Below are 72,089 nucleotides of genomic sequence, written 5' to 3'. Positions count from 1 at the left end.
GACAGAATAAACAGATCACAAATGATTATAGGGTGATTATGGAGGAGGCCGATTGCTTTGTTCGAATGTGTGCTTTATGTTCAATGCTAATTAGAAAATGATATCATATCAAACTCACACAGAAAATATGGTAAACATTATGTCTGCTTTACAGTTTGCGATGTTTACTACCTCCAATCACAGCTAAGCCAAAGTAAATGTTCACAAAGATGCAAATGTGACTCCAGCCTCTTCGTCTTGTTTTTCTGAAACCTTCCTGAACCTTTCTCAGGATCCTTAATGCAAAGGACCCTGATTAAGACCTTTTGATGTTTGGGGCCACTTATCATTGAGGTGATTGACCTTTAACAGGTTTGTGCTGTCAAGCATCTCACAAGCACCTCAAGAACTCTGTGGTCATTGCTAATCAATGGAAGCTAAACATTTCAACATTTACATACCTTTCGCTCACTAATTGCATCCAGAGATTTGTATGTGCAGACTTATCACCTTAACTTACTTGGCAGTAGCAGTGATAACGTAAGTGACCTTTCAGCATTGCGATCATTCATATAAAAAAAACAACACGCTGGTATGGTGTAAAATTGTTTTCTAATTCCTCTGGCTTCAGCTCCATGTAGCTTTAACCTGTGACATCAAGTGTTATATCTCTCTATTCATGTTCTGCTTATCATTTCAACAGGCTAGATTTGCATTATTCGGCTTTCAGGACCTTTTAGTGGAGGCATATGGATGTGCGTTGTTAGCATGCATATTGTTAGTACTTAGCATTTCAATATTCATCCTTCCTTTATAAAACCCTGTTAGTCATTAACAAGCTGCAATGATAAAAGATGTAGGTTGCCCAACACATGTGAACAAGAACAACATTTGTGTTCTACTACAAAAGAGGAACATAGAATAAGCTAAGATGTGACGCACTAGAGTTTGGCATTGTAAAAACACTAACTTAAAGGAGAACACATTATGCCTCTACAGGGATGTGTGTGTGTGTGTGTGTGTGTGTGTGTGTGTGTGTGTGTGTGTGTGTGTGTGTGTGTGTGTGTGTGTGTGTGTGTGTGTGTGTGTGTGTGTGTGTGTGTGTGTGTGTGAGGCGTTGTTGGGTGAACAGAGGCTGTGCTTATTAGAGAGTTGTTCTGGTTGTTTACGGGTATTGGATTTGAGTTGCTGTACAGCCATGTGGAGAACCAATTTCGAAATGAAAATTGAAAATATATTTTTCCTGTTCCGTAAGAATGACATCGCAACAACATGACATCTTCTGATTCTCTGTCCATCCAAGAATTATCAGTCTTATTGGATGTCATGTGCTGTAGCCTACGTCGTTAACTTCCCTTTCCTCAAGATTTACAGTTTTAAAGTCAGCAACAAAGTCCCATTATAGGATTATGAACAACCCATCGGATTTTCTTTTTTCTTTTCATTTGGAGCTCCTGAATTCTGCTTTCATTGTTCTGAGAAGCACCTGATTGCGACACTCGAGGCAATCCACGTTGATATGTAATATTTCAATGTACTCCTGGAGCCCGAGTAATAAGACGTCTAGGATTTATGTATGTGCTGTGTGAAAATGCTTGTTCTAAATATGGATTTTGATCTCTACACATTTTTTAAAAACACCATCATGCCCAGTTGAAAAACCAACCCCACAACTTCAATTAAATGTTTGTTTTTTTCAATTGTATTAATAATGGGATGTAGCCCTGAGCGCTGCAAAACCAAAATGAAGATTGATCTACAATGACATCATCCGTTTGTTTCCCCTTCTGTTTCAAAATACCCACAAATTGTACATGAGCAGTTCTTTCTCCTCACAATATACCCCTCTCTTCTCTTCTTCAGGAAGTATGTCACTTTTTCTGGGACCTATGACAATCACGTTAAAAGTCAGAATTTTGGATAAAATATTTGTTCAACCCCAGGTAAAATTCTCCGGGTGGGCATATACAGAATGATATTCACAATTTTGGACAGATGCTTGGGATTAGTTTCCACTATCTATTTGGCCCTCTGTTTATTCTTAAGAGCTTGGATATCTGCTGTCCATGGTCACTTGTTATTCCGAGGCTCAAATGAGAGTCTAAGTCCCTCAGGGAAATAATCATGAAAGGCAACAGCTAGAGGAGGAGGAGCAGATAACCAGATCCAAGTGGCAGAGGAGACTTAAAAGAGCAACCTCTTTAGGTGCTTAGAGGACTGCTTGTAGCGTGATGCATGCTTTGCAGCCAAAGGGACGTAGGGTAGAAAAGAGCGTTTGTTTCCTGCTAACAATGCCACCGCTGCAGGGCTTTGACAAATGACAGAGACGGATGCATGAGGGAAACTCTTAGTTTCTTGGCAAAGCCTCAAAGGTAGTGTTGTTGAATAGGTTTACATCTGAGCCACTTAAGGCTGCTGTGTTTTCCCTCTGAGTCCCTGTTGCTGAAGGTTCATATAAATTATATCGAGTTGACAGAGTAAGGGATCTGAAATCCTTATTACCTGGTGTAATGATCTGTGAAACCAGATAAAGTTTAAAATGTTATTCTATAAACTCTTTCCATGTAGTACTTTTTAAAATAAGCTTGAAAGCATGGCAAGTTTATAAAGCATCAGACCTTTTCTTTTTCATATTTTGTTGTGTCGAGAGGCTTGATGTAGTCTGTGTGAAATGATTCAATAACAATAAACTCATCTGGATGCTAAATTAACGGTTCAAGGTTAGCACATCAATTAGTGTTGGCACAATCTTTTTATCAGGTTTATATATATTAATAAATGTTGTGTCATTTGCATAATGGAGGAAAAAAACATATCGCTGTCTGGGGAAGCATACACAAACTGAAGAGGGGTGACCTCAGATAAACCTGGAGGGAACATCAAAGTAGCCTTATGCAAAACATGAGGGATTACGTTCTGACACGAGCGCCATCAACATGGAAGGGAAAACATTTCTTGAGTCTTCTATATGGACACATAATAGGGTGAGATGAGATTTAGATGGAAGATACTCGTGGCAGGTAAGGGTAGATGCATTTAAAGCCATTGTCATCACATTGAATTGACATCTAGAATTGAGTGTCATCGGCATAACTGTGTTCACAGATGTAGAAGTACAGAGAGAAACAGTGACCTCTGACATGACTCTGAGGCCTGATCTTTACTACTCAAAGAAAGTGCAACTTAATCTCATAACAACATTCCCGAACCTAAATATGTTCCTCCTTTTAAGGCAAATACCATTGAACCAGCACTTGTTAACCAGCAGTAACCCCTGATTAAAAAACAAAGGCTTGTAGCATCAACACTAAAAATCTGAACAACTGAGTTGAGGTCAACATTGCTGAAAGCTGAATTTGCAAAGCATCAATTTCGTGGGGAAAAAATCATTATAACTGTGACTTTCTGGGAAATGCAATCAAACACAGATTTCAGAGAGTAAAGTAGGGATCAGACTGAGTTGAGGTGGAGGATTGAACCAAACATCAAATACATCAAGATTGCAGACAAACATTGTCATGGTGTGCAAAGTTCAGCATGAGTGCACCAGAGGTCTTTGAAAAGTTATCCTCTGACGATTGAAATTGACATCAGTCTTGGTCTGTTGAGTTCAGGTTCATATACTAAGAAGTTAGTGCCATTCAGTTGGGCTCTGAGAACCTTGGCCCAATGCCCAGTCAATATAAAACCATTCACCTTAGTCCTCTGACAGTCAGTCGATGTGCTTTGTTTGGTTCCTTGATCAGTATTTCAGAACAGCATGGAGAGATACAAAAGGAGTTTTAAAAATAAAAATCAGACATCAGATAAAGCATCATCAGACAGGCCTATTCATGCATTTGACAGTTGGTGAAGTGTGCCACAAAGTGTGGCGATCCTTACTTTGGGAGCCCAGTATTGAAGTAAAAAGATGTTTGATCTATCACTAGGCCCCAGCATTGTTTATCAGTCTGAGCCTTCATAAATCTGCCAAGACCAACGGCACCATTTTCTTGTCCTGATCGAGAGCCTTTGAATACGCTCACCCAAGCAGCATAACACACAGACACTTGACAGGTAGTTTTATCTGAGTGTGTTCCAGCATCTCCAAACCTCTCTACCTGTATACACACACACACACACGTAACACAACCCTCCAAAGCAAGTTATTTTCACTTCTGTCTACAACATCTATGGAAACACAACTTGTTGAACGAATTGAACTACAATCAACCAGCCAACCTGCTCACTGATTAGGTATCTTTTATGAAACGTTTGAAACTCTGAGATCGACATTGTTTGCACGAATGTTTAAACTTTTATTTTGAGCAATAGTACATGTACAGATTTATTTCTGTGTCCTGCACCTAACTTGACATCTTTTGTCTATTGCACTATAATACTGCACCGTTTTATGGCTTGTAGTTTTATGTTAGATATATTGTATGTTGCATTGCTGGAGGAGCTTGAGACTCCAGATTTTAAATGCCAAAATGATGCTGTAGCTTTATTGCATGTGCAAAAAAAACAACAACCTTTGAATATTTGAATTACTGTCAAAAGGCAAACGGGGAAAAAAATCAAAGAATTTCATTGAATGCCTTGTTGATTCATCGTTGGATACACTGGGTTACAGTAAATTGCTTTCTGAAGAACAAGAGCCAGAAATTGACATTTTTCACATCAACACTTAATGAATAAACAGCAATGGATGATGATGAAAGTCTGTGTCTACCTCCATCCTGCCTCTTTATGCATATCTATTGAGACGCCGCTACTGCCTATCTTTCCCTTAAAGCTGTTTTATCACATTTTGCTGAATTTAGATGATTTTTCTCCCAGGCCTGACTTCAAACATACATGATCTTTTAACTAATCAACAGTTCTGGAGAGCTGTTAACTGGTTCAAAGGCCTCCTGCTGGGAAATATAGTACTAGCAGGAGGCCAAAGCAAAAGCAGGGCAAAAACTAAAGATCAACATTTTTCAATGACGCAAACAGGATGAACGTGAAACAGGACAGTGCAATAGACAGTTTCTTGTTGCTGTTATGTCTGAATATGAAACGTGTAACACTGGATCAGTTGAGCTATTTTTGTTTCTTTTGCATATTTACTGTATGGCTCAACAAGAAATAAGATTATCTGTATAAAATCAGAGCTGTGAGTCATGGAAGAATACCTCAGGAACAATAACTTTCTCGTCCAACACCGAGCAAGACATGCTGTCAACAAACAATTGCCACTGCTGAGCTTTCCTCCAACCATGTGGGGGTGACTGTTGACACCTGCCATATTCTGCTACCAGTGTGTTTGGACTTTTAGTTCTAACTCAAGTTCAACTTTTAGTTTGCTTCCTCAAATAACTTTAGTTGTAGAATGAGATGCAAAGACTCATTCTATTCGTCTTCCAACTGAGAAAAACGAAGCTGCTACCTGAATGAGACAAGGAATCTGACTTTTGCAAATCTCTGCAACGTTTTGGTAATCTGGGTCTGCAAACCCACTGGAGCAGAGAGGCACATTCACTCTCATAAAACTCAATTATTCTCCCTGGCATGGGAGCACAATGCTGCAGAAAAGATGTAAAGCACAGATTGCAAATGGGAGCGGCGCTGCAACACAGGCAAGCCGAGTAAGACAAAACACAGGGACGTTCAGTTAAGAGATTGCAGAGGGAATTATTTAAGCCATTATGATCAATTACATGCCGTACATGCCAATTATAATGTTCAAGATCGACATTAAAAATATGTCTACCACTCCAAAGCACTTTGCATTTCTTTTAACTGTTTCTAATTGCACATCTTTCTATGGATTGCTCTGTGTATTTTTGACTACTGTGGCCAGAAAAATGGTACAAATTACTTGTACTGAATATGTACTTTTACGTATAATTATATGCGTGACGAGTGTTGGGTTAATTGTCCTTGTTTGTAGCTTTTTGCCAACTTTATTATTTGTATGTACATTAAGAGTAGGGCTGACGATTAATTGCATTTGCGATAATATCGCGATATGACAAAACGAGATTTTCCAACCGCAAAGGCTGCGATTTGACTCGTCACGTGATCTGGTCACGTGACTTGCGAGCGAGCCGAGCAAAGCCAAGCAGGCAGGGAAAGAACTCAACGCTGCGCTTGAACCTGTTGCACAATGGCCTCAGGCTCGTCAGAAGAGTGCACGGCTGGAAGTTTGGTACCAAAGAGGAGCGGCACGTCAGTTGTGTGGAATTATTTTGGCTTTAAAAAGGAAGATGCTGCACAACGTCAGGTATTGTGCAGAACGTGCCTCGCTACTGTTGCTACCTCACGAGGTTCACGATTGTAATCACGATTGATTTATTGCTTGTGTTTGTTGAAAAATACATGAGAGGACCTTGATAAAATAATCGCATATTAAATCGCAATTGCAATATTGAGGAAAAAAATCGCAATTAGATTATTTTCCAAAATCGTTCAGCCCTATTTAAGAGCAACCAAAAACTGTAGTAACATTTCTTAAATTGCACACCGATTAAACTGATTCTGATGGATGTCTTTTCTGTGATATCTATTCTACACAATCTTAGTCAAATCTTAAACTATATGCAGGATTCAGATTTATTTGGAATCAACATGCATTACTACTTCAATACTTTCTCCTTTCATTTCTCTGAATTTCTGATGAGTCTGATGTTGGTATGGTAATGCCAAGTCCTGAGAAAATCCCCATCAATACACGGCTCCCAGGAAACAGCAGGTTTGCCCCTGGGAAAAGACCCACTACTTGGGATAAGAGCAGACAAATAGAAAGGGGGGGGAGGATGATATTTCTATAGATTTTCTTTCACTTTCTGTGAACTGCATTTAGTATTTACGTCCTGACTCAAGGTTTTTCTCCGTGTGATAGAGGCTAAACGGATATTACAGGATTTAAATCTAAAGGTCTCACAGGGTTTGCTCTGACGTCTTAAAAGAGATCAATATTTACAATATTTCTCTGCTAGACGAGGCCGCTTAGTACTCAAAGTTGCATGAGCTTTGTAGAAAGATTATACAATTAACATCCTTTCATTATGCATTATATTTACAGCTAAATGCAGGCCATTTTTAAAAACACACTTATATAGAGTAAATTATGACACAATCTCTGAAATACATTTATGAAACCAAATGTTTGACTGTGTAGCTAAATAAAGTCATTGCTGAGTTATCCATTTCTCTATTGTTTTATTCGATGATGATTTGGCACGGTTGTTAACCTAATTCAATGTCAAGTATCTGCAGAACGTCTTTAGTTTGAATTCATTTGCATTTAGTTTGCGTTCATGATTGTTGATGACTGCTGATTGGTGTTCTACTCATCAAGCAGTAACTCATTAGCATGGCTTTATTTCAACAAATACTATTATGTAATTGACTTTGCACTTTTTTGCGCTGAACCAAGGAAAACATTTTCATTGCGACAATTAAGCCTGCAAATGAATTAGTACACTGAGCCATATAAGTGGTTACATAATTCAATTAGAAAAACAAAAGGAAAGTGAAAACTTAACTTCTCAGCAACAACAACTGCACCATAAAGTCACTTTTATTCATGTTTGGAAACGTTTTCTAAAACCTTTAGTCTCCAGCAATTTAGGTTCATAACTGAGCTTATTTTTTTAAAATCATGACAATATAAAAATATTTGTCTCAAGATGAACAAATGGGTTCACTGAGAATCTGGAGAAATTAGAAAGTAAGGGGACACACTTTGTGTTTAGTCCTTTATAAAGGAAAGCCCTAATTATGTATGGTGGAGCCTTTTCAGCTCATGCTATACAGTCATTATAATTTGTCTTTAAACTTCTTGAAGGATACTGTTTTTGACATTATCGTATGGCAGTTAATTATAATTGGGTTTGCTTTAAGAGCACAGCATCTCTCACATTTGCAGCTTCATTCTTTCTGTTTCCCTTTTTAATGTGTGTTTGTGTGTCATTATGGTCCGTGAGACACCTATTGTGTCAGGAAATACCACAGGAAAGGTTTCGAGTATTTTGTCAGTGGTTTAGATATAGACTATTCATACACTTATTCATACCCCTGTAGAAGACTTTGCCAGAGGGCTTAGGGTAAATGTGTCCTGCAGAACAAGGATGTATAGTACCATTACAGGGTTAAGATTAAACAATGACTGTTACAGAAGGAGACGAGGAGAACCAACAGTTTGAATATAAGGGCTTCGACAGCTTTGGATTTGATGTGACCTAAAAAATATTCAATCGGTCATATATTCCTATACTTGCTCATTGTACACATAAACCTTTATAGGGACCCAAAAGCACTTTAAAAATATGTTTAAGGAAAACCGTTTGGAGTAGCTATTTATTCCACCACTGCCAATACCAGCATTCCCAGTTAGAGAAAGGGTGCCAGAGAAAATATCATTTATCTTGGATCCTTAGACCACTAAATCTGCATGCGCCGAAAAAACCCATATTAAAGCTCCTCACGATCAGAAACACAGAAAAAGGTACAGTTATGTATTAATTACAAGACACTTGACTTATACACTGCAGTTTTAAAGTAGACTATGTAAGGTTATTAGAAATGTAGTTAGTTTGGCAAAATGGACACAATTTGAGTTGCAATGCTGAATGATATCCTATCATGCTCTTTGACTCTCGAGAAGGCAGAAACAGCTTGGTGGTAAAGTCAATATATCCAGTAGCACAAATAAACTGCAGTCCATCATCCGAACGGGTCACATGTCCAAATTGCACCAACTTCAACAATGCACCTCCTTGGGTCACCAGCAAAACATTTGCCAAGTTTGAAGTGGATTGTATTCAGTGCCTACGGTTCATGAAGTATGCAAAGGACATCCCCACACACACACAGAGAAGAGAATCCTCACATTATGGTTGAATGCTTATTGTTTCTTCAAACTGCTCATTATGACACATTCCTATTTTTACATCCCTGTGTAATTATGAGTCTGTATACAATTCTAACAAACTTGTATAACCATCTCCGGTGCATAACTTAAGCGTTTCCCTTGAGTGTGTTTGAGTGTTGGCACTGTGGGTTTCCATATTATGTGATTTGAGCTACGAAGTGTGATTGCTCTCAGTAATGACTCGTCTCTGCAAAGGGAATGCAGCTGAATATCTAAGAGAGAGACCATTTCTCACAAAGTGACAAAGGATCAAAGGCTATTTGTCTCGAAAATGCCAGCCCTACCAGACAGAGGACAGCAGTGATTTGAATGTAATGGAACGAGACCTGGTGTTAGATTTGCTGGATTTGTGCAGTCCTTTGTTTTTTTAACCATAAATCTCTCAGCTTTCGGAGAAGGGCATGGATCCATCTTACTCAAATATGTCCAATTTGTATCCTAATTTGAAAATAAATCACTCAATATAATTAAATTAAAAATAAAACCACCTCAGTCATAAACATTGACTACAGGGAATATACTCTTTACTTGATTTCTAAATAAACAGATAAGTTTTTACAAAGTAATATACCGAATTTAATTTAGAAAAATCACACGTTTTTTCCTGAAGCTTTCAGCCACATCTCATGATCTTTATCATCAGCAGCAGCATTTCAACTGCTGCAAAACTGAGATGTCAATTCAAACCAAACTTGAAACTTTTCAAATTGATCAGAATAAAGATTCCTCGATGAGGCGATTAAAAAAACTAAACAAATCAAAAGACCTTTAACAGTTTTCTGCTACTATTTATAACTTAAACCAAAATGTAGTCACATACAAAACCAGATTTTCAACTATGTTTTTAATAGTCAAATCATTATCCAACATTAAATAAATCACCTTGACAAACATATTTATCGCCAGCCCTTTATGATAGACCAACTTCTTTTTAGAAAATATATATAAGTCTACGTTCCTCTTGATTTTACCAATTGCATATTCAGAAACAGGACCATACAACAATGGATATAGGACCAGTCAGAAGACATGCTCCAAAGATAACAGATGAGTTGTCATTATACATGGTGTGGGAATTGCTTCACATGTTTCCCCACATGGACAACTGCAAATTGAACCTTGTTTAAGTGGCGGCACCCACGCTGTTAAACAGCATCTAATTCATTGTATTAGAGAAATGAAATGGACCTGAAAGCTTCTCAGAAGGCTGCAGGGCTTTTCCATCATCTTATGGTAATAACTAAAGCTTATATCAGCGCCTGAGCTGTGAAAAGGGGTAACTGAAGGCCACAACTGCAGCAAGGGAGAGAAAAAAACGTGCAATAGATTTTCATTCCAAAACCACGGGCAAGAAAATATGTTTTAGTAGGAATAAATTGCCTTAAGGGAGAATCCATACCGATTCATACTGATTTGCCCGAGCATATTGACTCAATAGCACATACAGTAAAGACAAATACGTGAAAAGTAATCACTTTTAATTGTTTCTCATTTTCAGAGCGAGGCTAGTTCTTCTAAATTATAATATGTTCTGTGATGTGTGGAAGCTGTGGCCCCGAAAATCTGAGTCCTGTTTTGAAAAAGTGATATGTGAGCAGTGCATTGTCACGTTAAACATATAATTGCTTCCTGCAACTTGAAGATTCATTTGGGAGTCCTAACAGGTCATCAATGGGTACGGTGTTGGTCTTTGTTATAAATGAAAGGTTTCAAAAGGAGCAAGAGGAAATTAGAACGTACTGAAAATCACAGATAGCATGCTCCAAACCGGGTGAAGTCCAGGGACAAATTATGGGCGAAATGGCCAGGATGCTGACGGTGGCTTGAGTGCTGATGAAACGGTTTGTAAAAGCAGCCACAATGAAGAATCAAGCCCTGATTACGTCCCATGATACAGAGGCAACAAATAGAACAGCTCCGTAAAAACACATATAGGATGGATGTTGGAGAATTGCACTTGAGGGACAACCACAGGGCTCGGTCAGGAAACTATAAAAAACATACTTGAGCTGAGGGAGTGCCCAGTGGTGGAGTTTACGAAATAAAAGAGGAGAATTGAAACAGAAGCAGGCTTTAGTACAGCGACAGACTGAAAAACAAGATGAGGTTCAAAGAGAGATCATTGTCGACTCTCACTGAGAGGCAGATTGAGACTCTGTCAGAGGGTCACAGTCTGCTTGAGGAAAATGATTCAAAGATTTCAAGGATCATTTATTGTCACTATGCAACTCACTGTTGCACACTTGTAGCTCAGTCCATTATGCTGCACAAGAAAAACAGAACGGAACAAAAACGCTAGAAGTATAATCATGAAGCAGAGGCATTTTTTTCTGCGGAATAATTGGAATAAGATCAAACGGTAAAAGGAGCACATTCTCTGGGCAGATATGATCAGATTCTCTGACGTAAAATCAATTTTGACGTTTGAACATCAAGCATCACTGACACAGATTCGGCCTCCTCTCATTTCACAACCAGTCCTAAGGTCCGCCCGTCACGTGCAACAGCTTTATCCGAGTGTAGGCACAACAATAGTAGACATAATGCAACCTGAATATAGGCCTGGGATCTTGCGTGTGGCATACAGCCCCGGAAGAAATTAAGAGACCACTTCAGCATTATCATTTCCTCCTCCGTTGTATGATTTATAGGTATGTCTTATGAGTTAAATTACAACTATTTTTTATTATTTTTTATTGAAGTCTCTAAACTACTGACAACATTTCTCCGTGTCGGAATTCAACACACACTGGAATGGCTGCCAGACATGTAGAGATAAAGATGTAAGAAACATTTCGAGTGGCCTCTGTATATATGTATATAAAATGTTGCACTTGAGTATGTAAAAACATGCTCAATTGATTCATGTTTAACACAACAGACTTCCCAATCCTCTACTGCAGAGGTTTTTATGAAGTTTGAGGACCCTTTCCCAGGTGGTAGAGCTGAAGTGGGGAGGGGCAGAGGGAGAGACTTGAGGCAAAGACACTGCACCAACACTGTCCCCTGTCACACAGCTCATGGCGGTAATTAATCCTGCCTGTCAGAATTTGTCAAAAAGCTTGCTCTTTCTTGGAGTCATAACTGAACATGACGTGATTCACATTAATATGTCTCAATAAAAAGTGTATCCTCTGATATTAAAAAGTAGTCTTGTAGTTGTTTTTTGTCTTCAGCATTTCTCTCTGTTCTGGTAATTTTATCAGTCCCCCTCAGTCACTTCATCCCGGCCTCTCGATTGCTTCTCGACCATCTGTTGTGGCTATTAATCAGATTGATTCAGGTTTGGTTCATGTTTAACACAACGCAGTTACCCGACCCTCTACTGCAGAGGATGTTCTCACGTGTGATGAGGGTCTACTTGTGTTTTGATATAAATGCTCAACATGCTAACATGTTGATAATATCCACCATGTACCCCCTTCTTAGTTTAGCATGTCAGCTTTCTAACATTAGCTTATTAGTGCTGAACACAGAGTACATCTGAGGTCAATGGGAAGGTCATTAGTTATGCAGGTTTTTGACAAATAAACATTTGTACCTGATGATGGAAGTTAGAGGATCAACAAAGTGAATGCAGTGTATACCAGAGGGGTGATGGATGCTAATGCACACAATAGCAATAATATCATTGTACCCAAAAACAAAAATGTCAACCTCGAGGAAAAACTAGAGCAGGCATCCTCTGGAAAATATAAATGTTAGTAACAGAAAGTGTGCCAATTCTTTCAATAGATTTTCACTGGACTAGTAAAAACTATTAAATGCTGTAGACACATTGCAAGTTATGAGATAATTAAAGTGTATCCTCTGGGGAAAAAGGATATATGCAATAAAAGTATAGTAATCTATCCCTGCAGCCAAAGGGATGACTTGCATCTTGTTCTTTCCAGTAGTTTCTCTCTATTCTCTTTCTTTTCTCATCATGTTTCCTGTATCTCCACTGCCTTCCTTCCTTCCTTCCTATCTACTGTTCTCTTTGTTCTTGTGCCAGCTCTCTGTGTGGCTGCTATACAAAGCTACCGTATAGAAAGAAGTTTGAGCTCTTTGATCTTCAGAAAGAGCTGGGATGAAGACCGTCACTTAATTTACATATTTACTGGTTCAGCGTTTGAGTTTATCGTGTCGATATGAAAAGTAAACCAGTCGTAGATTTTGCAAACGTACAGTGTTTCAATCGTAGACCAAATAAGAATAAATTACTAACTACGCAGCTTGCAGCATTTTTCATTACCCAACACATTTAGGAATATGTCTTATCTGCCTTCTTTGCCAGTCACATGTTGCTGCATTATCCATTTTTCTATTTTCTCTATATCTCATGTTAACTCCTCTCCTCTCGCTTCCCCCTTTCACCTTCCATCGATTGTCCCTACTCAGATCTCTCTTCATCCCTTATATTTTCCCTAATTTTTTTCTCTTTAACCTCTGATTTCATCGACCCTCTGACATCTTCCAAATCACTTACTTTCCTTCCTCTTCCTCTATGCTTTATTATTGCCTGTTCTCTACCGTTTTCATTTTCTCTTTTCTTTCTGTCATGTATTCTCATATCATTCATAGCTCTTGTTAGCTCTCACGTCTTTGACACTTTCACGTGATTTATAATCTCACGTGGGTCATCTCACTCATCCCCTCCTTCACTTTACCCTCATATTTCTGTCATTTCTCATGTCTCCAAATGCACCCACATACAATTTCCTGGCTGGTCTCAGCTCTGCAATCCCCCAGGTGGCTCATTTCTTCCCACAGACACTTTCCCTCATACCATTAGCTCAAGGAAAAGCCTCTCAAAGAGGATGGGAAAATCACTGTAAAAGGAACGGTAGGCCAGACAGAAGTGCAGATATCTGTGAATGGCCCGTAAAGCTTAAAATGACTTCTGTGACTTAATAACATCACGGTGTAACACTTGCGCTTCAGTTGACTAGCGCTTCAAAACATTCTACGTGATAGGTTGTGAGATATCTGTAAGCGATTGACCAATCACAATGAACCTGTAAATGAGCATAATAGGACCCCTTTACTGGTTTTGACTGTATGTATTCCAGAAACAACACCGCTAGTGCTACAAATATTCTTGACACTTCCCGTCCATGATGTGTAAAAGACCACTTCACAATTTATTATAGCACTGCCTGCACTCTGAGACATTAATGTGAAACTGGCACATAGCAGCAAGACTAGAAGGTTGGGAGGGTTAATGTCCTATTCATGACTTGAGCTACAGGCAGCGGCTCTTAAGATCCCCTTTGGGATAGCCTCAGGGAAACCTATTTTCTTTGCAAAAAAACCTGGTTTGCTGTCTTTGCATTCACTGCATGAACAGACATTGACATTGACCGACATTCGAAAGGAGTTGGAAAGACAGTGAATAAGATTAGCAAATTGTGGCACTATTACTGAATGAAAGCATTAGCGTCCAAATATTGCAGTCACATTTCAGACCTGAGTCTTTCAAAGATGTGTCTCAACTAAACTTATAAGTAAGGAATTGTGTGTTTGATAGCTTATTTCTTTATTGTAACAAAGCTTCTTGGCAAAAATGTTATACTGTTGGAAAGCTTGTTTTCTTACCTTTCAATTGGTGCCACATTTGTGAGGAACATGCATTTTTGGGAGGAGCAGCAGAGCTGAGTTGGTGGGTTGTGCCCATGAAAAATGTGACAAATCTCCTCTGCCAATGCCAAACTGCTTTTTTTTTTGCTGTTGACTCTTTTGGTGTTGTTTGATGGATTGGATGATTGAAGTCTGATGAAACAGGACATATTGGAAACAATTTACTTATTAAAAATGTATTAATTTAACAAGCCGCCTCAGTAGCATGTGGAAGAACCGCACACAGCCACAACAGCCTCTCCTCCTCATGCTGGTCACCAGCCCACACACTGCTGTGGGACGGCATCCCGTTTTTAAACTAGTATTTGTCCCAAGTCAGCCAGTGTGGTTGTGTTGGTCACTCTGGCATGGACAGCACGTCCAAGCTGATCCAACAAGTGTTCAATGGGGTTGAGATCAGGACTGCAGGCAGGCTATTCCCTCCTCTTCACTCCTACTCTGTCGGTGCAGCAATCATCAAAGCGTTCTACGTGTCTTCTCCACACTGTGACCCTAAGATTAATTGCCAAGAAGCATTGTTACAACAAAAAAACAAGCTACCAAACACACAGTTCCTTACTTTTTAAGTTTAGATAGAGAGATTCCTACCTGCCTGTAAATGACCTTAGAGCTTCTGGTACTGCAGCATGATTCGACTCAACTGCATCTTATCCAGCAATTTATTTGAGCTGATCATTTGTAGCTCCAGGTTGTGCATCAACTGTTTGAGCAAAGGCTCTGATTCATGTTTGTACCGGTACCGTGCACATTAGCTCCTGGCTATTGTAGGTGAAGGTGTTTGTAGAGCTCAAGGAAAATGACCAAGCTGTTGACATACAGGAGTCCCTTGGCAAGGAGTGTTTAAACATTGGTAGGGTGAGAGTTCTGCCCAAAGCAACCTGACTACATGTCCAGCACTTTATCAAAATGGCAGAGCAGCATGCAAGTGGCTGGACTTCACACTCACTGGAGTCACATTTGTATGACGTATCATTTCTATGGAATTTATTCTCACTTCCCTTACAAATCACTTTCTTATTCTTGATGACTCTACCTCTTCAGCCTTGGATGATACACAAATAACATGTCGGCGTTGTTGTTGATAAAAAGCGGCATGTCTATTCTTCAAACTTATTTTAAAGTATTTTTTTTTGGGATGACTAAAACTTGCAGGTCACCCACATGCTGATAGTTGCCTAACTTTACTAAGTTGTTGGTACTACAAACAACAAGTGCTTCTCTTGAATTAGGACTCTCCTCACAGGAACCTCTAACGACCATCAATTTCCTCGAAGCCTTTAATTGTGCAAACAGTTTCCCTCGGAAACGTGCGGTGCTCTGTTTTCATCCTCCCTCTCTGGTCTCCTTTTTAATGAGCCAACAGCAAATGAACGACACAGTGTTAGTCGCTACACTAATAAGTCCAGGCAACTGTCAAACCCGCAAATTACAAGGTTGTTAGAGTCAAAGGCAAGTCAGCATCTCTGTCGCTATAATTAACTCCCAGCATCACTTTCGCCAGACAATTAAAGGGCCTTTTTGTTATTTTTGTACCACCTTAAAAAAAGGATATTCACAGCATGGCATTGTTCACCCTTGTTTCTTCCATTTCCTTTCATTTCATGGTTAAACTAAACATAAAATGTGTCTGCCAAGTTCTGTTTGTGTCTTAAAGAGACAATGAAGCTTAGTTTTGCGAGTTTGAACAGCGCTCTCTGTAAGAATAATCAATATATTGTGGAGGAACATTAAAGGATATAATTCACTGTTTCCCGACGGACCAGATTTACAACTTCCGCTAGAACCGGATGCTATTGTTTTTAGCCTCATTTAGCGTGTATCTTATATTGCATGAATAGAGGGAAATGATATCTCACATGGTCTCTGAACTCCTCCACCCTGGTCAAAAAGGCGCAGCAGCGTCTCTACTTTCTTCGGGGCCTTAAGAAAGCCCACCTTGGTCCCAGGATCCTGGTGGACTTCTACCGTTGTACCATCGAGGGCATACTCGCTAACTGCATCACAGTGTGGTACGGCACCTGCTCCGCCTCAGACCGGAAATCACTCCAACGGGTAGTGAAAACAGCCCAACGGATCATCGGCACCCAGTTACCCACCATTAATAACATTTACCTCAAACGCCGTCTGGGCAAATCCAAAAATATCATCAAGGATGCCTCCCACCCCAACAACAGACTGTTCACCCTCCTCCCATCTGGCAGGCGTTACAGAAACCTCAGTTCCCGTACCTCCAGTATATATATAGCACATTTTGCACTTCTGGTTGGATACTAACTGCATTTCATTAGCTTGTACCTGTACTTTGCACAATGATAATAAAGTTGAATCTAATCTAATCAAAAATGATTGCCTGGATCTTACCCTAATAATACACATTCAATGCTCCTACTCTCATTTTACTCAATAACACTTTATTATTTTTATTATAATAATATAACTCATATAGATATATGTATATAGCATATTCACTATGGTTGGATACAAGATCTTGCCTGACCTGTACTTCAGAGTCACCAATAAATAGAAGTTGATATGTCCATCTAACACAAGGGCCATACGATACCGACCCCCGCTCCTAACCTCATGTTGACGCAGCAAAGAGCACGAGTGCTTTTTCCAACCTCTAGAACAGTTGAAACTTTACTGGTCTATGATCTGCTGGGGTACCATTTTTCCTCGACAACTTTGTCTCATCCCTAAAGATGGTTTCAATCATACCTTATTTTGGATAGATAAACATATTCTAAAATCTGAACATACCAAACTATTTGTTGATTCCTGAATGAGTTGAACAAATCAAATCACTTTAATCTAGATTTTGTTTCTCCGGTAAATAATAAATCTTTCTAATTAGCTTTTTTTCTGACAATCCCATCGTCTATTAATTTCTGAAGAATCTTTTTCCTTCCTAGTGTACAACCTCCTTGAACATTACTCCCCTACCATTACCTGCTTCTTCTTTTCTTGCGTTTCTTTTCATTCTTACCTATCAGCTGCTTTCCATCCAGCTTTGTTTGCATCATACCATTCAACCTTCTCCGATTCTCCTATTCTTGACAAGAAATAGCACAAGATTCAGATCATAGGATCCACACCATGAAACTGACTATTTCCTTTTCATTCGCCAACTTCTCATCATTTCAGGAACTACTTGCAAGCAACCCACCAAGAAGTTTTCAAACATTTCATGTTTCACACAAGAAATGCAAACTTTCACTCTGATGCTCTTTGCTCTGCCAATTAAATCAATCATGCATTCTCACACATAGCACTGTAACTTTTTACCTTGTCTATCATGTTTATTTATTCCTTGGCTCTTTATGATGTTTTTCTATTGTATTTCATCGATTTGTATAATGCACTCTTTGCGATCGTGGGTGCTTAATGTTTGTTCGGCTTGATAAATGACATGGACACAACTGATTAAGTATCATTCAAACTGCTGGGAGACGATGACTGCTAGCATATGAATTTGTATTATAAGTCCCTCTGAGGTCTTCACAGTCAAAAGGGACTTGACCAATTTTGCCGTCATTGCCATTCTAATGATTGCATTCATAGACATAGTTTGTAGATCAAAGTGCAAACTTTTGTAGGATAACACGCTAAAGTAGACCATCCTAACATTGCATCCAGCAGCGTTTTTGCTGTGGGAAATTTGGCATTTCAAGTCCTTGGTAGATAGTCAACAGCAATTTTGTGGCTCATGTTTCTACACTTTAGTCGAATGCATCCTCTGTCGCAATTTTACACAGAACGAAGTATTCATGAGGTCCTCTCCATTGGCAAGTGAAAGCAAGAGCTTTCCAAAAAAAACAGAATCAACCATGACCTCACATCAAATTAATTTAGGGACACAGTATTTCCTAGAGACCATGAAATGTCACTATTCATTCTAGAAGTGTTGATTACTTGTCGAGGATGCTAGACAAAGTGCACATGTGATTTATCACCTCTGAGGCTTCTGAAAGTTTTCCAGAGCCAGTCAAACCATTCCCCATTCCATATGCAGCCAACCATGTACTCCATGGAACATACAAGATATCCTCATGATCTGAGGTGGCACCACAGCTAGCGTATCCTTGAATCCCAACTTGCGGTTCTTAGAGTTCTGGGCAAATCATTGAAAGAAAGGACAAGACAAGATTTGACAGAAAAATGAGGAAGAATTTGGTGCTCTACAGTTCATGGTGGAGTCTCGTCAGTCTGTTCACCCAGCTAAAGGTAAAGACTTTTAAACAGTATTATCCAAAAACATCTCTGATCGCAGCTTGTTTGTCTCTTTCACGTCGACCAGCTCTGGTGTCGTGGTTGTCAAAGCGGATCACATGAGATATCATGTGGAATGTCTCCAGAGACATTGTTGCACGAAAGATTGGCCTTCCATTCTCTTCATTCCATAGACTTGCAGTTGCTTCTCCCTTTGACCTGTACACTCCAGCTAATAACAGAACTCCAATGTAAGCATGCAAGTCAGTCTGATCCAGTGGCTTCCATTTCTCTTGAAACACACGTCTCCCCTCCAAGTTGGTCATTTCCAGTATAATCCTCTCTATTGGTGAGGATATGAAGAGCTGAAATGCTGATTGAATCTCATCAACTCGTGTGACAGCAAATCTTGTAGGACCGGGAGTCATTTTGATCACATTGGAAGATGACAGTCTGCCTCGGCTTGGGTGTGGTGATGTTGACCATTTTATATTACCGTCCTTAGATGCCCATGTCCCCTCTGTGGATGATGATTGCTGCATTCCTTGGTTTTCATCTGTTGGAGGAACAACGGCAGACTCGTCCTCTGAATCCTCCTCATCGTAGGAAAATTGACAATCTGGATCAGCAATAACATTGTCCTCTGTCTCTGAAAGATCCTCTGGTTCTGAAATATCTTCCTCTACATCACTATCCCAGTTCAAAATCTGTGATAAAGCCTCCTCAGCTGCCGTCCTTCTGGAGCTCATTTTTGGTGAGTTTGTCAAAAAGATGACATGAGAACAGTGACAAGGACAAGTGTGAGAAAGTTCCCTCTCTTCACACACCTGGCTCTGGGTCTCAGAGGCAATCAAAATACAAACAATTGTACATCAAAGTAAAAAGTACATCAAAGAGACATGTTTATTTTGGATCTGAACAGCTATTTACCCACATTAAAGGGTCTGGGTCAAAATGACCCGCAACATCATCTTTGTATACAAACTCTGCACAGACATTCCACTACACATCAGAGTGTCCAGATTTTACACACCAGTTCATGACCCTAGATGATGAAAAGTCACCAAATTTCATCAAGAAAAAGAAAGGATAACCAGTACTTTGGTCAACACAAAAACTGAAATGGGTCAAATTGACCCTTAACATAATACAAGGGTTAATAACAAATAAACCTCCGAAGAATTGTATAGTAGAATATCCATAGGTGGACAGAACGTGCCATGGACCCGCCTCCGACGACGTCAGCCAATAGAAGAGACGGGGATATGTCCATGTGACGACAAGGGGCCAACGGGATCCGACCCCCGCTGCCAACCAATGAGAGCGGACGAGACCGGAAAGAGCCGCGAGTAGAAATGCGTGATGTAAACAGCAGCTCGAGGTCTTTTCTCCACGCTGCTGAGAGACCGTTACCTGCTTCAACGTGGTCTTTGGATCTGTGGCGTGGGGGAGTACCACAGCTGTGTTTCCGGTTCGGACGAACTCTTGGTCCTCAATCCCTAAAGTATGGTTGGTCATATCTTCCCTTTGTCATAGAAAAACTATTCTAAATCTGAAACACCAGAACTGTTTGCTGATGTCTGAATGAGTTGAACAAATCAAATCAAGCTTTAATTTAGATTTGTTTGTAGTGGACAAATAAATAAAATCCTTTTTAATTAGCTTTTTTTCTGACAATCCCAGTCGGTATTAATTATCTAGAAAAGGAAATAATTTATCCTTCGACATAGTAGGAGAAAAACCCTTTGAACATGTGACCCGACACAACATTAACCTGGCTTCTCTTTTTTTGCGAGTTTCTTTTCAAGTTCTGAGAAATACTGAGATCAGAAAGGCAGATTCCAAAATGGGGTCACAGCGGCTTTGTTGTGGAAACAGTCAATACAAACAATTTCTCAAGATTCTCTATTCTTACAAGAAAGTTAGGACCCCACAAGATTCAGATCATAGAAGGAAGCACACACCAGAAAGCTGACTAATTTCCTTTCAGTCTCGGCAGAGCTCCCGTCAGTCAGTCTGTTGTCAGTGAACTGATAATGAGAAGCAGAACCCACCCAGAGAAAAGTTTCAGAAACAGTCATGATTTCAGTCAACCAGAGAAAATGCAAACTTTCACTTCTAAAAGATGCTCTTTTTTGCCTCTGCCTATTATTAAATCAAACAATGATTTCTTCACACATAGCACTGTAACTTTTCCTTTTGTCTTTTATCCATGTTTTATTTTATTCTCTTGGCTCTTTGATGGATGTTTTTTATCTATTGTATTTCAATCTGATTGTATAATGCACTTCTTTGCAGAATCTTGGTGCTGTTAATGTTTTGTATCGTGCTTAGAATAAATGAACAGGGACACAAACTGAAATTAAGTATTTTTCAAATAACCTGTAATGAGATGACTGCTAGCATATGAATATGTATTATTATGTCCTTCCTCGTGGTGCATTCACATGCTCAAGTGGACTTCAGAACCCAGAGTTTTGCCATTCAGTTACCATATAATAATTCATTCATAGACTATGATGTTTTGAGACTCAAAGTGGAAGACTTCTTGATACGGATAGCAACTGCTTAGGAGTTAGAACCCATTCTAAACAATGCAATCCACAGCAGCGTTTTTGCTGGAAGGAATTGGGCTTTCTGAAAGTCCTGTTAGAAGAGTCAGACAGCAATTTAGTGGATGAACTACCATGATTTCAGGGTACACAGTTTAGTCGTGCATTCCTCCTGGTCGCAAAGTTTTAGGCAGGAACGTAATGTTATTCATGGAGGAGAGTCCCTCCAATTGGCAATGCTTGAAGGCAGGGAGCTTTCCCAAAAAAACAGATCAACACAGAGCCTCACAAAATGAATTTAGGACACAATATATGCCATAGAAGACAATGAAAGTCACTGAGTTATTCATGAGGATGTGTTGATTAGACTTTTCAAGACAAGGACAAATACTCTGTTTCGTCACTCATAGGTTTTCTGAAGAGCCGTTCTAAACTCAATGTCCAACCATTGCCATACTGGTAGGGCCAACACTGTCTAACTCCCTGGAACACAAAAGAGAATGAGCCTCAGTGGATCTGAGGGGGGCCCAGCTGCTAGCGTATCCTTGAATTCCCAGATGTGATTTCTTGAGAGTTCTGGGACAAATCATTTGAGTAAAAAGGACAAAGACATAAAGATTTGACAGAAAAATGGAATGGATGATATTGGTGCTCTGTGTCTGCTGGATGTGCTTCGTCGCTGTTACATCCGTACTGATGCTATATTAGGTTTTTAGGACTTTTATAAAGTAGTATTCCATTATAGAGACTGACTTTGTTTTACCCCCAATATGACAGACTTCCAGTGTCCCTGTTGTTGGATGAAATTCAGAAGCTCAGAACTGAATTAACTGAACCAAGTTAACAAAATCTTTTCTATCTATAGCGATTTTGCCCCAATTGAACTGTTCTCGTTCTCTTGGACTGAAATTAATTCAACTCGACCGTGTACTTTTTTAAAATATTGAATGCACTTGCAAGGAGATTCCACACCTTTACCTTTAACAAGCTTCGTCCCTCCTGTTGATTTGTAGACATCGATTGTTCTGGCAGCTGTGGATCCTGAACTGCAACTGCAGAGACGCTGACATGTCATATTCAATGTCTGTCAAATGAGGAGGTGGGTCGACAGACAGAAACATAATCACGCTGCACGAGTGTCATCATAGGGAATATAATTGTTGTCATGCAGATGATTTGTTTTGTTGAGGTAATTGCAGGAAGGTGATGGATTGTAACCCAATGATTGGTTAAAATATTAATTGCTGATTAGTTTTGACCAGCCTATGGCCTGAGGTACTTATCTACCCCTCTCTAAACCCAATAATGGGCACCCAGGCATGGTAGTTAGATGAATCTAATAAAATAATTATTGCTGTAACGATTTTTTGCCCAGGCGTAGGTGGATGATGGGAAGGGTGGGACTAGTGTTGGTTTGTGTCGCCTCTCATCTCTACCTCTGCTGTGCATAAATACAGTGTGTATCCCTCAGACAGCAGCTGTGTTAAAGACCAAAGAGGATGAACACAAGAGTAATTATAACGGCAGAGATATCGCTAATCACATTTTTCACTTTATAAGTCTGTTTCCTGGCGTCTCAATCTGCTTCTCTAATGGAGCTGCCTGTTGTGCGTCTAAATCCTCAATGCCAGCCTTTCAGAAATCAAGAATGAATGTCTGGCTTTCTGAACAACACCAAGCTCTGAATCGCACCATGTGATGACAAGGTACCGGTTGGCTTTCGCCAGTTAATAACCACATAATGAGGCAATGTGATGTGATTGCATCTACTGCCCGGAGATGATCTGTGCCTTGAATACATCAGTAGCCATTTCCACATAATGCTGCCTATTGGAGATTCATAAAACTATAACTGTGAGGAGATAGCATAGTATGATTAATAGCTTTCATCCCTGAACTAAATTCACAACAAAGATAAACAGTAAACAGTTGCACCAATGAGTCCGCAGCCACTCTCAAACATTGTTTAAGAACTGGAATAATTGCCACTGAGTACAACTAGCGACGGAAATGAGAAACTCGCATCATTAAGACGTTGTTTTACAGAACAAAATGAGGAACACCAACTAAAAAGGAGCTTTACGTTGGTAAACTATGGCTTTTCACTGCAATTAGTGATGATGAACCAATGTGGAGTGGTGAATGTGAGGTATTTGAGTCGTATCCTAATTAGGTTTCATACAGACTAAAAGATATTTATGTATATAGTATATAGTAATTTTCAGTAGTGCAGCAGAGGTTAACTAACATATCCATCATGCTCTTTGATAACTTTGGTCTACAGTGTATTTGTGGGAATCTTTTCATTTTTATTATGACCTGACACCTACAAGTCTCTCCATGGCCTCACTCCAACGTACCCATCAGACCTCCTCCATCCCTACACCCTTTCACGGAGCCTACGGTCCTCGGACACGGGCCTTCTCTGTATTCCCCGCACTCGCCTCCGCACCGTTGGTGACAGGGCGTTCAGTGTTGCGGCCCCCACCCTCTGGAACGCTCTTCCTGCAGAGATCCGCAATGCTGCCTCCCTGGACATCTGTAAATCCTCATTAAAAACTCACCTCTTCACCAGAGCCTCTGACCACTAACTCATCTCAGTCCCCCGTTCTTCGACCACAGCTGCCATTTCTGTTTCTACTTTATTTACTTTATTTTTTCTATTCTTTTATTTGCCCTACTTTTTTGTTTGTTTTCTGTCTGTCCTCACAAAATGGGAAGCGGACTTGGGTACCTAAAAAGGTGCTATATAAATGATTATTATTATTATTAAGGAGATACTGTTTTTAGTTTTGAACAAACAAAACATGAACTTATGAAATTGTTATCTTGTTTTGAATGCAGCAGTGAAAGTTCCAATGTTTTCACCTTGTGTGGTTATGTTACAAAAGGCTAATCAGCCAATCAATGTGTCATTTCAAAAAGCAGTGTGGCCTTTGCAGAGGTACAGACACTGAGTGATTTCTTTTGTGCATTTATTCGCCTGGTCAGGTTTTTCTCTATAAAAGGAATGTTCATTTCACGGTGTCTGCTGTTTATTTGGCCTTGGAACTCCTTGCCCAATATCTGTGTGTAATTGCATTACGTCTTATTGGCTGTGCTCTGTTCTCCTCCACACTTTTTTTTTTTTTGTCACCAACTGAAGCGTTTATTTGAAGCTATACTATCATTTGTATTGTTCTGTAGAAAAGTTTAACAAGTCCTTGTAGAAAACATTGCGCTTAGGTTATTGCGTTGTTTTTTAAGGAGTTCTTGGCCATTCGTGATCACTCATTTCAAATATTTTTCCAGGTGCATTCATTGCAAACAGGAGCTGTTGAGACTGTAAGAGTAGTCCTCACAATCAACACATGTGGATCTAAAGCTTCATGTGGTAAACTCACCTTGTAAACATAAAATAGTACAGCATCAACAAACCTAACCCTGTGTGATTACTAATGTGTGTATTTTATATTTTATACTTTTATATTTTCACATATATATATTTCTTATGTTTTATATTTTGTTATCTTTTTATCATTTGGGTGAATTTAACAGCACTTATTTTACAAAGCACTTTTGTGTATTTATGATTTTAATAATTACTAATCTTACCTGCATGCTTATTTTAAACAAAGTCAACCTTGAGTCCTTTTAGCCAGATGTTTTTATCCTACTTGCCAGGTCTTTTACCAGACGTTGTGGGACACACCACCAGGGGAGTCTCCCTCGGGGTTCAGGACAACAAGTTTCAACACCGCCGTACACGCTCTGTGCTCCAGCTGCTGCTCTTTGATACACAGAGCAAACAGGGCTTTCATAAACTATTATTGGTTTTATTACAGGAGTTTTTAAACCGTTTTCTTAACAAAAATACTTACCCGAGATCCCGTGCACCACGCTGCGCTCCTCCGGATTATTTTTGTTTGGAGGGGGAGCTAGGAAGCTGTATGCAGTTCAGTTTACGAAGTGTTTATTTAAGAAGACATCGAAAAACAGATGTTGTTTCCCAAGCTTATGCACAATCCTACGACGGAGTATTAGGGCCACATATGAAGAAAAAAAATATTTTTGCCGTGACGAGATTAAAGTCGACACGGCGACTTTAAAGTCGACATGTTGACTTTAAAGTCGACACGGCGACTTTAAAGTCAACATGTCGACATTAAACTCGAAATATCGAGAATAAAGTTGAAATTAGTTGGGAGACATAGCAACCGCTCCCACAGGTCCTGCACTGAATCCGAAATGGCTTGTGTAGATCATTTGGTCAAATTATACTTCCGAATTGGATTTAACAATAAAGAGATCCTCGCTGTTTTAGCGCAGAACCACAGTGTGGTGATTAGTGTAAGAACCATGCGTGACTCAAACTGCACCTGTGGAGCGGTTGCTTTCTCTCTGAATAGTTTTCAGTGTCAATTGACATAAAGTCGAGATTATTCTCGACATGTCGAGATTAACCTCGACATAATATTTCAACTTTATTCTCGACATTTCGAGTTTAATGTCGACATGTTGACTTTAAAGTCGCCGTGTCGACTTTAATCTCGTCACGGCAAAAATATTTTTTTTCTTCATATGTGGCCCTAATACTCCGTCGTACAATCCTACTAAAGGGTGCATCAGTGCGAGTGGACAAATCTTCAGTGTGGAATCGCCTTTGTGCTTTTAAACTGTGCACCTTAAAATGTAATGAAGGTTGAGGGGGAAGGTTATAACAACTCAATTATCTATTGCATTATGAGGACTTCATAATCACTTCACACTCAGCCAGGGGCGTAGCCAGGACATTATTTCTGGGGGGGCCAGCTCTGGCCAGTCTTTTATTTGGGGTGGCACTTGATTGTCAAAAACTACTATTTTAAAACTCACGCACTGCATCACTCAGAGCAGCAGTTTTTCTAACAGCTCATCTAGCCATAAACAATGGATTGAACCTTCTTATGGACACTAATGATGTCTTACTGTTACTGATAATCCCATGTTATTGGAATGGGTGCTTAGATAATGTGCGAGTGCGATGTGTCATGATTATGTGAGGGGGTTCAGGACTTTAACATGAGAAGGGGAAGCTTTTAGTGCAAATGACAGAAAGACACGATATGAATTGTCATTTTAGGCGATCATTTATTAAAGTAAACTGTAGCCTTTTAAGTGCAATATTCATTTTATTTGCGATAATAAACATATGTATATATAAAGAGTAAAAAATAAACGTCACACACACACATGTCCCATAAAACATAAAGAAAAACAAATACCAACAATGTGTAAAATGTACATTGAATTGTGTGTGTGTGTGTGTGTGTGTGTGTGTGTGTGTGTGTGTGTGTGTGTGTGTGTGTGTGTGTGTGTGTGTGTGTGTGAGAACATGTACATTGAACTGTTTCACTACAAACAGTGTGTGTGTGTGTGTGTGTGTGTGTGTGTGTGTGTGTGTGTGTGTGTGTGTGTGTGTGTGTGTTAGGGCTGAACGATTATGGAAAATAATCTAATTGCGATTTTTCGCGCCAATATTGCGATTGCGATGCGATATGCGATTATTTTTTAAGGACTTTGTCTTCTGTATTATTGACAAGCAAAACATCATATAGTATGGCCAATACTATATTACATTAATTTTAAACTGTTCTTTCCTGGAAGACATACCTCTGTTATGATGACATGAGTTTGCATGAATGATGACTAACAACTAATTCAATCAAAACAGTATATTTGAACATACACAATAGTATATTTTGAGTAGTAACATCTCTGAGCATAGTATAGTAACATCTGAGCATAAAGTGCTGACAAGGAACCCTGGTGTAAACATTAAAATGAAAGTCAGTACAATGTGCAGAAATATATATATATATATATATATAAAAACAATCTGTGGCTTTACCACACTCGACTTTCGACATCTGTGAACTGCTAGAAAGTCATTAAATTAAAAAATAATATTAAATAAATAAAACTAGTCAGTAACATTACACATAAAGTGCAAACATAATATAGCAATTGTATACACACACAAACACACCTTTAAATTAAAACTGGCTGAACATCTTGATTATCTGCAGTAACAGTAACACAGCACAAACTAAAGTGCACAATGAGTATGGCTCTGCCAGCCATAATCATCATAGCTCAAGGTTTTTTGCTAGGAAGACCAGCATATCAACTTTTGCTGGCTTTAAGGATGAGCGAGTGCAAGTCACTATATTCCCTCCAGTGCTGAACAAACGCTCTGAGGGGGCACTTGTGGCTGGCACACATAGATATTTGCGGGCCATCTTGCACAGTCGTGGAAAGTGAATGTTGTGCACCTTCCACCAGGCTAAGGGATCATCCTCTCCGTCAATGACAGGGCTCAACAGGTAACTATTCAACTCTGCCTCCACGACATCTTCAAGTGGCAGAGGCAAAGCTGAAGAGGCCACACTGGTTTTAAAAAGACTACCAAGAGACTTCTTTGCCTTTCCCCCAGAGGCCTGTGCACTTGGAGAATTTTGAGCAGTTTCAGTGCGAGACCTCTTCTCCTGCCAGATGGGAAAAGAGACATTAGTTTTGCAGTTAGCTTATATATACCTATTATAGTATGTGTTTGTGGAAAAATTATTTTCAAGGATTAACCTGATTATGTGTACGTCTTGCTGATTCCACCATTTCTGTCTTCAGTCGGGCCTTAATGGCAGGAAGGTTGTCTGCGCTGATGTATTGCGTTTTGAACCTAGGGTCCATGAAAGACGCAACATCCAAAAGCTCCTGGGTGATGAGGTCACTATACTTGTCGTTGAGGTAAGCCAGGACCTTGGTTTTAATTGATCTAGTCAGATCAGTGTCCTCAGCATCTTCAGCCAAGACTGATGTTGCCAGAAGATGGAGAACTGGCTTGAGGTAGGAGATGCTCACATACTCCTCTCCAGAAAGAGCATCAGTAAATTTGGAGAGAGGATGCAGTGCCTTATGAATGGACTTCAACACGGCAGCATCCTGCCAGGTTGGGATGAGGGGGCGTGCATGTCGGTCACCTGACAATACCTTTGATATGGCTGTCATCTGTTCCAGCACTCTGGCAATCATTTTCTCTTTGGACCCCCATCTTGTAGGGCACTCAGTAATGAGAGAGTGCTCAGGAAGCTTAAGCTCCTTCTGTGCCTCAGTGAGCGCTGCCTTTTTCTTCCAACTGTGGGAGAAGTGCCCCACCAACTTCCTGCACTGCCCTATTGCTCTGGATACTCTATCATCTTTGATTGCATTTTCTGGAGGAAAAAAAAATTAAGTAAAAAAGTAAAATTAGTGTAACTCAAACAATTGCAGTTGTGTGATACAAGGTTTCACCATTTCTCTCTCTCTCTCAAATTTGCTTTATTAGCATGACTATGGGAACAGTGTTGCCAAAGCTATTGTTACATACATCATGACATACAAGAACATCAGACCATAAGACAAAAACAAAAAAGAAAATACATAAGGAGAGGTGGGTACATCAGCGTTGGGTTGACATAACATAACTAGAATTAACAGCATTAAAGAACAAGGGAAATAATAGTGTGGTGTGTGTTTGTGGGAGAGAGTGATACACAGGCGCGTGCATGCACACACACGCACACACACACACACACACACACTCTCTCTCTCTCTCTCTCTCTCTCAGCAGAAACTTACCAATAGCAAGATGTAATCTGTGTCCGAAACACTGGAGTCTGGTCCATTCGTTCAGCTGTGCTGCTTTCACCATATTTGACGCGTTGTCCGTCGTTATGCAGACAAGGTTGTCTTCAGTGAGATCCCAGCATGCAAGCCCCTCTCTCAGGCCAGCAGCAATGTTTTCGCCTGTGTGGTCTTCGGGGAAGTAGGCCGTTTGAAGGCTGCGAGCTTCGAGGTGGAGGTCTTCAGAGATATAATGGACCGTAAGGCTTGACCACATGTCTGTTGTAGCCGCAAAAAACTCCACAGCCTTCAAGTCCGCTGCTACTTTCTGCCTACACTGCATATGTAGCTCCGGAAGGGCAGTCTGACTAAAATACGTGCGGGAGGGCATTTTGTACCTCTTATCCAGCGTAGTTACCAAATTATTGAACCCAAGCTTGGTCACCGTATTGACGGCCATCATGTCTTTCGCGATGCATTGGGTTACTGCTTTGGTAATTTCCGTGTGCCGCTTTGAACTGCGTTCATATGGCGTAACACCTTCAAACAGTTCGGTCAGTGATCCTTGCCGATTAACTTTACTAGGATTATTCTGCACACTGCTTGATTTTGTAGCCATACATCTATCATACACTGTTTTGTGCTGCGTTTTTAGGTGCTGGTACAAATTGGTAGTGTTGCCCCGTGATGTACCAACTCTGACCAGGCAGGTTTTACACAGTGGCGGCTCCTGACAAATTTCTCAGGGGGGGCGCCGAATCATCCGCCGATCGACCGCCGATCGACCGCTGTACGTCCGAGCACGCATCAGTGCGTAACTGCGTATGACGAAATCACGTTAGGGCAAGCCCCACCGGAGCCCATAGAAATGCATTGTATCGTTCGATTTTTGAAAAAACGAGTCTCAACATGTAAGTCTATGAGAGCGCCTGGGGCGATTTTCAATCTGACTGATATCGCCCCAAGGGGGCGGGGCTACTGGTTGGACAGTGACATCCAGGCTGCTGATTGTCGCAGCGATATTCAGGCTGCTGTTTGGACTATACTATTAAGACTTAGACCAGCAAAATAAACTCTTTTCTCTCTTTTTTTTTTTCGTTTGGCTTAAGGAGGGCGGTGCACTATCGCCCCCTATGGGCCAGCCGCCCCTGGTTTTACACAGTACCTGACTCTGTGCAACATCTTCTTTCTTAAAACCGAAATAGTCCCACACGACTGATGTGTATTTCCTCTTTGAAACTAGCCCCGCAGGGTCTGGTTCTGTTGAGCCTGAGGCCATTGCGTAGGTTACAGCTAGCTTTGCTTGCGAGTTCTCTCCGGTAGACTGTTTCAAAACTTTGCTCCCTGTGTCACGTGACCAGAGTGCAGCCTCTGTGGTTAGACAATCTCGTTTTACTCCCGCATATCACGTGAACAGAGTATAATCGCAGCCTTTCTTTATAATGTTGATGTATTTTTATACGTGTGTACCCCTTGTACGTTTGTATGTTGATATGTACTGTATGATTTTTTAAATGATATAAAAAAAAAAAAAAAAAAAATTTTTTTTTAAATTTTTTTTTTAAATCGCAGACTTTCGCGATTAGAACATCGCACTTGGTCATATCGCGATATTATCGCAAATGCGATATATCGTTCAGCCCTAGTGTGTGTGTGTGTGTGTGTGTGTGAGTGAGAGTGAGAGTGAGAGTGAGAGTGAGAGTGAGAGTGAGAGTGAGAGTGAGAGTGAGTGAGTGAGTGAGTGAGTGAGTGAGTGAGTGAGTGAGTGAGTGAGTGAGTGTAGGTAGATCCATGTAAATAATTTGACAATTGTCTTTTTTGTTATTCTTGAGAACATATCTGAGAGTGTCTGTCTGGGAAGCTGACCAGATAAGTCTAAATAGAACAGACATGTACTAACATTGCAATACCCATGTCACATAATACACTTTAGGAAAAACAAAAGAATGTTGGGGCTGTTAATGATGCAGAATTGGCAGGTATAACAGACAGATGCTGGTTACTTAGCTGTTAGTTTACAGCAGCTGTATTCTTCGGTTGTGATGATTTCTAGCAAATCGATCAACAAACTCATCTAAATTTAAAGACGCTGCCCTCCTGTGTTCTATGCTCAACACCCCTAGATCACTCAGCCTATCCTCTCCCATTGTAGTTCTCAGGTGTGTTTTGACAAGCTTCAAGCAGGAAAAACTGCGTTCACAAGCAGCTGTGCTGACAGGTATTGCCAATGCAATTTTACAAAGCCTGGAGAAAACATCAAAGACATCCTGGTATGGTTCAATAAAAGCTGCCAGCTCTACAATTGTAGGTGGTCTCTGCATCCCTTGCTTTATCTTACGATCTAAAACTCTTTTAATTTGGTAGAGCTCATGTTCAAGGTCCACAAGGTCACACCCATACAATTTGGCAAATGCAAAAAGGCTATCTTTGTCACAGAAGCTTCTGCTACTTGGATTTAAAGCTTGTATTCCACGCATTATGTCACAATTCTGATTGGAGAATCTGTTCCTGAGCTCAATGAGCATCCGGTCCAATACCAGATTAAAGATTCCTGTCCTGTAATAATCTTTGCCATCGCCTGTTTCTTGTCTGCCCACAGTAGACAGAACATGGTATCCTTGTAGCTTTGAACTTAGTGTTCTCTTACGTTTTGGAGCAGTGTCTACAGAGACATCACATTGCTTTGCAAGCTCCAAAACAGTGTCCCACAAATCACCAAACACCTGCTGCTCACTCCTGTAAGATTCAAAAGTACTAATAAGTGCCTCCACAAGATCCACTGCTTTGGCCAAATCAAGAGAGGAAGACTGGAGCATGTCTGACAGTAATTTTGCATCTCCCAGAAGTTTCTTAAATATGGCAAGAAACACAATGAACTGGAAATCAATCTGAGGCAAAAGGCCTCTGGCACCTACTGACCTCTCGCCACTGTTCTCATCACCCAGTTCCTCAAGAACTTTCACAACTGCTGGCAACCTATCCCACAAATTACGGCAAGCATAATATCTGGAGGCCCACCGTGTGTCACTCAACATTTGCAACTCTCTGGGTGCACCTGCATACATCTCCTGTTGCACCTGTAACCATTTGGGATGCACTGCCGATCCAGACATGTAGACGTACAGCTGTTTTAATAAGGAAAAGAAGCAATCAGCCTCTGGGATCCCTCTCACAGTGTCCACCAGCACCAGATTAAGGCAATGCGCATTACAGTGAACGTAGAAAGCCAGCTTCGCTACTTCCTTAATTCGGGCCTGCACACCACTGTGCTTGCCACTCATGACTGCAGCCCCGTCATAAGACTGCCCAACAAGGTTAGTCTTATATTCTAGACCATATTTGGACAAGAGGTGAATTATTTTTATTGTCAAGCTCTCCGCATCTAGCTTCTCTGCTACCTCGAATTCCAGAAAACTTTCAAGGATTTCACCATTGTAATAGTATCTCAAAACAAAAGACATTTGTTCCATTTTTTTTTTTGTCTTTAGTCTCATCCACAAGTATGCTAAAAGCACCACTTTCCTTGACTTCTTTGATTATTGATGTGCGCACCATCTCTGCTAAGCATGACAAAATCTCATTTTGTATGTCAGGACTTGTATATTTAGCATTCCTGGGACCATCCATCTTTTTCAAAATCTTGTCGTCATGGTTTGCTATGATATTCAACATACCCAAAAAGTTCCCTTTCCTGCTTGAGGCCTCAGATTCACGATGCCCTCGCAGAGCAATGTTCTCGGTTGCACAATGAAGAACCACTTCAGCAAGAGTTTTGATGTACCCCCTGTTCTCTTCAACAGTTTTGTTGTACTCTTTATTTAATTGCCCCATTAGAGATCCCTGATTTTTTTCTGCAATTTGGTATTCTTTCCATGCTAGCATGGCATTCTTGTGATGCTCAGATCTACTATGTGCAGCATACCCTCCGTCTGTATAGGTAGCTTTCTTCCAGTTTTTGAAACCGGAACCTGAATTAAACGTAGACTCATGGCCAGGTAAGCTGAAATGCCTGCAGGCAAAGCAAAAGGTGGAGTCTTCACATATTGAGTACTCCAACCAGGGGTGAACTTCATACCACTCACCCTTGAAGCTCCTGCTTCTGTCTCCCTGGAGTGTCTTGGGGAAATTAACTTTAGGTTGAGCTGGAGCTTCACCCCTGGACTTGGAAATGTCTGTAAAACACCAAAGAATCCCATTAATATCAGCTTTTAACATAAATGCTATCCACTTCCAATTACATGTTGTTCTTTAGTTGTTTTTTAAGACTAAACATGCAATCATTAACATTTTACAGATTTAATAAATACATGTTTATTATATGGCCAGCCTTTAAATTATTGTTGTTTGCCATAACCCGACCGAACATGTCCCATTATTCAGCTACTGATAACCACTCACCTGGAGGGCAGACTTTGTAATTAAATTCTCTTCTCCTAGTATCAGTCTCCTCCTCCTGCTCTGTCTCTGTCAACTTGTCTGCTGAATATTCACTGCCACTTGCTTCCCTTTCTGTACTTGTCATGCTTTCGCAACTAGCTCCTTCTGTTTCCCTTTCTCTGTCTGCAACATTCTCTGTCGTGCTAGCTTGCTGGTCTCTGGTGCTGGCAAAAAAAGCGCTGATTTTTCTGTCTCCCCCTGAGGCACTTATCCTTTTCATTGTGTCCTTTTTAAAGAAAAGTTTTACACAACATTAACTTTAGATTGCTTTTATTCCATTTCAAGTGTAAACTAGCGACAGTGCGTTATCTATGACTTAGTGACACCTGGGAATGGACTAAAGCTAACTAGCTAGCGATAGCTCGCTAGCCATAGATCATTTTACAAGTTTGCAAAAATAACAACAGCAGCCTTACTCAACTCACTCTGCCACAAATCCTTAATGTCGAGACATCATTACACATTTAATTGAGTGTGAAGATAACTAAATGATCTTATCATTTCAATGATCCTTTCAAGTATCACCAACTTACTCACCTGTTAGTTACAGTGGTATATCCAGCGCGTTCGTCTCCAGTGCTAGTCTCTCCACTGAAGCGCTGTCAGAATGCAGGCACGTTGGAGGGGGCGTGGCCCAACATGTTGCGAATATGGGGCTTGTAGCAGAAGTGACGAATGACAATATAAAACGACTTGATAAAAAAAAAATACTAATGCATTTATTTCAGCTTTATACCATTTCTGTTCATGAGGGTTTGTTGTATTTTTTTTTTTTTTTTTCCGTGCCGTGAGGTTGGGGGGGCCGGCAGGGTGGCCATACTCTGACCAATGGTGGCCGTGGCCCCCCCTGGCCACCACGTGGCCACGCCCCTGCACTCAGCCACTGTGATGACTCAGCCTCAATCATTGGGGAAAACAGAAAGGCTTGCACGAGGAATAATTTATTTTAGGAGCCAAAAGATGATGACTCTTTAAACAGAAATGTAATTCTCCTCAGGTGTAATGCAGTAGGCTTTGGCTTTGACCTTTTCTTTTAAAGATGCTTGATATATAACTTGAAAAATACTGCAATTCACACTTCCGGTGTCAAAGCAATCGGCCTGCACCGGTATGCCACGCCCTTCGTCATTCCCCAAAAGGGAACTGAACAAGAGAACGTTTGAAGTTCAAGTTTTGAAAAGAGTTTTCCTTTTGGTTTTTGATGCCGACAGTGTTCCGCATATAGATTGGCTGCTTTAGCGCTTCGAATGATCTCCCTTGACACATACCATCTTGCAGAAAGGTTCAAGTTTAGGAATTTGTTCAGTTTTTCTGCAGGCCGTTTCATTTCTATTTCCCACATTTTCCAGAAATAGTTTGGGAAAATAACATTTGTGTGCCATTGTGCACCCCCTACCTTTTATTAAGTTCAAATCTTTTCAGGAAGGAAGTTTATCCTGTATTGAAATCTTTTTCTCAAATCCAATTGAACATTTCACACTGTTACATTGTAACTCCATCATATGGTGTATTTCCTTTATTTATTCAGTAAAGTATGAGCTTGCAAATCTTGTTTGTTCTCCCTGCCTTTCACACTGCGCTCTCCTGCCAGCATATCTCCTCTTTTGCAGAGCCAAAACCCTGCCATCTTAACCACATGCTCCCCCTCTTATCTCAAGTTGCCAGTGGGTGTTGGAATCGGCTGCAGTCCGTTGGGTCTCCGGCTCACCAAAGTGCCAGTATACGTTTAATGAGCCTCACTCTGAGGGTACGAGACCTCAGATACTCTGTGTGTGTCCTAGTAGTGATATGTTTTAATGAGCCCATCTCTAAGGGTGAGACTAATGATGAATCCAAACTGAGACATCGGGAGTTCTTTGACAACTTTATTTGTGCTTTCATCTCACTACCTTACTCCAGCTCCTTAGGTCTGTGTTTTATCCTCTCTCGACGTCTTCAGATTTAATCCAGCTCCACTTACCCTCTGTTCTTCTTCTTCTTTTATCCTTCTGCCCCCCTAACGTTTTCCCAACCACATCTTGCCTTATCTTTAACGTTGCGGATTCCTTCTCAGCAATGGCATTAAAAGTGCAGTGCTATAATTGCAAGCTTTGAATCTCTGAAACTCTACTCATTGTGCTGTAGTTAACTACAAATATACACTGCCTGGCCAAAAAAAAAGGTCACTCACCAAATAATCGTTGGACCGCCTTTAGCTTTGTTACGGCTCACATTCGCTGTGGCATCGTTTCCACAAGCTTCTGCAACGTCACAACATTTATTTCTGTCTTGCATTCATTTTTTGCCAAGATCTTGTCTTGATGACGGGAGATTCAGACCACTGCGCAAAGTCTTCTCCAGCACATCCCAAAAATTCTCAATCGGGTTCAGGTCTGGACTCTGTGGGGGCCGATCCATGTGTGAAATGATGTCTCATGCTCCCTGAACCACTCTTTCACAATCTGAGCCCGAAGGATCCTGGCATTGTCCTCTTGGAACATGCCCGTGCCATCAGGGAAGAAAGAATCCATTGATGGAATAACCTGGTCCTTCAGTATATTCAGGTAGTCAGCTGACCTCATTCTTTGGGCACAACGTGCTGAACCTAGAGCCAGACCAACTGCAGCAACCCCAGATCATAGCACTGCCCCCACAGGCTTGTGACCTTTTTTTTGGCCGGGCAGTGTATAAGAGTTAAATCTAGATCAATGTCTTCATTACTTTGGCTGCCTTGGTACTTACTGTAAGTGAAGGAAAACTTGTAGTATTTTTCATTAAACCAGTGTTTTTCATCATTTTGATTATGATACCAAACATTTCAATTAGATATGTTTTTGTTTTTTGTTGAGTTTATAACGAGTGGTTTTACAGAAAAAACTAATCTAAAAGAATCAACAAATGAATTCTGTTTAAAGTTGTCTTCACACAAACCGTTATACTTTACCTGCACTAGACTGGATAAGCTTCAAACTTGAAAAGCAGTGAGTGTTTTTGTGAGTGAAGCAAGATGGCGCCGAGGATGGCTGCCGTGTCTCGAGCTCCTCTCTTTTGCACTATTTTATTTATCTTATTAGCACCATGTATGTTGAGTTGTTGGAGGAGCATGGGATATAAGATTTTCATTGCCAACATATATGTTGTATACGCTGTGCATATGACCATAAAACCTGAAACCTTGAAACCGTGTAGTCAGACAGGTGATGCATATCAGGTATAGCTGAACTGAAAGGAGTTTAAGGGCACTCAAAGAGCATATGAAAGATGAAAGGGGCCTCATTTTGCACACTGTCGACACAAAACGTTTTTAATTACCTTTCTTTCTGTCCTCTACTTCAATCAATACAGTTGTCTGCAAATCTGTCAAACAGCTTACATTTCCTTCTTTTCAAACTTATCATCGCTGCTTTCAAGCGTCCTTTGGAAGCAAAACAGAATGGTACAAAGCAATTACAGAAGCAATTGGCATTTGAATTTGGCATTTAGCCTAAGTGAAACTAATTAAACACTCCTGCTAATGCACTGGTTCATTTGTTTATTATTCTTGTTTGTTCAGGATTTCAAGTTTAATCGCACGAGGTGCTTTTTCGTTTATTTTGAATAGAATAGAATCAATTAATAGTTGTAAAGGGGCTATCAATATGACTAGCCTTTCAGTTTACTCAAGAATAAAGACACTGCAGAGCTTTCATCATGGAAGTTGTTGTGATCTTCCAATGTGCTTTATTGTCCAGCAGTGGCTCAGTCAGTAGGGGCTTGGACTGGGAATCGTAGGGTCGCCGGTTCAAGTCCCCGAACAGACTTGAAATATGGAAAGTGGACTGCTACTTGGAGAGGTCCCAGTTCACCTCCTAGGCCCTGCTGTGGTGCCCTTGAGCAAGGCACCGGACACCTCCAATCCCCCCTCCCCATTGCTCCCCGGGCGCTGCACAATAGCTGCCCACTGCTCCTAGCACTAGGATGGGTTAAATGCAGAGGACCAATTTCACTGTGTGTGCTCTGCTGTGTGCATGTATGTGACTAATAAAGAGGGTTTCATCCTCCGATTCTATCTTCTTATTGAGCTCTCTTTTAGTTTTACTGCCTTTTTTCCCTCTAACATTCCTCCTTTAACTATTTCTGTCCTTACTATTTCTCTAAGACTTCGCCTAGCTTCCAACCAATTACAATCCATCCATTTATTTTACATCACATCACTTAGTGTAACTTCAGCCCCAAATACTCCTTTCATCTCTCTCCTTTACTGTCAGCCCACAACTTGTATCTCCCTACGGGTTTGGTACCATGCCCCTATTGATGCAATTAAGTTGCAACACGTGCGATGATTTTGAGTTTAAGTTTGATCCATAACCCAGTTTAACAGCAGGGGAAATGGTAATATTAAACTGGAATCATATCCTATATATTGATTGCACATACTGACTGATTGATCCTTTTCCATCCCTCATGTTCTTCCTTTCTTTACTATGGCCCCAAGTAGTCGATCAATCTCTTTCCTTTACTGTCAACCCACAACTTTTATCTTCAACTCTTCCCATCTCCTTTTATCTCTTTGCACCACTGTTGTCCTACCTCTCATCCAGCAGTACTACACTTTGTTTTAACTCCTGTCAGCCCTGTCGGTGTCCTTCCCTCCTTCTTCTTCCATGTCTCCTTTCATCTAGTCCGTCTTATCTCCTTCCCTCGCTGTGGTCGGCCTCATTCCTTGCAGTTCCCACCTCCTTCTTTCCACACCACCTTCTTCTGTGTAATTTTGTTTTCATAGCAGTCCAAGAAACTCACATAGTATTAGTTTCACAGTCATTTCCTTCCTGCCCCTCGTTATTATTGCTCGTATTGGTTTCAACATGTTTCCTCAGCAGACCAGAAGCTCTGTAGCATTTTTTATTTCTGCGTGCAACACTCCTCCGAAATGTTCAACCTCATCCTAACCAACAGACACTCATCTGTTTCACTGATCCACTATGATCTGCATGTTAATATATTCCTTGATGTCTTGTTTCAGAAAGGTTTTTCACAGTAATCTTGTTTCTTGTGTGTGTAAATGTATTTCCCTATTCTTTTTCCCAAATCATGGTTAGCATGAATTGAAATTTGATCATCAACCTGAGGTATATCTTGTAGCGATGTTTGAGAAGACGATGAAGAAGTCTCCGGAGACACCAGCTTGTATATAATAAGGTTTATTACAACAGCATAGTATCATACACCAACACGGGCGATGCGGGGTTCCCAGAGCCAATTGTGGAAGTCCCCCCGAACAGTCTTTGTGCATACACTTTATAGGAGAAACATGTACTGTATGTGTGCGTCCAAAGTGTGTATTGTTCAATAACAAGGTGTGCCCCCCTAAAGTGACATGTGTCCGGTCCTAGGGGCCCCCTGACATATTCCAGCTATAGTCAAGCAGCATCCAATGGCCCCCCATTTCCCTGAACAACATCCTCCCTGCACCCACTATGATGTCAGAGAGTAACCCACTGTATGAACAGATTGAATACACCACAAACCAAAGCATAGACATGCACAATCTATCAACAACAACAAACTAATGGTGCTTTAGCTGATTACATCAGTATGCTAACATGCTCAGAAAAATCATTTTAAAAACATAACGGCGTTAATTAGTATTTTATTTGGCATATTTTAAGCTTTGTGGTCATACAACTTTGCTATTGTTAACCAATTGAGCTTTTAATCATTCAAAAATAGGAATTCCGAATTGAATATCGCAACGTTTCCTGAGCCAATTTCCCAAATTAAGTATGACAAGTAAGCTTTACATCAACCTTCTCCTGCTGTATTGAGGAAAGCATGATTGAAGGTTCTGTATTACAGGAGAGTGCACTCTCAGGTGTTTCCTGTCCTCTTGCCTGTCACTAATCGCACAAAACCACTTTCAACTATAACAAAGAGCCTCTATTTGTGGCAGCAGTAGCTGGACTTTGTTTATGTGTGTATTTCCACTTTTGTGTGTATAGTAAATACTAATAGTGAAGAATTCAATGTCCTCTAAAAGCTCTTTCATTTTTAAGCTTGTAAAATATTGTTCTCTTTCCTTTTCTTCTCACCTCCCCGTTATTCTCTACCACACCTTATTACAATGTCATGTCTTGCATGCATAAATTATGTGTCTGTTAAGTCAGGGGAGTTTTTGGAGAGCTACATATAATCAGTTCACTTTAATTATTAATTATTATTATTAAGTTGTTTTTTAGATTTATTCTTTTACTTTTAATGGAAATAATTGTTTTATCGGATTTTCAAAGATTAAAACCAAATCAAATATTCTCTGTAAGAACAGCCTCACCTGGATATTAAGTGCCTTAAAGCAACCTATCCATTTTTCTCCAGCGCTCAGTTCAGATGTGGGGTTTTGCTCCCAGAAAGCTAATTGGTCAGACATCACATTATCCTTCCAGTTGGATATCTCTCAGCTGGACATCACTAATCATCTCACAGCCACCCTGCAAGGACAAAAACTACATAAAACATGCTGATATGAGAGGAATTGAATCGACGGGATTGGTACCGTGCCTACATTTATGCAATCGAGTCGAAATACCCGTGTTGATTGATTTGACGCTTCATTACACCCTTAACCCCATTTTACAGCAGAGAGGCTTTTGACATTAGTGTAGAAACATATCTTCTTAATAACTGCATGTAAATAAACTGATTTATGGATATTCTCTCGTTTTACCTTCAAATTCTACTCAACTTACTGCCTATCTAATTCACTTTTGAAAACATATTTGTTCCGTTCTTCTTATTTTTAACTGTCTCTTTATTGCTCAATTGTTTCGCCCTGTCTCTCTCGCTCCTTTTCATCCCTGGAAAATGTCATGTTCCGTTTCTTTGCTCGCTCATTATGAAATATGGGAGACCCCGCTGAGTCCTTCCGTCAGTAAATCCCTGATCATTAAATCTAAAGCCAGGCAAGGAATATGTATTTGCAAAACCACAGGGCTCTCTGCATCAGTGCCAAATGGACGGAGGGAGAGACGGAAAAAGCCAGTAAATTGAGAGAGTAGGAATAAACCAATAGAACGACGGGATCAATGTGCGTCAAACAGTGTGTGAGGCTCGGATCGTCGACAGTGAGTTGAAGATTTTGAAGATTTATACTGACAACCAGATTAATCTTTGACAAGCGTAACAAGCCCAAAGATTAGCTAGAGGTTTATTTTGAGGTTTAAATCCATAAGTGAGGGAACATGAATTGACACTGATAATTCCTAAATCCATAATCATCACGTTATAGATCCTGTGGCTAGAGTTTCAAAAATGAAATATAGCAATGAGCTTCTAGTCGTTTGAGAAGTTCAAAAAGGGCTAACCTATCAAAGTGTGTCCACAGGGATCTACTTCTATATATGTGAAAAGTTGTACAAAGCCTTTTGTGCCTCCAGAGGAGAAAAGTCTGAGGAATTGCTTTAAGAACAGGCAAGGCTGAAGACTGCACGTTTGAGAATAAAGTAGCTAGTTTTCCATCATTAATGAAATCCTCAGACAACAGCAAAAAGAAAATGTTGATGTGATGACGGGCATTAAAACCTGTCATGTCCCGAAAGACTGTATAAGTGCTATCAGTTAAATTAGTTTTTGTCCTGTCCTTTTGTTGTCTTGTCCCATGTCTTATTTTGAAAAGTGCTTGTGATGGTCTGCCCTGCCCTGATGGTTTCCACCTGTGTCCCCTTACCTTGTGTGTGTGTGTGTGTGTGTGTATATTGTCCTTGCCTTCCCCTGTCCCGTGTCAGTTTGTCCTATCAGTTTCATGCAGACACACCAGTGTACGCCACGTCCCTGTACTTAGTTCTAGTTCTCCTCGCTTGAGTGATTTTGTGTTTGTTTACTGTGTCCAGTAAAATACTTTACTTCTGAAGATCTACCGTGTCCGAGTTGTGCATTTGGGTTCATGCCTCAGAGTTCGCTCCCTGACAAAACCCCCACATTTTGGAGCTATTAGGTTAAATGTTTGTTTTAATTACCTTTTAATCTTTGTTGACGACATGTGACTCTAGAGGCAGAATGTAATTCTCCACCATTCAGAGGGTTGGTGGTCAATGCGCAATATAAATGCAAAGTCCTTTTAACATTCCCACCATACATCTTTGTTGTGGGAAAATTGAAAATCTTGTCGTCTATTTCTGATTGTATTTACTTTTATAGTGGAGTTTGGAAAAAATTCCAACCTGCATTCGATGCACGGCATGCTGATCTAACATCCGCAAGTTGGCATTAGTCTGTTGCTGTCATTCAACCTCCATTGTAAAAAAAAATACTTTGGGCAATTTGTGCATGCAGCGTTCAGATCTGAATAACACAAACGACTTAGAGCTTTTGGCAGCCTGTGTTCATTTGCATTTTCAAAACAATATACTGTACGAATGAAATTTACCACAATCTAACAACCTATGCACCAATGTTTGAGTGCCACTTTGTTTTTATCAGAGCTCCACATCATGGATCACAGAATGAATTGAGAACTGTCGTTATTACTGTAGTTCTCTCCTTTTTCCCCGTAGTATGTGTGTACATAATGAAGTGTATTCATGAGTCATAAACTCACTCACACTTTGACTCCCCAGGTTGTATCTGTGTCTCAATCCCGAAGGCAAATTTGTCTCTTTTAATTGACTTTGATGCAATCACACCACCTCTAAAATCTTAGCTCTAGGCCATCCAAAACACTGGGATCTGCTGCGGACCGTCATTCATTACCTGCGGCGTGCCAGGCCTGTTACATTAAGCAGATTGTTTCATCCGTCTTTGGTCACCTACTGGGAGCTCATAATGACCAAAAGAGAAACAAAAAGGAAGATGAGGAGACATTTTAATCCTGTACCACCCTTGTATCATAGGCACTGTTGACAGATACTGGAGGAGACTGGCTCCCCTGGTACACCAGATGGTACATTCCAGCTGTTTGGCTTCCTATCAGAGTACAAAGGATGCTTCAGTGTCCCTTAATATTGAAAATGTGTTCCACTTTATTGTTATATGTATTATGTTTTGAATCCATTCTGATATACAGAATGGATTCAAAAAGACTTTGAAACAGCCGCCCAAACTGCAAATACAATGAACTTTCTCAAGACTTGACAACATAATGTATTCGAGAGAAAACTGCTCTGCTCTGAAGTGGAACCATTAAAAATCTTGGTCTAACTCAAAGAAAAGATCCCTCGAAGTCTCAGAACATTTGCATGAACTGAGAGAAACTTGGCACCGTACTCCTGCAGCATCTGTACTGTCGCCAAATAAAGTTAAAGAAAAAAGGAGTTGTATTGATTTTATGGTGTGATCTCTGGTGTTTGTTAATCCTTATGTGCTTTGATTCCAAAAGTCTGGTTTCATGTAAAATAGGATCAAACTATCATATTCTTGTGAAAAATAAACCAGTTTACAAAAGCTTTTAATAAAAGAAGATCCCAGCTTTGAATTCCTTTATTTTTGACAAATTCATGCTCTAACTGAAGTGTGATACATGCTCAGAGAGATGTTTAGACACACATCATAGCGAAAGAGAGCTGGATCTGGGTTATGGTAAATACTCAATGATGTTTGCATGAAATAGGTTCATTAAAAAGTACTCAGGATCTTCAACATCATATTTGAGAGAGCCTGCAGCAGAATGTAGAGATCATTGCATTGTGTGTAGGGATTATTATATTAACACAAGTGCGTTTCACTATAAAAGATGCCCTAATTATGCTTTTTGGGGGTTTCCTATTCCTATAGTCGGTTATATAGATTTTTGTGCATATAAACGGCCTGCAAAGACTAACATCTGAAAGTTTCCCTCCCACTCACTAACCCCCTGCCTCCATTGGACTCCTTTGTTTACTTCAGGAACATAGTGACATCACTATACACTCGCACCTCTATTGGCTAGCGCTCCATCACATTGTAAGTGATAGGCTAAGAGGCGGGACATCTCTTAGCGGTTGCCCAATCACAACAGAGCCTGCCTCCATCCATCAGACTGGTAATGGCCTTATCAATCATTTACACATTTCACATACAATATGCACGTTCAGCAGCCCTCCTGTGCATTCAGTGGCATTCAGCTTGACACTGGTTGTTAGTCAGCTGATTAAACTCACATATTTGGCCAATATAAAGTGAATCCTGATCTTAAAACAACTGACCTCCACCTTGCAATATGTTGTTGCGATTTGCATCTTCAACAACAACAACACAGCACCTGTGCATTACTGATATTGTTCATTCCAACAGGCCATTGCTTTATTGACTTAACGGATTTAATGGTATGTTCATTTGATCTCAACATCTTGCAACTTATTTTCTCACATCCACCTAAATATTATATTTCAGATGACTGAAACATTGAAGTGAAATCCTTGAGGAAAACAAGGATGATGTAGCATGATGAAGAGGGACGTGCTTAGCCGTCACTGAATATTAACGCTGAAGCCATTTAAAAAAACCCATGTGAACCCACGTCAAGTGAAAGCAGCTGACGGAATACAAGTGACATAGGATATAAATAAAGCGTTTTCCTTCATCTTTAGACATGAGAGACATGTGATCATAAGATTATTTGCCACTGAAATATCGTCTCATGATTTAATCATTCTTCCAACGATTAGATGTAAAATTATTATTCCTATTCATAAGGAATATGCTCTCTGACACATTATATTACTTTCTTTATGTCAGTTATTTAAATGGCACAACCCAATTATGGTCAAACCTCAAAATGTAACAGTCCCCTTTTAATAAATTGAATTTGTCAGATTCATTAGATATTTTATTTAACATGTTAAATAAAATATCTAAACGATATAATGAATCAAATGTCTTTTATGAAAAGGGTTTTGCTATTCTGTCATGGTTAAATATGTATGTGAATGGTGCAATAATACCAAGCTTTGAGCTGTTTTTATTAGCGCAAGAAAGGAGATGAGAGATTGGGTTTTACTGTACAGATGTATTCTGGACTCACAGTAGTCCAGGTGAGGAAAAACAGCAGCTGGATGAGTGCCTGGAAAGCCACGGGTACGAAGTAGTGATCCTGTTGTTCAGGCAAACCTAGAAGTAATGTAAATAAATTGCAAACAATCAATTTGTTTTGAAGGAAACATACTGCCGTCAAGATTATGTAACATCAATAGAGTATATTTTTCTTTGACGTATCTGGCAAGGCACCGATAAAGCAATTCATTTGTTTTGCGACAACATCTCTGACCTTGTAATATAATACCCAAAGAAGAACTTTAAAGAGTGATGACAGACAAAAAGTTGAGCATCCAACAACTTGTGACAAAAAGGGAAGGAAGAGAGAAAACATTCACCTGAATGAACTGTAACGTTAAAGGATCATTGTCTGAACATATGGTTACTGGCAGGCTGAAGACAGACATTGAGGTGTATCTAACTGTGTCTCGTTTACCCTGATGCCCCTGTTTATGTATATGAGGAAGCTCCATTTCTGTAGCAACTTAAAGGACGTCTCAAGCCAAAGGTCACTGAGCGTTTGAACGACCAACGTGGCAAGCGTGTTTTCAATAAGGCTTTTATTTCCTATCTTCAAGGTTTTTCTTTGACATTTTGAGACTACAGAAAGAAATGTGTGTGATTTGCCGGAGCGCAGGTGCTAATTGTTCAGCTCATTGACATTTTCTGTTGCACAAACACGTCTTGCGGCAACATCTCACTTCAAATGAAAGTAATTGAGCTACACAAAGCTGAGATTGTGTGTGTGTGTGTGTGTGTGTGTGTGTGAGACCTAGACCTAAAAGGTGAGCTGAACAACATCCCATTAATTTGAAGCAATCAATACTTAAAGCAATGTCAGAGTAGAAGACGAGGGCAGAGGCAGTTCAACTCTTTCTTCTCATTTGTCGACAACATTAAAGGCAATATTTTTCTTTCTCTGAGGATCTGTAAGCTTGCAGCCAGAGTTTAATGCTGCCAACCTATCACATAACATGTTTTATTAATAGGGTGCTGTCAATCATTTCATTGGAGTGGGTGTACGTTGTTTGCAGTGAAGACGGATGTACAGGGTCTGTAGCCTTGAAGACCTAATGTGTTTTTATGGGAAACATTAAGATGCGTAACTGATGTTATTGCAAATGTACATCATTTCTAGATCAATTGCGTTGGAAGGATTTATGAAGTGTGCTTCTTTATAATGAATTGCAGTTTTAGCAGATCTATTATTTTCTCCACTGGTAAGAAGTTTAACATAACAGAGGGATACATCAGAAGCAAATCAAAAGACCTGCTTTTTACATCTTCATGTTTCAATGAGTAAGACGACAGCCAAGCAGAAGACAAAAGATGAATGAAAAAGCACCCAGTGCCTAAATGTCAATGTAATGCTGGAGCAAGGGGGGGAACATATTCAAAATAGGTCAATTAATAGGTAATTTGCAAATGTTGGAAGCTAAGGTAATGCTATGAATAAACTACATCCCTGTGGTATGGCTGTGCGTTGTGATGGAAACTTCTGGAGCAATGGAGACAAAACTCAGAGAGACACGGGAGCGCTGGAACTTTGATGGCAAACACTGAAGGCTTATTATGAAGTTAACGGCCAGAGAATTGACAAGACATATGCTGCTGCCACGAGTTGACAGAGCAGCTGCCCGACCAATTCTGAAGATCTCTACTACAATACGGGGTTTTAACTACTATATAATCAACATTTCTCATCAGCGAGACTAAACAAATATGCACCCTGAATTTACCTAAAGCTGTCGTCCATAGAAAAGAATGTGCACCAGGGAACCTACGTTCCAGATAAGAAAGGCTTCTAGACGTCCCTGAGGAATAACTATCTCGTGGTAGATTGTGCTCGGTCATAGACTGACATCAACAATGCTCCCAAGCTGCCGCTCCTTAAGGGAGATTACAGCAACCCCAAGGCCGAAGACCTATGCCATGGGAACGCGGACAGAGGAAAGATAAAATGAGGAACTGTGTCAAAGTTTAATCACCTAAGCCAAAAGTTCCCTAACATGCATCACCACCGCTAAGCTATAGGGTTCAGAGCTTCAGAGATTCATGAGTGGGTTATTAACGGATGGATTTTATGTCGTAGAACAAAACTTGAAAATCTCTTCAGCGTGTGCCAACCACGATCCTTATTTTAGGCTTCTAACCACAAACACGTAAAAAAAAACATTGACTTTAAGATACGGGAACAGGAAGTGGGGAAATCATTGCCATTAGCTTGATCTATTTCTATCAAAGAAGGCTCCTGACTCATTATCAGCTTGTTATGTGTTTGCCTGGAGGAGAAACCTGTCGATGTGAATGGTATTGGAGTGAAATCAATTGCATTGCTTTGAAGTCATTTCATCACATACAGTGTGTTTCGACCTTTAATTAAAAACGTTTAATCTTTTAGTAAACAATTCTTAACATTAATTAATGACTCCTCTGATTGACATAAAACACTATGGGGAATGGGTTTATGTAATGCAGACTTTTAGTGACCTCTTGCGATTCACAAAGTAAGAGGTAAAGCATAAAATCCAGAAACAAAAAAGCTCTCAAGGCAAGGTTGGTGTTATTCATTCATATGTGTTCTTTCTCTTTTCTTTGCAAAAGTTGTTTATGAATGAAAAAAAAGCGACGAAGGAAAGGGAGAGGGTCGGTTTGTCTTGGCATTGACACAACTAATAGGAGAACAACAAGGAGTCGCTGGGTTTGAACTGTCAGGCAGACCATTCGATGCCGAGGCGTTCCCATTTGGCAACTCAGACTGGTTTACCGCTGCTTTCTTGTCATCTGCTCTCCAGCATCTGTCATCTAAAAGCCAGGGTGATGCAAAAAGAGAGGATGAAGTGATGGAAGGAAATGGTACCGGGAGAAAGTCAGACTGGTCTGGAGGAGATGAAAGGAGAGAAGCAACAGGCAGCACAAATGGGGTTTAACTGAGGCTTATGTGGTGACTCAGTGGGCAAAGTAGCTGCACCCAACCAGAGATGAGACGAACCAAAGTCGCCGCAATTTAAAGAGCTGTTACAACTTTCAAATCTGGTGACCTGCAGCGCTCCAGGATTTAAGCTGATCCCCTGTTTGAAGGGCAAAAAATATATATACATCAAACATACCTTTATATATTACAGACACATGTAGGTTTGATACGAAAAGCTGTATTAAAGTGAGCTTGTGTAATTCTCTGAGAAAGAAACAGGTCTCAACACAACATTTTTAGCAGTATTGCAGTTGTTCGGTTGTCATCACAGCTACACTTTGGTAACAAGTTTTTGTGAATTAAACTGGCTGAAAGAGAAATGTCGGGGTGTGGATGATGTGCGAATGATCCAATCTCCCAAACATACGCACCGACTCATGAAAAGGAGGTAATCATTTGGTTGGAACAAGCAATTTGTGATGATATGTCTGTGCTGATAAGAGAGGTCTCGAAACGCTTGTAGAATACACACAAACTACAGAGACAAACATCAGAAGAAATATGGAAACATTTACTAAATGGACAGCATTCATACAGCGCTTTTCCAGTTTTTAAGACTCCCAAAATGTGCTTTTTAATATACCAATCAGCATACATCCATTTACACAGACACAGAAGCTGCCATACGATGTGCCACCTGCTCAGGGGCAGTAACATTGCCACATTCACACACCATTTGTTGTTGGGAGCAATTTAGAGTAAAGTATCTCACCCAAGGACACATCGACCTGTTCATTGTCGGGGATCGAACAACCTTCCAATTGCTGGACGACCACTTTACCTCGTAAGCCGTTTATTAATGTATTGTCTCAATATAGTTTTACAACATGTTCTCCTATTAGTTGTGTCAATGCCAAGACAAACCTACGAATACAGACACGGTAACAAAGGGAGAGTAGAGAGCCAGAGGGATAAAGGAACAGATCAATAAGCAGAGGGAGACAGAAATCGAGCAGGAATGTTTAAGCTTTAATTGGGCTTAATATTTATATCTGAATCAACGAGCTTGGACACTATGGAGGCAAAGTACAAACCAGTACCCACACACACACACACACACACACACCTTTATTGTGATCAATCAATTGGCTCTTGCTGTTCTTCCACACACACATGTTTCTCCATGTCAACAGCTCTAACAAGGGATAAGCGGACCTCCTTCCTCTGCAGATGGGTTTGTGATTCTGTGTTTAAGCAGCAGACGTTTTGTTGCTCTATAAATGACAACCACAAACAGCAGTAAAATCTATTACAGTATCTCTGTAATAGGCGCTCTCCCTGGCATGGTGTGGGTTGTTGAGCTCGTGTTCTCCTCTTGTCGTTGGAAAACATGCCAGGGTTTATTCTCCATTCAACAACCAGCTGTTTCTCTGTGCTGGTGGAGATAAACCACAAAGGCAGGCTGTTATCTGCCAGAGAAGATGCTGCTATTTCCATCAAAATATGAAAATGTTTCCCAAGCTGAGATTCAACCTAGAAGGTAGATTATTATAAAGCTGTAGATGGTTATAGAGAGCTGGTAAAGGTAGTAGAGGATAGGTGATAGCATTATGGAGCAAATCATGGCGGCGTCCTTTCCTGTGTATGTAAGAGATAGAGAAAAGCTAAGGAAGAAGAGGTAGAAGAGATGCTAAGATAGTCCTTTTATGCAAAACAGGAAGCAATTGGTATTTGAAATTCATGGAACATTATGTTGTTTTGGGAATAAAAGAACAAAGGCACGAAAAAAGGAGAAATGAGGAACAGTTAAGACTTTTAAGTCTAAAAGATATGTCCCCAGATACGCGATTTGGATTTACATACTTTTGGCAAATTGTTTTTTTGTTGTTTTATGTAACATGCCCTGATTTTCTCATTCATTATATATTATTTTGTTCATGCATTTTCAGGATAAAATATCCTACTCTTTTTTTTCTTCAACACATTGAGTCTAATGTGGCTTCAGTTTTAAACAATCATCTGAAAAACACACTTATTGTCAAAGCGGGGAAATAGTTTTACAACATGATCTGAACTCATTCTAATTACAAATCTAAAATTCACACTCCTGTTTCACTGATTATATAACCGTTATCATACGTTATTCTTCTTTAGTTAGTACTGTCCTCCTGTAGTCCAACTTCAAGCTCACATGCCGTTAGAAATACTTCTGAGTGGTTGAAACTCCCTTTTTCCTGACATGTGACAGTGAACCTCTGGCAAGTGAACTTCAAAGACATTCACAGGAGTTCAGGAAGATCACAGCCTTTGCCGACTATTTGTCAAACAAGCTTTAGAAATGTAACGGTTGTCTGAGGACAAGATTCCCTTTGTGATGGTTAGTGAAGGAACTTGAATGACTTGCAAACTTAATCTGAGCCCCACAAGCTCGTCGCTACACTTGAAAAGCGAAGACGGACAAAAACTCCTATAGAATCACATTGCAAATGGTGGGAGTCCAAGATAAAAGCAAAATGGAAATTGAATAATGTCCCCCTTTCTTCTGCGTTGTTGTAATTTATCTCCCTGTTGGGAGGCTTTTGTGGTATTCTGACAAACACGTTATCGGACTCACACAGGGGAAGTCCTTCCTCCAAAACACAATTACTGGAACAGAAGGCTGTTTGTGTTTTGCTGCTATTCAAAATGGAAGACATAATTATCGTTATCTTCACGTAGCAATGACCCTTTTAGTCACTTTTTTGACTGAGAATAATGTATTCATTTGTGTCTTTGACAATCACTTCAGTATCCTTTTGTATTTTATTTTTTGTTGAAAGATAAAGATGATTTTACCCTTAAAAACTGCATGTATTATGTAGACACTGCATGACTCTGATAAATTGGGGGAAGCTAAAAGAAACAGAATGGTAAACATCCCTAATGAGAAATTGAAAAGTGTGACAAAGTTTGACAAAGGACATGAGAAACACATCTTCTGCTACGAACTGCTAATGAGGTTGTATTTTACCAAAAAAAGATCATCTTCAGTGGTCGTTTCTGACATATTTGGTATATGAGAAAACAATAAATGGGACAGGGTGGACAGGTACGTATAAAGCCTGAACAGAGCAGAGCTGAATGTATTTTCTGCCTGTGTTTGCAAACACCTATAGAAGTCAGTGATCAGCGGTAGTTTGCTTTTCCTTTGGGGAACGTGTATGAAAACAAGAGAGGTTTCGACAGGTGTTTGTGGATTTTTCCATTTATTCTGTTCTCGCTGTGAGGGGGAAAACAGCCTTTGGGGATTTTTTGACTGGTGTCATAGGAATTGCTCTTGAATCCTCCAATAAACAAGACACAGGTTAAGCAACCTGAGAGAGAGTACAGATCACTTTACCAGCGAGTTGGAATACAAAGAGGCACCAGGTAGAATACTGCCAACAAAACTCGTGCTTTCTTTTGAGGAAGTCCATTTTGTTTCAATTAAAATGAAGCAATTCCAGGGTGTAATTGATTTCTCTCTTGGAACATGTGCGCAGAAAGAGTTTACTCTCTCCCAAAAATGAAAACAGCATCAGAGAATCCATCAAATCATTCAGTGTCTTCATGTTTAAAAACATCAACATGACTTTATTGTTTTTTCAAGAGAAAAATAGAGCACACAACCAGAAAAATGTGAATGACTAGAGATTGAAAAGGACTGGGAGGGAGCCAAGAGATGTGGCAAAATCTTTAACCAAGGCCACTATGCTGTTGTATGTGTGTACAGTAGGTTTTCGTTTAAAGATGTATGATACAGTTTGAAAGCAGCAGCAGGCAGCAGCATGCATTTGCTTTGTTAATAAATCTCAGTTTGTTATGTCTTTACACTGGATTTTCTTTTTTAAAACGTGTTTCCTTTCCTGTGTGCTTGTATTCTGAAGGTGCCTCCCTGGCAACACAAGCCCCGAAATAGTGCGATGCACATTGGGCTCTTATCGGCCTGTCAGGGAAAGAGCCAATTAGAGTCATTATCAGTCAAGCTCCAGCTGCTGCTCCCAGTCCAAAAAACCCATTCAGAAATACAAATTAGATGCACATTCTCCGTAATGATTCCTGTAGTTCCCGGGGGCTCCAACACCTGGTTTCAACCATGTGTGTGTGCAAAAATACAGGAGATGTGTGTGTTTGCATCAAATGTTCAGCTTTAAAACAAGTTCCTGATGTGTATGTGTACATTTGTATCTCATGGATCAGTAAATGTGATTTGTATAACTCAGTTGCTTGTCTGTAAAGTGTCATACCCTACAGGGAAACATCTTCAATCCAAACTCCAGTCCTTTGCTTTTGATTCAAGTTTCTTCAGACAGGTTATTTAAGATTGAAACCGATGGCTCATACTGTGTAGGTTCTGGGACCCAGCAAGAGCTTGTCTGGAGTGTCCTTTTATAGTTTACATTCATATATAATTAGATATTTTTTGGACAGTTTAAAATAGTAACAAAGTGGAACCTCTCTATACTTGTGTAGTACTTTTAGTAGAAGTCTTTACAAGGGATGATTTTGCAGTTTCCCAATAAAATGAAGGTCTTTTGCCGCAGGGGGAATATAACCAAGAGAGAAGCTTCACTACTGTACAGTGACGGTGCTCAGTGGAGGGTGTTTAACATATTCTGCTGATAGATGAATCCCTGCTGGCTGAAGCCCTGAGGCAAACTATTGGAACAGACATAGAAGCCTGCATTTAAAACAGAAACACACCAGAAAACAAAAAGTCTTAGATATATCCATTCATGCAGGGAGCACAAACCCACATACCGTTCTGGATAAACGGCAAAATACACACACTCTCTGACGAACAAGGTCATTACATGCACACAGAACCGTTGTCTGATATCATTTGGTTTGAAGCCATGAAACCAATTTTCATATTCATAATGTCTCTTTTCATTAAGAGGCAGCCGACGATATCTGGAAGCAACGCCAAGGCCAGTTTAATGAAAAGCATTTTGTAGTCCAGGAGCAAACTAATCAGATTATAGAAGCAGTGCAGTGAGGTGGAGAGTTGGATGGAGGATTGATGTTTTAAGGAGGAGGAAACAGAAGCAGCATGGGATGTTTAGATCAAACTCTCCCTTGAATTGTGATACAATGTGAAAAGCGTTCATGCTGGAATAACATAGAATGGAACGTTTTGAACAAATCTGAACGGGTGTGACAAAAAGCATCCTGTTCATTCTTTTATTATTTAGTTTCACCACATTTTCTGTAATACTGTCGTTTTTACTCAACAAACTTGGAATATTAAAACAAAATGAAGAAGAAATACAAGAATCCCATTCTCTCCCATACAGCCAGATAAAAACAGATATGCAATCAAACCCACAAAAATCCCAAAATGATGATGATAACACTCAAGAAACTTATATAGAAAAAGTAAATGAGCAAAAAAGGAACCATTTAAATTGTATACAGTGACACTGCCTTGGTATGAGAGTCATTATCAAACTGATAGTCTGTAGTGGATACGACATTTATCTTCTGTGATGAAAACGCAGGGTAGTAACTGGCATCAAGTCATTTTAAGGTCTAGTGAGCAGCATGGGAGTACAGAATATATCCAGATGAAAGCACAGCCAGGTTTATTGCAAAAGGGAGAGATAAAGCCATGCTAAATTCCAATATGAGAAACCCTTTATTGTCTCCTGCTTCTGCAATAGTATTTGATGTGAGGTATAACGGTACGGTAAGAGTGCTATGTATACTATCTGCAAAAAGACACCATCTAACCTGGTGTTAACATGCAATCTGTTTCTGGATACATGTTTATTTAAAAGGTATAATTAGTGCAAAAATGCAGATTTAAAAAAACTGAGTTAATAATATGGCGCTCAAACTTTAGGTGATGAAAAAAAAAACAACCCATGAGAGGCGGAACGGATGGAGAGCGGAGTGTGTGAGTAGATGAAGGTTGCGAGGATAAATTAATAAAGAGAAAAGAAGAAAGGAAAGGGAGTGTGGGCGGAATGAGAGCACAAACAAAGATGAGACAGACGGATAGGCAGACAGAAAGAGAGTGAGAGTGGGGGACGGAAAAGGTTTGCAGAGATGGAAAGAAAGAGATCTGTGCAGGACGGGGATGGAGACTCGGAAGCAACTGAGGATGACGGAGCAGAATAGAGAAAAAAAACATTGGAGATCAGAGAGGAACAAAAAAAGTTCTGTGACAAAGAGAAAAGTAGATGAGAGCATGATGACTGTCAAAGGTGGAGGAGGTTTTTCTGGTCTTTTGTGGTGCTAAAAGTAGATAGAACACTTCACAAAAGAAGTTCTCTTAGTTAATCTCCCAATACTTTCTGACTTACCTGTTTCCGTCACCCAGCTCCAAGCCGACTCTGTAATTGAAGCCCAGGGGTTCCTACTCGAGATATAAAAGGTTCAAAGCAGTCGCAGCTAGCCTTTTCATAATGATGGCAGAATCAGTTCCACGGAGACGATTAGATATAGTCGTGAAATAGTTTAACAAAATAGTTATGGAGTCATTTCTGTTGGGGATTTATATGAGAATGATAATGACAGAACCCATCCTATGTTCATACCTTCAATTCCTTACTAAAGTAATTCAATCAGATTTAAACGTTTGACAATGCGCTGTGATTGGCTTGTGGGAGTAGAGACAAAACTGATAGGTTTAGCTGAGGAATGAACGGATTGGGCGCGTTCTCTCATAATCATTGATTACTGAGCGCAGTAAGATCGAAATATGTGAATGACGGGATTTAATGAACGTCTTCCTGATTGAACTCAGCTTCATTTGTTGGTTCATGACCAGAACCTTTCTCTGACCATATCGGGTTATTATTGCAACTATAATAATGAAAGTACCCGAACCTTAACAAGTTATAATTGCACAATTACTTATGAATTATATCTCCATCCTCCTCCATCACCTTCCGTTTAAAGGTTGGTTAGTCTAAAAGTATACCTTGTTAAAGTAGCTTTAATTGTGATCATAATCTCCAATGTATAGATGACATTAATATGTTAAATACATGCTGTCAAAAGTATAATGTAGCATTATGTGCTTAATAAAAAGTTTGCACAAGCATGATTTAAGTAAATGAAACCCAGCATAAGTTTAAGCAGGAAGACCACCATTACCATTATTCATTCTCTTCTCACTCCTCTGATTCGAATCAGCTGATTATGGACGTCCACTCTTCATTTATTATATTTAGTGGCCAGGTTAAGCTCGTCCTAAGTCTTCTCCTCAAATCCAGATCACTCATCGTTGTTTTTATTCAGTTAACATGTCCAACAGTGTCTAAACGCAGGCGTGTCTAAGATATGACAATGGGCTGTAATTGCCAAACACTGTGCATATATCTGTCTTGTTTTGCACATGCCACTAAAAGTATTCTAATATACTTCTCCTGATTACAGACAGACAGAAAAACAGACCAACAGACAGACAGATATGTAGATACACTACATTTATTTTATCCACAATTCGAAAATGTCACAGCATTATATGACTTTAAAATATTTAAAGATACAAATATAATACAAATAAAAGCAGCAAGTATAAACTGTATAAAAAACAAGGTATATAACATTAGCAAGGAGTGAATACAAATTCACAATAAAAAGGACATATAGAGTATTTCAATAATACACTATATAAAGAAGTATTATGTAAAAAACAAATTGGCATTTTAAATATTTACTGTAGTTAATCTGAACATTGGAAGAAGCTAAATATACATTGCAGCACCTTGCAGGTCTGTACAATGATTCCTCTGCACACCTGTAGCTCATTGGAGCGTCACCTGTGCTGCTCCACACCCACTCAGTGTCAGATAATTACTATATGTGCAGATACAGATATCTTCCCCCCTGTTCTGTATGCATTTCCAGACACAGATTATGATAAACTCTATAATTTGGTTCAATTATGCAGTCCAGGTGTTTATAGATATGACCCTTCCCCCACTGAGATGAGTAGCGGTATTTTGTCCACCCGAGGGGTATAGATGTTTGAATGGCATCATTTATCATATTTACAATAGAAATTCTTTCTTCTATCTGAAATGGAAATGTGCCATTACTTGCACATGCTGTGAAAAGACTTCCTCTTTACATAATCCTTCATTTACACTTTTAAAAGGTTTAATGTGTTCCATTCATGCAGCCTATTAAATGTATTAGTGTCAGGGTTAAGGGAAACAGCACCCAAGTGCAGCGATTCAGGGTTTAACAAAAAGCTAGCTTTATTCCAATAAATAGCTGTTAACAAAACAAAAAACTAGGGTAGCAGGCAAAGTACAAACGAAAGGTAAAAGTATCAAAACAAAACTGTACAAACCACAAAGCGCAGACGATAGAGATCCAGACATGACATGAAGTCCTACTCATGGGAAGAGTGACGGGGGGAAAAGTGACGACGAACGAACACTTACTAAAAGGGAAGACAAGACTAAATACACAGAAGGGTAATCACAGGACAAGACACAGCTGGGGAGGGGAGGAGAAACACAAGGGCAACAGGTGATCACAGTGAGACAGTCAGGCACAGGAGGGCCAACACAGGAAGTGACACCGGACAAGACACAAGGAGGAAGATACATTTCAAAACAAAACAAAAACCCTGTAACCATGACAGTTAGTCCTGACATGTTAGATGATATTAATGCTAGGCTTAAAAGTGATTACTAATGAGCAGAAAAAACGGCTCACTTGAAAAGAGCCCAGGTGATTGAACACATAAAGGCGGTAAAGGACAAGCTGTTGACACTACCGAGATCCCAGCAGGATATCTTGTTAAAAATATAACAATGTTCAACTGAATCAGGCTCTGAATCACTCGTGGCCACAACAAGCCAACCCTGATCACCTGCTGTGGAGAAGCATTTGCTGAAAATTGTGGTAGAAGCAACAGAAGACGTTTACCAGGCTCCTCAATTCTTGATTATCACGCTTGTAAGTAATTGTAATCCCTTAATAATCATTGTAATATATTATTATTAAGGGATCATTATTAACTTAATTAATGTGAAGGCATTAAATGTAGTTACTTAATACGCAATAGTCAGATCAGGAGATATTTGCAACTTCTTACGCATTAGTGGAGGGACCTGACTGTTGAGTATTTATTCTTAGTTGTAATGTGAGTTCATTAGCAATGATTGAACAGCAATTGCACTCCCATAAATGTAGGTGTAATTAGTTAAAATAAAAATATGAGCTGTTGCCCTTTAAAAATAATCTAATTGCATGCATTTAAACATGTCAAGATGCTAACTCCCATTGATGGCTTCGCACCTAGTTTGGGGATCTACATTTTCTTTTGAGATTGATTTTCATATTGCATTTAAATGATGGAAAAATAGTTATAGGTATTCATTTTCCAATCGTGGGAGCTTGTATTTATGTTTTTCAACTTGTGATGTGTGGGTTCACTGGTGTTGTTCTTCAAGTTTCACAGTTCTGGGAACTTTTTGATATATTCAAGCTCAATATTTATATAGTGGGAAGTACTGTGCTAGAGTTCAAACCCCCCAAAACCTAAATAATGCACTGGGTTCACGGTATGGACAAGGATCAATAGAAAATAAAACAACTCAACTCAGATATAGTGTGTTCGGGGAGACAGTTGTTCTACAGGCTGATATGGTGTCAGTATATGGTAATGATGAACTCAATAGCCCTTAATCTGTGAGTGTTGTTTCGTTTTTTACAGGCTTAAGAATGAACCTTTAAGCTCCACATGAAATGTCAATTTTGCCACCAAATAAACTCTATGATAAGTTGTGCTGTCATGGCAATGTGTTTGTGTAAAGATAAAACTACCTGCTGCAGATGATAGGGAAAAAGATAACTGTATTTAGACTGAAGACATCATAGGGGTGTTACATCAATCCTAGCTAATGGCCTCGGGACTTTGCACGAAAACTGAGAAAGATGAGAGGGGGGATAAAAGCATTAAGGTGCACTGGCTTAAATATTGAAGTTATGCACTTTCAATTACAGAGTCGTTGTATGCTGTCTGTTAATGGAATGTCTTGTTAGGCAGTTCATAGTTTATCCTCCATCCATTTCCATTAGGACATCTGGATTCTCAGACCAGATGCGATATGCAATTCTTTCAGTGCTTTCTTGGACTGCCCCGGAGATATCCTTCCAGCAGTCCCTGCCCTCTGTTGCTCAGTGTTGCTCCAGTGACTCTGCTATGCCAGCTGCCTTGGCTACCCACACCCTACCAATCTGTATAAAACCAGAACCCCTTGTCTAGCTCACACTGGACCCAGCTAGAATCCTTCCTGGCCTGCCTCGCTGAGCCTGCCATTTAAATATGCCATGCTTTAGCTCTGGCAATGTGTCCATTACATTTAAAGCAAACAAAGGGCTGGAGAAGGAGGCTTAAAGGTTTGGCTCTCTATGAAATCCAGGTAAGTAAGTCAACAGTATACTTTTTTCGATGTGTGGCTTGTCAAATACTGGCAGTGCCTTCATTCATGTTAAAAAATACATTTAAAAAACAGCCTTTTGTTTCTTGAAAACGCTAATCTTACAGAGAGAACAATGTGGCAGTCCATCATTCTTGAGTAATTATTGTCATTTCCCTTTTTCCCATTTCTTTTTAGCTGAACGTCACAATTCCCCTTGTTGATTGGATGACTGTTCAGGTCACCTGTTGCCCAGGGTATGGGGAGTAGGTTCATAATTACTCATTGAGAGCAGCTTGGTGCATTCTCCTCTCAACCAACCAAGGTGTCTAACCATCCTTTCTTGAAAGCATAAAGGAGGTAAAGATCTGCACACACAGAGATGTGTGCTCCTCTTTCACTCATTTCAGCAGACATTGTCAGACAGAAACTCAGGCCCTTTTGAGACCTATTCGCCAGGGTTGTCTGAATCTTCGGGTATGAGTGCTCGACAAACCCTTTATTTCATTATTTTTGAAATAGATGTTTATTCATTTTGAAGCCATTAAGAAATTAGCTAGCTGAAATCTGACTAATGGAGACACAACATCCTCACCCTTGGGTTTTTCCTCCAATCTTAATCAACATTAGATTTTCAATAATTGCTAAGTGAGCTGTGAGAGTAAAGCTAGAGTTGAAGATTATTTACCTCTATTCCAGTCCTGCAATTGACAAGCTCCTGGATAGCCTAAATGTGATGGGAAAGTGGAGATTGCTCATAAAAGGATCCCATGTGCACATTGTTTATACATTCCTTATATAAAACAGGCTTGATCCTACACTGATTATCTCAGAAATTATAGAAATACATCATGTTCTCACAGACCTTTTGTGTCGTGCAAGCAAGATAGACGTTTACCATGAATACGCACAAACCAAAAACGTCAGTATTTCCGGAGCTTTGCTTCTTCGTCACGACTGTATACCTGTTCAGTCAAAAGCAACAACATTGCAGTGAACCACTCTCGTTTCCTGGAGGCTAACCCTTCAAATAAATAGTGTTGTATACTGCATGGTCTGGCTAAATCTTTAAGATAGAAGTGTTACATCCAACCAATACAACCTTCTGTCACAGAGAAAAGTGAGGTGCACACATGGAGTCTCTCCTTGAAGTCATTCATGGTGTTGTACTTGTCTGTACAAACAAAAGTATAATGAAGAATAATACCCTGAGAGAGAGGTTGAATCAGCCCTGACAAGAACTGTGTGAGATGATTAATATGACTTTACACATAGATAGATAGATAGAATCGGAGGATGAAACCCTCTTTATTAGTCACATACATGCACACAGCAGAGCACACACAGTGAAATTGGTCCTCTGCATTTAACCCATCCTAGTACTAGGAGCAGTGGCAGCTATCGTGCAGCGCCCGGGGAGCAATGGGGAGGGGGATTGGAAGTGTCTCAAGGGCACCACAGCAGGGCCCAGGAGGTGAACTGGGACCTATCCAAGTAGCAGTCCACTTTCTATATTTCAAGTCTGTTCGGGGACTTGAACCGGCAACCCTACGATTCCCAGTCCAAGCCCCTACTGACTGAGCCACTGCTGGACATACATATACATATACACTATTTTCATGTATCAAAGCTGGGCTTTGTGCTTTCGGTTGTTGCTTTACTCTCAAAAGGAATGCTAACAGCTCACTATGTCAAAACCATGCTTTTGATAACATATAATATGCCTACTGAGCATACAGTACAGATAAACAACATGCTGGTCTCGTGTTATGTAATTACATAACACGAGACCAGCATGTTGTTTATCTGTAGTGGTTGGTCTTGTTTCAGATCAGAGGAGTGCACACATGCCTCTATGCCACACACACCAATTTAAAAACATTACCTCTGGGGGCTTTGTTTTTTTCTTTTATTACATAATTTAAAAGACGTTAGCTTGCTTTTGATTAACACCAAACTATGATGTGAAAAGAACACATTTTTGATTCATCAAGGCAATCACTGGCTTGATTATTTCTGGTTAAAAGTGGACTCATTCAGGAAGAAAGAGTCGATTCTTTATCTGTGAATGGGAGAATTGGCTAATTGGCTTGTTGTGTTCCTTCATAAACACATCATGTACTTAATGAGCCGACTCTGTTAGTCCTTAATGCTTTATAATGAATGGGCACATTACTTGCAGCCAGAGACAAAACCAAGTGTTTGAGTAGCTGTATCTGAGGTAGAAAGCTCAATTGATTTTAAATATTGGTTGGAAGTTTTTGGGTCAAAGTGTTTTTGATTTTCATCACTCTGAAGTAATGAGCGTGCCTCACTGAGCTGAATATTCATTATCTGGATTAATTGACCCAAACAACCACAATCACCGAAAACAGTCACACAAAAGACAACGGAGGTTTTCCCAATGCAGTTATGAAAGTGTTTATATAAAAAGGTTGGTGTGTTTGATGAATTTGTCCAAATGTGAATTATATGGCAGTGAAAAGGCAAAGAAAGTGGAGAAATTTACTTAAGCTTCATTTTGAGACCACTGACACTAACTCGATGTACCGCACACCTCATTCATGATGAATGTTCTGAACTTCTTTACTCTAGTCATGCATTTCTTTATTAAAACACACTTGCATTTGTTTATATCTCCCCAAATAGAACGAAATACTAGAATTCAAAACTTGTTATTAATCCTGAATATTGTGATTATACACTGCTTGGCCAAAATAAAGGTCACACACTCTAATATTTCGTTGGGCCGGCTTTAGCTTTGATTACGGCTCACATTCGCTGTGGCATCGTTTCCACAAGCTTCTGCAACGTCGCAACATTTATTTCTGTCTTGCATTCATTTTTCGCCAAGATCTTGTATTGATGACGGGAGATTCAGACCACTGCGCAAAGTCTTCTCCAGCACATCCCAAAGATTCTCCATCGGGTTCAGGTCTGGACTCTGTGGGGGCCGATCCATGTGTGAAAATGATGTCTCATGCTCCCTGAACCACTCTTTCACAATTTGAGCCCGATGGATCCTGGCATCGTCATCTTGGAACATGCCCGTGCCATCAGGGAAGAAAGAATCCATTGATGGAATAACCTGGTCCTTCAGTATATTCAGGTAGTCAGCTGACCTCATTCTTTGGGCACATAACGTTGCTGAACCTAGACCAGACCAACTGCAGCAACCCCAGATCATAGCACTGCCCCCACAGGCTTGTGACCCTTTTTTTTGGACGGTTAGGGTATGTGACTACAAATATAATCCATTAACCCCACTAGATAAAAGATAAAAAGACTTAAAAGTCTTCTATGGGAGCCACTATATTACCACAGGAATTTGATGAATATACTATATATATACAGAAATTGAAGGCTAAAAGCAACCCTGTTGTAGCTGCCAAATCAAAGACAGCTGGCAATAACAGATAACAGCATCAAAGTCTAATTTATGTGCACTTGAAGGAAGTCCACGGTGCAGACAAGGATACAACTGTTGAAAGTGTAGGTTACTTTATGTATTCCCAATGGAAAGAGTTGTGATTCAGTGACTGTGACATACATGATCAAAATGAAAGAAACATGTAGCAAGGCATCGACGAGCTCTGTCAGAGCTTGTATCACCTCTTATAAAAAGCGCTGCAGACTGAATCCTCGCTTAGTTTTCCTGCATCTCCTTCAGCAAACATGAAAGGTCCCATATCAAAGAAGCGCAGAGCAACACACTACATCTGTAAGTGCAGCACTCAGTAGCATGGCACTGGCAAGATCTTACTTAAGAAGCTAACGCAGAGAAACATTCCCCTCCGATGAGAGACTGTGTCTTTCATATAACAAATCATTGGGGTTTTCACAGCCTCTAAATACTCAGTATCTTCGAAAGAGCGCCTCTCACAACGCACAAGCACCATTTTCTTTGAAAGTTGATGTCAATTTCCAAGAAAAAATGATTGGCCAAAACGCAAAGCTTTTATAAAGTAATTTCTTATTTCAAAGATAAGCTACAATGATGAAGAACTGAAACAGCGTTTTGGGACAGAAAACACGTGGACAAACTATAAATGCACTCGCTAACCTCAAATCCTGCTTCATAAAACAGGTCTCTGGTCTTCTTAAATTCCAACCGGTTCTCACAAAGAACTGCACATTCAACCTTACACACACACACACACACACACACATCTTACTTCAGCAACATTGCATTCTGTGACAGACGAGGGACCCGGGAAACGTAAAGTAACCAAAGCCCCTCCGGCTCCATCTCTCTCCCTGCCTCTTCGTCTTTAAAGTTTCTCCCTCAGGCCATCACTTCTCTCGACTCTCTGTGAAACAAATTACCTGAGCGTTGATAGAAACACCTACACATACACAAACTTGAGGTCTTCTTGTAACCTGCCATGGGAAGATGATTTATAAAGCCATTAGATTTGAACTCTGCTGAGGAAATGTGTGGGAGTGTCTCTTTTGCCCACGCTAACACTGCAGAGCTGCTGTTCTCCTGCAACCACTTAGATATGTTAGTGTGATCATCTGCGTCATTGAATTAATGACTGCATGTGTCGTGACTCGTGTGAAAACACCCAGTGAGTGCTTTACATCTCACGTGTATGGATTCACAGTTTATATTTACAACCCTGGCTCTCCATTGTTCATCACAGCAAAACTAAAAGGCAACGTTTAATGCTATCACGGCACTATACTTCTCTATGATCTATAAGTAAGTAATCAATGTTTTAGTTTTCATTGCTTATCGCAGGTTCATTGTATTCCTGTCACCAAGGCCCCCCTCAAAAAACGAGATAGCAGACCTCAAGGGTTTATTCATAATAAAGATGTTCCAATAAAGTTGTTGATGCATGTTTTGTTTATCGCTACTCATTTTTAGTAGGAGATTAACAGCGCACGGTCTGTGATTCTGACTGGCCCCGTAGTTTGGGAAATCAGGGAGTGATGGAGCAGTACGTTGTGGATGGGGAGCAGAAACAAGCCTGAAATGAATAAAGAAAGGCAAGTTCAGCTTCAAATCCCAGCCAGATGGTTCTCTCCACAAACCCAACGTTATGTGCATTTACTCTAAATGTGGATTCACTTGCATGCACAACTCCACACGCAACAAACAATCGTCAGCAATAGTTTAATGGATGGCTTCAGCTCTCAGGACAAGATTAGATTAGATTTAGATGTATTGTCCCCAGGGGGAAATTCATTTTCACAGCACTGTACACAGTATACATACAGACAAACAACAAACCATAGCACAAAAATGAGCAGACGGTGACACACACGACAGCTACACTCAGCGAGGTGTACTATTTAAGGAAGAAATTACAACCGGAACCAAGCTTTTTGCAAAGCGAGTCCCTTTATAGCTGATGTTCTGTACCTGCGCCCAGATGGTCACCAGGGGCGAGGTACTGATGGAGTGGGTGAGTGATGTCCCGTTCTTGTCATGATCCTTGTTTTGTTTGTTGTTTCCTTTTTTATTTTGAAATGTTTTCCCCTCTTGTGTCATGTTTAGTTTCACTTCCTGTCTGAGTTTCGTTCCTGTGCCTGATTGTGTCATTGTGTTCACCTGTTGCCCCTGTGTTTCTCCTCCCCTCTCCAGCTGTGTCTTGTCTTGTGATTACCCAGGTGTATTTAGTCTTGTCTTACCTTTGTGTTCCTTGTGGTGTCGTCATCATTATATGGTCGTCATTTCTGAATGTTCCAGTCGTGTGATCCCCAGTCTGTCCTGCCTGTCTGCCTCCCTTGACCCGCTTTGTTCTGTTAATTGTTGCTTTTGTTCTCTGGCCTGGCATTGCAGTGTTCCATTTTGTTTATGTACAGCTTTTAATAAAGCTCACTCTTTGTTGGAACCCCGCCCCTTGCCTGTCCTGCTTACACTGCTGCACTTGGGTCCTGTTATCGAACGTTGACAGAACCGTGACAGTTCTATTTTGTGTGCGATGCGTGAGATAGCCCTGTTGTTTTGTATTATGAGGATGGGTTAGCAATTACCTTAAATGTTGTCTTTGTTTTGGATTGTTGCAAAAATAATAAACGTACATTTCATACAAAGCAAGCGTATTTTCATCTTTAAAAAAAAGGTTAACAGTTTAAAAACCTTGAAACATACCCTTAAACAGTTAGAACATAAAATAATGTGAGGACAATTTGGGTAATAGTTATTTCAAGTTAGCTATGGCCGTCATGACATTCATTGCAATTAAATATTGGTCTACTGTACGTGGTAATAATGGTTACAGGCATGACTAGCATGAAAGGATGATAAGCTAACAGCAGATGGTAATCTTGAATCTTTTTTCCAATGAATGTTCAGTTCCACAAGACTTCATTTGACTCGTGGGCTCCTCATTACCTTGCTTGATGGCTGGATTCTTGTGATATCTCAAGATCATGTGAGAATCACAGGAAATCGACTTGACACCAAAACCCATCTGCCAGGTTTCAAGTGAAGTGATTCTGTCCGGACCAATCCGCATTAATCAGGTCTGTTTCTGGTTTAGGTGTCAAAGCACAGCAATGAAGCGGCCACCAATAGACAAATTGCCTTATTAAACATCCTGCCAAGTTTTTTTTTTTAAAGTGCCTGCCCTTTTCCAAACTGTTTGCAAATGACGTTTTTCCGATGGTTCTGTGTAATAAACCATCTGGAGTGTCTTATGCGGCATTCATGAGTCAGTCCGTTTGGTATCATCACTCAAAGAGGACCACTTATTTTAACAACTACATGTATACTCACCCTGCTGTTTAGAAAGGCTTGATTCTTGTTCAAAGGTGCAATTAAAGTTAACCTGGTTGATATCATTGTAGCCTTCAATTCACTTACTGTAATGTAACACGCCTTCCACACCAAAAGAATCCACACTGCACAAAATACTCCTGCTTAATATTCTGTTGAAGTGAATAAATGACCACAGTTCAGACAGAGTATGTAAGTAGAATGGGATGAAAGGTACAAAAAAGTTCATGTTTGTTGTCAGCGAGAGTGTAGGTGAGAGGGGTAAGGAAATCGGAACGTTCTGCTGTGTGAAAGATTGAAAGGCCCAAATCATGTCACCCTGCATCTTTTCCATTCACAGAAACACACACTTATTCCACACACACATTATAAATGCACAAGAAAGTACACACTTCCTACTCCTGCAATCATTCACACTCTCAAGGTTGCAGATTGGCAGATGGTGTCTGGCTCTATCAAACAGGATGAAACATGAGGTAAACATGACAGTGTGTGTGTGTGTGTGTGTGTGTGTGTGTGTGTGTGTGTGTGTGTGTGTGTGTGTGTGTGTGTGTGTGTGTGTGTGTGTGTGTGTGTGTGTGTGTGTGTGTGTGTGTGTGTGTGTGTGTGTGTGTGTGTGTGTGTGTGTGTGTGTGTGTGTGTGTGTGTGTGTGTGTGTTTGACAGATGGTGCAGTTTTTCCAACTTGTGACTCAAACTTATATAAACACTTTGAAACATGCAAAGCTTTTCTAAACTTGTAAGTGTAAGGAGTCCTTACTTCCACCCCACATGTATCAAATCAAAGAAACTCATCCTGTGTACAGAGAATCCAAACATCACAAATAAAACATAAGGCCATTCTCCTTCATTTTAAAGGCCTTGTTGTACTTTTGTTATTACTGGTGAAAGTAACACAACAGTAGCATAATCATTAACGCATCACTATACACAGAATGATAATGTAAGTTCGATATTACTAAGTAAAAAGTAGAATGCAATAAATCGCATTTAAAAATAACTTTCCTAACACTGTTCCTCATTGAATTTGTAAGTGGACCAGTAGGCTTCTCTTTGAGATCCTCAAACCATGATGCTCTCCTTCTATTTAAGCCCTTTTCACGGATGAATGAACAACATTTGCGGTCGTCCAGGAAACAGCGGAGACCTTGCTTTCTGTCACGTCCTTGGCAACATTCGGAACAGAGGTTTAAACCTACCTGTTTGATCAGTTTCCCAGCACATGTACTTCCGTGACGAGCCCATTAGCTTCTTCAAACATATCTAGGTCACACTGAACTGCTGTCAAACGGGTGGGATGACCACACTGCTGCACTGTCTACCATTCTTCTCTTTCTGCTTTGAGTTTTCCTTTGATAAATGAAATAACTCATATTTATCAAAGTTCTTGTGATGTTGTAATAGCTTGAATTAATCTTAATTTATTAACGTGAGAAGTAGTTGTTTTGTAAAGCTATAGCAATGGAGGATGAGTTACTAAAGTAGACAGGTGTTGAGTTTGTAGGGCTGAGTAGGGACACACTTAATATAATGGTTTTATACCATGGGACAAGAGCTTATGCAATTAAATAAGAATTTAGTTTGCACCAACACAACAAAAAGCCACCCCAGGATTGGGTTGAGTGTAACTACAGCCTCATTAGTCTAACTCCATTAGTCCCCCTTATTATCACCTGGCTTATGTTCACAATTTACTTCATGCATACTCCCACAGACCCCCCCCCTCGCGCTTCTATTGGCTAGTGCTCCAACAAATTATGCGTGTAAGGCTAGGGGTTGAGACATCTGTAAGTGGTTGACTAATCAAAACAGAGCAGGCCGGCTAATCAATCAGAGCAGACTGGGCTCTGGTTTCAGACAGAGGGTCAAAAGAGGTGCTGCAGCACAGGCAGTATGAGACACATAAAGAGCTTTCTGAACATTAAAGCATGGAGACATGTCAGGTACATTCACACAAGGGGCTCCATGCCACAACATAATTAAGTGCTTTAACATCAAGCCAGAATACTGAGACCAGACAGATGAAAGGGTGCCACAAATAGGAGTCAGAGAATTGAGAGAAAGTGTTTTCCATTTCCTTTATCTCAAAACCCAGTGCACCGCAACATTAAAATCAGTGGTAACATTTTGTAATTAGACGGATGTTTTATATCTTTTCCTCGTCCGCCAATGTGTTGGAAATTCATTTCCTTTCCTTTTAAGAGTAAATGAAACAGAAAGGACAGGAAATGGAGAGCTGTGGGACATGACATTCTGCTTTGTTCCCCGTGAATGCAGGATTCACGGGTACCACTTTATCTCCAACATGGAGGCGGACGTTTGCTCATGCAGGTGCTAACACAGACACAAACACACTAACTTGGAGACATCACCTGTCTGCTGGGAAACACTATGAGAAACTGCCATGCATTAACAATCGGCCAAAAACATCACATCATTTTTGTACCTTCTGGAGACTAATTATTTTGTGATTACATTTAATTAACTTCTTTGTGCTGCAAAGCCTCTTGCATCTTGGTTGGCAGTACTAATGCTTCTTTGAAATGTTCCTTGGCACTAACTAACGAGTCAAGACTCCTCAACTCACACCAATTCACTTTCTTCTTTAAAAGCACTCGTCCAATCTTTTTTTTCCACTGTTTGACAGTTGTTTGGTTTCTAAATTACAGCTTGCATAAGGCCAGGGGGGGGGGCGTTGTTGTCATGGTTACAGTAATAACTACCTGGCTACTAATGTTAGTGAGCTGCCATGGTCATGGCCAAAATAATCCAACGCTGATCATCAACACTTACCTCCTCTACGTACATGTTTTCTCTCACACAACGTCTGACTTTTTACCTGAAGGACAGAAGTTGTAACTCTTATAGGTGTTAGACAGCTTTGTTGCTTGAACATGCAGGTAAAGAATATTTACTAATGTAGCTCCTTACTCAATAATGGTCAGGTGCTTATCCTCCTTTCTACAATCTGTTCCTACAGTTTACTTTTGAGATAATTCCCTATAAATGATATATGGGATATTCAATAAAGAAAAACAAACAATAACCCAAACTGGACAATGCGTTCAACAGAAAATATCAGAGCAAGTTCACCCTCTTTGTCATCCACAAACCCCAAACATGGCCCTAAATACCATACACCACAGTCATGTGATAATTACCAGTGATGGCGAATTAAAGCTGTTGTTGAATATAATTATAATAAATGTCTAGATAGGGATTTCGGCACTAACACTCATTCACTGACAGACATGGAGCACTAACATCTTGAGTAATTAACCCTGATTCTGTCTTTTTTCACTATCCTGCTCTTGTTGGGACACCTAATCATTATCAGGTGATAAAACAACCAACCTATACAAAGCCACAGAAGATAAATGTGGTAAAGGAAAGGTCTTTATACTTGGCATTCCAGATATAATTATATAAATGTACGTGCTAAAAGCATTTTATGTAATTAGCTTGGATACAGGCAGTATGTGCATTATATGCAATATGCATTTCAATGCTAGAACCAAAGGTTGACGGTGATGCACAGAGGTCCTTAAAGGGATTAACGTGATTTGACTGATTGACAGGTAGATATCAATAAATGGTGATGAGATAAGAGGATACATGATGAGTTTAGTTGAAAGAAAGCCTCCTAACCAGTCACTATAAAACTGAGGCTCTTTTTTATTTAAAACTGAATTAGAATTAACTGCCCACAGAGTTACAAATATGTATGATGTTGATAATAGCTCTTAGACAGAGAGAGGAAAAAGCAAATATCTATATTGTCAGGTCAGACTCCAAGATGAAATGGTTGTTCTATGAGTTGTGAACCTGAAAAGGTCACTGGACCATTGATATCGAAGAGTTTTCCTCTTGGGTTCTTTAACATGTTTGATAAATGTCAATGTTATCCATAAATCAGGTTTTGATAAGTTCATTCATCAAGAGAAGTGCTAGAGGAAAGATTATAAATGTCAAAAAAAAGCAGGGGTTCGTTCTCAGGGGGTCATGAATGTGCTTAGTGAATTACATGGCAAAAGGTCAAGTACCTAAAAAACATTAGGAATTATCCCTAGGAGACCTGACATTTGGGATAATGGGTTGTGGGGACAATGGGCTGTCCCTTTGCAGAAACATGTGAAAGAAAGCGAAGGGACAGATAAAATAAGGGGAGGAAAATCAAGCAGGAAGACCACACGTGCTGTGTCTAACATGCATGCAGAAACTTTAAAACCTCATTTCCTACGACATGGTTTTCTTGGTGGTCTTTTTCGTCTTGTCCTGACTCCTGGGCTCCTTGATGAGGGTGGCCAATCTTTACCAGTCAGCTGAAGAAAACAATGTGACTCCACTAAAGAGACAAAACACATGACTGATTGCTCTGCCTAGTGACCAAGCCATATGAACTTACACACACACACACACTCACACACACACACACACACACACATACACACAATAATCAGAAATACAGTCCTTAAACCTTACATTGAAGTAATCAGAGCTACCACAGCAGCAGCTACATTGAAATCAACTATGTTTGAGCTTTCGTAACAAGCTAATCAAATCAATTTTGACCTGAAACCCTTAATTAAACTGGTCTGGAGAGGTTACGTGTGCATGAGCATTCCTTTTGCACAAGACAAAATAACTCGATTCACCACTCACCAAGTTTTAAACAAAGTCTGTGGTCTGTGTTCACGTTGTGCCTGATGAATGGTGCCACTTTTTGTTTACAACACAATAAAGCTGTGAGAGGAGTGTCATATGGTTCCTCCTCTTCTTTTGGTGACTCTTGTGTGAGAAATAAATCCCCAGACAAATGCTGCACATTACAAAACAAATTAACGCAGTTATTGGGCATCCTTTTATCTCTCTACTGGGACTTCAAAGAATGCCAGCTCAGCTGTTTTGGCTTCAAGTGTAGAAGTTTAATGTAATGGTTGTATTATTAGATGATTACTTGTAAAGAGAACAGACTGTCTGAAGTCTGAACTCAACTGATTGTCCTGATAATAGCCTCATGTGTGGACAGTACACTTTTCATTATCGATTTATAGCTGCACCAAAGGGACCTCTGATGTGAACCTTAAAGTCCCAATGTCCCAAGAGATTAGGGTCCAATTTCCACTCCAATTCTCTTCCACAAAGGCATTAAACTTAAGGTCATACTCAAGGTGGCTTTGACTGGAGACTGTTTTAATGTTATACTTACCTACTTCATCAACATAGTTGTCAACATGAAATGTACCCACCTCAATTAGTTTCTGAATGTCAGCTTTTGATTCACTTAATGTGTTTCATGCATTTTTTGAATTTACAAGTTTTAGAAGGTATTGGTTCATAATATCATCTAAACATTCACAGGTTGACTTGTTTACAACAATATCACCACAGTGTATCCAGATATATGGCAGAAAAAAACAATTCATACCACTGTGGACTGTTTCTGGCATTTAACAACACGTTGGTTGATTCCAGCTCAGCAATCAACACAAAAACTCCCCCCTAAAAAATGATTGGCTCGTTTAGCTGGGCTTGAGTACCCCACTCTACAACTGTATACTTGATATTGCCCACATATAGACCTCAGGCTTATTTAAATGGGTGTTCATAATTCTTCCAATCTAGCTTGAGCCACCGGAGCACCTCAGGGATGTGTGCTCCGTCTACTTTATTATTAGGTTTTATGCTATCGACATGAACTGAACTCTGTTGGAAAGTTTGTGGATAACACCACCATTATCGACAGGATTAAAAATGATGATGAGACTTCATATAAGGGTAAAGAACAATCTCCAAGAATGGTTCTCAAAGAACAACTTATTTGTGTCAGAAAACAAAGGAATAGATTGTGACTTTTCATAAAAAGGAACATCAATAGAGCTGCAGTGAGGGTATTTCATAACTTTCCTGGGAATCAGCAACACTCAAAGCACTCTTCACATCACTCTATCTTGGTGAGAATAAAGCCGTAACGTTTATTTGGGAAACTTCTTACGTGTTATATAGGCTTTTGTGGATGTAATATATTTGTGTGTCTATTTGAATCATCAAAACCTGCCTTTGACAGACAGAAAGACAGAAACCCCTGGGTAGACTGTCTGAAGTCTAAATTAACTGATTTGGTTGATAATAGCCTTATGTGTGGACAGCACATTTGTCATTATCGATTTTGAGCCGCTCTTAAGGGAACTCTGATTTAAACCTCAAGTCCCAATGTCCGCCAGGAACCAATTAAGTGTCCAATTCCCACTCAAAGGCCCAACCTCTTCCACAAAGGCATACAACTTAAGGTCACACTCAAGCACTAAGAGCACTAGGAGCACATTTATTCATGTTGTCCCGCTCACAAGGTGAGTTTGGTTTACATACGGCACACAAACAGCAGCCTCTGGGTTAAAGATTTGTGTTTTTATATTCAGCTTCCTTTTTATAGCAAATGCCTATTATTATAGCAGAGCCTTTGTCTGCATCTGCTTAAATAAGTCTTAAAAACGTTATTGGCTCTCCAACAAAGAGCATAATTCCTTGAAGGATAAATTAAATCCATTTATAAAGGCTATTCTAGCTTTTCTCCACATGTTTCCAACTGATAATAGAAGAAAATGAGAGCAAACCAGTCCTCTACTTTGCTTTATATAAAGAATAATCCTGGAGTTAGATTTCACTTATTTAGATCCTGATCCCATTTGATAACAGGGGAAAGAGTGCGTAGCATTTTCTCTCCTGTCTTTCACCTCGCTCTCACTTTTATTAACTAATAAATCAGGGAGACCTCGAATATAATTTGAATAATTAAGAGATAAAACGTTCTTTGAATGTATCAAGAAGTTGTTCAGGGCTTTAAAACTTTGTGATGAATAATAACAAAAAAGAGGTCTGAGTCATCACAGTATCTATCATGATGTAAATGCATTTTTTTGTTTGGCCTTGGTAAAAGTCATCATTGTGTCCTGGCATTTGTTAAAGATAGTGTGTCCTGGAAAAGATGATTCTGATCTGTTCAAATGTGGTAGGATTTTTGTCTTTCAGAATATCCAAACCTCCACCGAACACTTAACTGATTACAATATGTGTACGCACGTCATGGTCACAGGGTTTTTGTTGCATTTTCCTCCTAGTGTCTTGTCTGGTGTCACTTCTTATGGGCGTTTCTCAATGAAATGCAAAGAACGGACTTGTGTACTTGGGGAGAACGTTCTTGCGAGTTGTTCTTGGAAGAATGAACTTGCAAATTGACGAGCACACAGAGCACTGTTGGCGGTTTGAGACGATGCGTACTTGCTGGTATTGCGCACTACACAATTGTGGAGCTTCTCAACTCCGAAAACGTTTAACCAGATTTTGTATTCGCCATCGATTTTCATAAAACTGCTAATATTTGAAATCTAAACCCTTGATTTCTCGCCTCAAAGTGAATTTGATGAAATAGCATACGAAAATAGTATAAACGTACCGTTGTTCAATAGTTTCGAGTAATTTTCCACTCCTCGCTTGAATGCCGAAATGAATGCTGGGATATATTCGCTGCCGAGTTAACGCAAGTTAGCATCCGATGCATCCTTGGTAAAATGGGCGTGTCGAGAACATTTCCGGGAATACATTCGGAAACTTGATCGGTTCTTGGTGAAAGCGAACTTGGGTTTGGGACAGTACTTGGGCAGCAAGAGATGACGTTTCACAAGAACACGAGCACACGAGTACAGACAAGAATGCATATTGAGAAAGGCCCTATGTTTGCCCTCCTGTGCCTGATTGTGTCATTG

At 40.0% G+C, this 72,089-nt stretch overlaps 1 protein-coding gene across 1 annotated transcript; it reads right to left on the bottom strand.

The window, feature by feature from the left end:
• Positions 1 to 26,939: 26,939 nt before the first annotated feature.
• LOC134875700 (E3 SUMO-protein ligase ZBED1-like) lies at positions 26,940 to 29,344 on the bottom strand. The gene is made up of 3 exons (XM_063900331.1): positions 28,897 to 29,344; positions 27,862 to 28,490; positions 26,940 to 27,767 (listed from the first exon to the last, which is right to left on the bottom strand). Exons 1-3 carry the CDS (start codon positions 29,342 to 29,344, stop codon positions 27,369 to 27,371), a joined length of 1,476 nt encoding a protein of 491 aa, XP_063756401.1. The 3' UTR covers positions 26,940 to 27,368.
• Between the last annotated feature and the right edge of the window lie 42,745 nt (positions 29,345 to 72,089).

The sequence above is a fragment of the Eleginops maclovinus genome, chromosome 1, assembly GCF_036324505.1.
Source record: "Eleginops maclovinus isolate JMC-PN-2008 ecotype Puerto Natales chromosome 1, JC_Emac_rtc_rv5, whole genome shotgun sequence".
NCBI classification, from domain to species: Eukaryota; Metazoa; Chordata; class Actinopteri; order Perciformes; family Eleginopidae; genus Eleginops; species Eleginops maclovinus.
This window is presented reverse-complemented; position numbering and strand designations above follow the sequence as displayed.

What these genes read in the sequence shown, in the direction of transcription:
- LOC134875700 (XM_063900331.1), bottom strand. Translation starts at nt 29,344, where the DNA reads ATGATGGCCGTCAATACGGTGACCAAGCTTGGGTTCAATAATTTGGTA. An exon ending in CAGATTACATCTTGCTATTG is followed by an intron (nt 28,491 to 28,896) that starts GTAAGTTTCTGC and finishes TTTTTCCTCCAG; the next exon opens with AAAATGCAATCAAAGATGAT. An exon ending in CAAGACGTACACATAATCAG is followed by an intron (nt 27,768 to 27,861) that starts GTTAATCCTTGA and finishes CCCATCTGGCAG; the next exon opens with GAGAAGAGGTCTCGCACTGA.